General features: G+C 33.0%; 2 protein-coding genes across 5 annotated transcripts in view; both read left to right on the top strand.

The window, feature by feature from the left end:
- Positions 1-18,378: 18,378 nt before the first annotated feature.
- LOC139510317 (arrestin domain-containing protein 3-like) lies at positions 18,379-47,128 on the top strand. 3 transcript variants are annotated; one of them, XR_011661871.1, is made up of 7 exons: positions 18,379-18,558; positions 31,404-31,517; positions 35,708-35,934; positions 39,817-39,996; positions 42,127-42,306; positions 46,475-46,558; positions 46,998-47,128. XR_011661871.1 is itself a non-coding variant. In XM_071296829.1 (7 exons), exons 1-7 carry the CDS (start codon positions 18,432-18,434, stop codon positions 47,069-47,071), a joined length of 1,050 nt encoding a protein of 349 aa, XP_071152930.1. In that variant the 5' UTR covers positions 18,379-18,431; the 3' UTR covers positions 47,072-47,128. The 3 variants fall into 3 exon arrangements, 2 of the variants coding, with proteins under 2 accessions (XP_071152930.1, XP_071152931.1); XM_071296829.1 differs by having other exon boundaries at positions 46,411-46,558; XM_071296830.1 differs by lacking the exon at positions 46,475-46,558.
- Positions 47,129-56,140: 9,012 nt separating this feature from the next.
- LOC139510316 (fibropellin-3-like) overlaps positions 56,141-72,089 on the top strand; it is a 20,877-nt gene continuing 4,928 nt past the window's right edge. The window contains exons 1-5 of one of the 2 annotated variants that reach the window (XM_071296827.1): positions 56,141-56,426; positions 57,044-57,131; positions 58,251-58,358; positions 63,746-63,853; positions 70,019-70,126. In XM_071296827.1, the coding sequence (XP_071152928.1) occupies positions 56,151-56,426; positions 57,044-57,131; positions 58,251-58,358; positions 63,746-63,853; positions 70,019-70,126 (688 nt within the window). In that variant the 5' untranslated portion in view covers positions 56,141-56,150. The remainder of the gene's footprint in view (positions 56,427-57,043; positions 57,132-58,250; positions 58,359-63,745; positions 63,854-70,018; positions 70,127-72,089) is intronic. The other variant, XM_071296828.1, reaches the window with a different exon arrangement.

Genomic DNA, 72,089 nt, shown 5'->3' with positions numbered 1-72,089 from the left:
TCGTGACCAAAAGTTTAAACAAAATAAATTGAACAGCATAATAACCAAAAATGTATTAAAAAGAGCATCCAAATTCATCAAAGCTAAGCTTTACATGGCGAGTTGTTATCTTAATTTATGTTAAGTTTAAAATTATTAGATGACACATTACATATACAACAATTATCATTCGATCATGTCTATACCACAGGAATAGTTACTGGATGGGTGTAAACCTTGAGGACAGAAAGCCAATCAGCAGTAGATTCGTTGAACCATTTAGTTAAAATTGGTCTGACAGAAGATAATCATGTATGATGTTTTAACATGCTGATGACGTATGTTATGAAATCAAGGACAGTACACAACAAACAATGGCAGATAGTTTCTTCAGTGCTGATGACCATTATAGCATTTTCAGAAAAAGATGCTGATGCAGAAACAAAATAAATACGAAGTCTTTGGTGGTATATTTGACCTAAAAGCTTACACAGCAGTACTACATGCGGGAACGGAGTGTAGTAGCTCTACAATGGACATCATTTGGTGAGAGTACGAACATTCTGTATGATTGCCAATGAGAAAACTATCCTCAAATTTCAATTATTGATAGTTAAAATCATGATTTCAATGTAACAAATTTTTAAGTGTTGTGTTGTTATTATCTGTTATCATCTTTTCTTTTTATGAAGGAGGGATATTGATTAAAAGGCGTACCACGGAGTAAAACGTGGGAGTTGTCATAGGCTATACCTCGTTTAGTGATAGTAAAGAGATACTGCTTGATTGTCAATGAGATTTATATGTCACAGGAAATAGTTATGAATAACTGTACGTTAACGTTCGACTTTCAAAATGGATAAAATAAACGGTCCCAGTATAGCAAAGAGAATGGAAATGAGGAATGTGTCAGAAAGACAATTACCCGACTAAAGCAGAAAACTGCCCAAGGCCACGATTTGGGTCTTCAATGCAGTGAAAAAATCCAACACTAGGCGGCGGGCCTCAGCTGGACTTTAAACTGATATTCCAGCGCTAGACATTGAGTATTTATGTCTTCATTATATGAATATCAACCACAATCCCTCCGTTCGGGGTTTAATATAATGCTATTATAAATTAAAGAAGAGGAATGTAACCCGTATCATGCCAACACCTGATTTTAGAATAAAAATGCAAAGACCTTATTGGTGAATCAATATTAATTCCAAAACAGTAGTCTTTAATACCTAGACAACAGTACCGTAACTATATCCCTGGTAAATAACCATGTTTAAAAGTTTGGTTAGCGTATGTGGTGAATGACTTTTGAGCGCTGTATAGAATATTAAATATGGGATATGAAATGTATAAGATGTCTGCACGTTGATTTAAATTTACGAATGATGTTCCTGTAGTGATGATAAAAGAGGGGCGAAAGATACCAGAGGGACAGTCAAACTCATAAATCGAGATTAAACTGACAACACCATGGCTAAAAAAAGAACAAACAGACAAATAATAAAATTGAGAAAGGAAATAGGGAATGTGTCATAGCGACAACAACCTGACCGTAGAGCAGACAACAAATAATAGTACACATCACACAACTAAAGACCAAGCAACACGAAGCCCACCAAAAACTGGGGTTGATCTCATGTGCTCCGGAAGGGGAAGCAGATCCTGCTCCACATGTGGCACCCGTCGTGTTGCTTATGTTATTACAAACCCGTAAATAGTCTAATTCGGTAGGTCACATTCATGAAAGTGAAGGGGATTGTAGTTACGACGTAAGCAAAATATCCGATATCATCTTTGAAACGGTTATTCCATAACGGCCAACCAACTCATGATGGCGTCCGTTAAATTTACGAAGGGTTGATTTCAAGATATGGGAAAAATTTGGACAAGTTTGTGCTATCCAAAACCCTGATGTAATAATTTTTCAGTAAAACAGAAATTTCTTTCACTAAAATCAAATACGTTGAAACATAGATGAGCTAATCGGAGACCACTCTCCGGTATGTGAAGCTGTAAAACAGCTCAATATGAACCTGATTTATAATAAAACAGTGACCGAAAAACAAATAGTGCAGACAGAAACAAACATCAACCATTTGATAAAGATTCCTGACTAGGAACAGGCACACAAATGTGACAGGGTATACCATGTTTGTAAGGCCCGAACACTCTATCTAAACCTTAAACAATGGTGTTATAGGACAACATAAGAACAAACAGTTAAAATCAGTTAAAAAGGATTGAACACATCAGATTGATGCATAGCACAACACATGAAAGTAAACGACAAAAAACAGTAAGAACATATATAAGGGCTAATCCGCACATTCTTAACGCTAGTTCAAAGTCCGATTACAACTAATAAATATTTTTTTTTATCATGTTCAATAAAGTATTATGTAATGACCACAGGTACTCGATTGGCAGATTAAAATTTGTTGAACATTGTTTTACCATTTTTTTTAATTTCTTATCTATTTGTATCACATTATTAATGTTTTTAACATTAGCATCAATGTTTTATTTGTTTTCTAAAATTGGCGTTTACTATCCATATCTGTTTACTGAATAATCTTTAAGGGATTTCAGTCGCCATTTTAAATAGCCTACCCTTCTTTTAGATAAGAAATGATTAAAAATACTTCTATGTGACTATATACCTTACTGTATACCTTAAAAACGTAAAAAACGTAAGTAATATAATACAAATAGACAAGAAATACGAAATCAAATTAGTATGGCGTTCATTATCACTGAACTAGTATATATTTGTTAATGGGCCAGCTGAAGGACGCCTTCGGGTGCGGGAATTTCTCGCTACATTGAAGACCTCCTGCTGTTGTTTTTTCTATGGTTGTTGTCTCTCTGACACATTCCCCATTTCCATACTCAATTTTATTTTTAAGAAATACGAAATCAAATTTGCAAAACATTGTTTAACAAATTTTCATTTTACCGATTCCATGTGACATGAAGCTGTCATACCGTGATTTGTTTTAAACATTGGAGAGCTTTTTAAAACAACCTTGTCCGACGTGAATAAATTCAAGTGAAATTAGTAACATCCCTATGTAAATATTAAACTATAAACTAGTAATAGTATACGTGTTGCAAGTACAAGGATACATGGATGATACCATACAGTATGACAAAATCTACATATGTGTATGAACCAAATACAATGAAAGTCCCAACAATGTACTGGCTTCCGACGCTACACAAAACAACTTACACATATAGATTTATTTCGTCTTCACTACTAAATTGTCTATTCTACTTACTGGTACACTTGGTACGATATAAAACCTGATAATAAATTGTTCAAATAAGGCATTTAAAAATAGTGAAATTAATTACTTTTGGAGTGTCAAAAACTCGTTGGAAGTACTTGATAAATTGCATGCAAATATTGGTGATTTCAACTCTCTTCAAAATTTTGATTTTTCATCCTACATACCACTTTGCCTCATATTCTTATTAAGAAAAAAATTCAGAACGCGAATACATATGTTCAAACTATTTAAGGTAATTTTTTAGTAGCAACAAACAAAAGAACTATGTCAATTGGACATGCTTTGATTCTATATCTGCCCTTGAATTTTTTACTAGATAACGGTCTTGTTTGCTTTGGAGATTCCGTATATCGTCAAGTTATGGATACCATTTTATAATATACAGCGAAAACACAATGAAAAAAAATACTAAACTAGTATAAATATTTGTTTAGGGGCCAGCTGAAGGACACCTCCGGGAGCAGGAGTTTCTTGTTGCATTGAAGACCCATTGGTGGCCTTCGGCTGTTGTCTACTTGATGATCGGGTTGTTGTCCCTTTGACACATTCCCCATTTCCATTCACTATGTTATGTGATAGAAAAATGTTAAAATGGAAACATTGTGAGAATATTTGTACGTCTAGAAATATAAAGAAATAAAAATACTCGATTTGATGCGAAAAAATGAGGTCTTTAAATCTTTGACGATGGGTATTAATCAAATTGTAATAATTTTGCGAAATTCATCTTCATACAATATATTTCTTATAGTAATCTCATTACAAATATGTGTATCATTCAACGACAAAGAAACAGTAGGGCAAGAAATAGCAAAAAGGATTAATATTCGGTAAAGGTCAATTCAGTCTATTTATGAATTGTAAAATATAGACGAAAAAACATACCTTATTCAAAATTCATTCCATTTTTTTTTAAATTCATTCCATTTTTTAAAAATTCAAAAGTTCAAATATCGGAACTTCATAATTTGTTTAATAACAAAACCAATTCGTAAAATTGTGTGCAATGAAGCAATACAAAATGTATTTGAATACAGTACTTTAAATTGCATACAATTATTTCATATCAACGACACATTCAGATAAGTATAAAGAATGAGACCCATTTGTCAAATAAATTAACCAAGTTTTAATTTGAAATCTGACAATACGCTGGAAAAATAATCTCTTTGCCTTCTTATCAATATAAATGGTCCATATCCCAAAGCGGCCAGAAAAACACACATAAATTGTGAATGAATGTTTAGCATAGGTACTCTAGTTATTTAAAATAGACTCAAATTGTCTTACGGGAAAACTGAAAACCAAAATCATACATCCAAACGATATGATACATATTTACACATTGATAATATTTGGTGTAACTCTTATTGACACTAGACATGTATTGAAAAGAATAATAACAAAAATTCTGAACTCAAATGAAAATTCAAATTGGAAAGTGCCAAAATCAAAATCTCAAACGCATCAAATTCAAATGGAAAACAAATTATTGCCATATTCCTGATTTGTTACAGACATCTTTTATGTAGAAACTGGTGAATTAAACCTGGCTTAAAAGCTAGCTAAATCTCTCAATGAATGAATAAAGGCTACAGTAGTATAAGGCGGTTCAAAAGTTATTAATTGATTGAGAGAAAACTAAACCGAGGGAAACATATCAACTATGAAAGTCGAATAAAATTCCATTATATTGACAATAATTTGTGAACAAAACAATCAGACATATCTGTTGATGACCTTCTGCTGTTGTCTTCTCCATGGTCGGGTTGTTGTCTCTTTTGACACATTCCCCATTTCCATTCTCAATTTTATAATAGGTACTAAATATACTTGGGGTACAGTAGTCATCATTTTGTTATAATCATATTATTACATTGGTTGCAATGAATTACATTGATTTCCCAGTTAAATAAAAACCGATAATTGCACATGTGAACCAATTAAAGAATTCAAATATCGAAAAATATTCAACTCTTGACCAAACAACACTGATAATTAACTCATGTGCTACGCGCATTCGTGAATTAATGTGTTGTTCGGTCACTCGTTGAATATTTTTCTCTATTTGAATTATTCGATTAGTTGTTCTATAAATCACTATAAGAACAAACAAGCATGTCAGCAAAGAAGATCAAAATGGCGTATAGACAAAGCACATTAGCAAAAATTAAAGACAAGAATATAAAAAATGACAGCACAAAAAAAATGCATAAGTACCCAGCAACGCCAAAAGGTTATCATAAAAAATAGACTAAATAGCAAAAGTAAGTAATACACAAAGATAAATAAAGATCACCATAGCACGTAATTTTAAATGAGGATAAAGAATGTCAGTAGTTAAAATCTACGCCAGTTAAGATGGAACTACACCAGGGCATTAAGTCATTACTTAACTGCAATTGAATGTTACTTGTTTAATACAGCTTTAGACTAACACACGTATACAATGATGTTTAGTTTACAATGGAGAGCGAAGAGAGAGAGCGAGCTAAAACATAGTTAACAGTTCCGGACAATAGAGCCTATTATGGCGTTACCAGTTTTTCTTTTCTTTCCTCATATATTAAATTAAAGTTACTTTTAAGACTCTGCATAAATGTTACAAGAACAAACATATTAATTGTTGAAAAAAAAAAACACACTTTCATAGGGTAGACTGCCCTCAAGTGTTATCGGGGATTATTCTGCCCCACTTATACATAATAATAATCAAACAAATAATAGTTCAAATTTGCTATTCCAACGCAAATTGTTTTTGTGCTTATGGTCCACACTAGTTATATTAGTACACAATGATTTGTCTCTCACTGAGATAGAAAATAATTGTCTTGAAGAAATTTACGAGGATGGCGTTTCCTAGTGGATCGTCGAATTACATCGGTGTTTACTTGATCATCAGGGTCGTGTTGTAATTCATTTTCGCCTATTGGTAAGCTTAAGTCACTTGGTTCGTTTTCGAAAAGTTCCGGTTCTAACTCCTGTGAATGAGGAATGGATATTACATTCAGAATGTCAGGAGGTTTAGGCGGGCTTTGTGTTTCCACTGTATTATCGTCCTCGTCTGAAGATGTAGAATTGTCGTGACTATAAGTATCCTGTTGGCGTAAAGTGTTTAATAGTGACGGGACTTTATAACAATCACTCCTTTTTACACGGTATGATGTATTGCGTAACTGAGAACCAACAAATTTTCTTATGTTGCACCAAGAATTGTCTGTAGAAACAACTAGGTATCGGTCACGAGCACAAGTTTTGTTTCGGTCGTTATATAAGTAAACTAGATCACCAACTTCTAAATGCGGAGTTTCGGGTAGGGCTTCAGAGGGAGCTTTAGAAATTTCACTGTACCTGTGGTTCGACTTTCGTAACTCATGTTGACGCTGAATAAGATTCTGATCTGTCAAAGGTATTTGGTTGTTTGAGAATTGATCACGTTGAGTCCACATTTCTCTTGCGGATAACCCACGGTTACGAATGCGAGAATTTAAACGGGCAATAGCCAGAGTGAGTGACAGGCGTGATATACATCGTGTATTCGGGTCTTGTCGCAAAATTTCGTCTTCTAACTCTTGAATTGCCTTGTCGGCTACAGGGTTTTTGTTTTTGTTTTTGAAACGACCAACTTCTATGGTAATTCTATGTCGGCGCAAAAGTTCATCGTTGACCAGGGCTTGGAATCCTGGTGCAGGGTCGGTACGAACAACGACAAATGGCCCATCGAGTGGACATAGTTCAACACAAAGACACAATAAAGACTCACGTAAAGTTTCTTGGCGCTCGTCTGTGATCAAGCGAGCGGCTGTGTATGACGTAACATATTCACGCACAACCAGGATAAGCTGTCGTTCACGCTTCATCACATCTGCAGCAAATGCAGACCCTATTGTCTCTGGTGGGTCACCTGTAGATTGTACATTTAACTTGTGAGGAATTTTTTGAAGAGCGGCACATTGATGACATCCATTACTGACAGTTTCAATTGCTTTATCCATATCAAGTGCGAAGAAGTAACGGTGTACGACAGATTTAAGTTGATAGGTTGAAGGATGGTCGAGTTTAATGTGTAACGATGTAAGTAGTCCGTCTAAAACCTGACGAGGAACAACAATACATTCACGTGTTGGAGCCATCGGCTCGTTTCTATTGACAACGAGTAAACCGTCTTTAGCAATACACGCATTGTTCAGATAGCGTTTTATGTTTTATGTTTTATGTTTTACGTCTGCAAATGCGGTAACTAAACGGAAACTGCCATTTGGTTTCTTAACTAAAAATGACGGGTTAACATATTCTACAGATACGCCAATATCTTCTGGGCGTTTGAAAACACCAATTGCTTCAAGTTCATCAAATTTTTGTTGAAGTTCTACTAGTTGATTACGGGAATATTGCGGTACACGGCCTTTGCGTTGCGGTGGTTGGACTGGTCCCATGTTCACTCTAGCTTGAAATGGACCGGCGGCACCATTGTATCCCTTGAAATATGGGTCGAAAACATCATCAAAGTTTTTGACCGTATCCCTGAATTTTACTTTTAACTCTTGAGATAACAAATTATCTGGGTCAATTTTTACTGATTCTGAATGATTTGTCAATCTTGGGTGATTTATTTTATCAATGTTCTCAGTTGATTCGACGGCATCACTTATACACTCTGGAACATATGTTGATTGTATTTGACAAAAGTGTTCGTTGCGTCTTAAACTATGGGGTTCCTGTGTCAAATTTGGAATACGAATTCTGCCGGCAACGCTTGTAATCAAATTTGGCGGGGGCCACACGTTTGAATCCTTTCCAGCATGCATTGATGAAACATGCGACTCTAATCTTGGTTCAATGGCGAATGTATCATCAGTTGAGCAAATATTAGATGGTAATTGCATTTCAAGAAAATCACCAGGCCAAATAGTTGTAAATTGAGCCGGAGCACGTAAAACGTGTGCCCGACGGACTGTATGATGTTCGGACGTGTTTTGAACGGAGCCATAAGTATAAACGGTATTGTTACCCAGTATTACTTGACGTTTAGCGGGACGGATAGAAATGTCATTTTTTTCCATAAAAGGAATACCAGCCAAGATGTCTACATCCAAAGTTTCGACGACTAAACCCTCAAAATGTAGTTCACGTCCATCACGTGTGAAATTAGTGTGCACTTCCCCAATGACTTTGAGGGGTGAAGATCCATCGGCCTGATGTGCAGATTGTGAGCTAGACTTTATTTCAATACCCATTCGTTTAGCTGCGGAAGCACGTAACATATTGCCGGTCGCACCACTATCAATAGTTAAACGCGTGTTATAATGTGTATGGAACACGTCAAGATACGGAGACTGGCGGACTTGGACTCGGTTTACTGAATGCATAGGTTTAGAAACATTGTCGACTTCTACGTCTGACAATTCGTCATCTGAATTATCTAATATTCCGGCAATTTGTCGGGCTTTAACCATGTATTTTCGGTCGCTGTTCGGTAAGAAAGAGCACTTGCTGAGGAAGTGGCGGTCGGGTCTGCCTGTTGCTTTACACAACGGACAACTTTTAATAGAGCGTGGATAAGATAATTTGAGTTTTTCTTCATGAACAAACTTGGATTTTGCAGGAAAGTTAGAAGTAGCTGCTCGCATAACTTTTGCATCCTCAGAATTACGGAGTTCCTCAAGTAATGAGTCAAGAGCTTGCGAAACTTCCGGTTTTATTGACGACAATGTTCGCGATCTCAATTCTGTTCCATATCTTTGTTTGACCAGTTTCGGTAGGTCTGTATGTATTAGTCTTAACCATGTTAGAACGACAAAGTTTTCAAGTGACGGTGTCATTTCTTCATCTTCCTCGATTGCGCCCCCGTGATGCGTTATTTGGGTATCGCGACGGAGCAGGTTGTCTTCAACAAAAGCCATTATTCGTTGATAAAGGTCTTCTGGACGTTCGTTCGGTTCAAAATGTATTGCTGCAAAGTCTATAAAATGAGCACCCGTTGATTGGAATCCATAATGTAAACGGATGGTTTGCCATATATTTTCAATAGAAGTAGAATTTTTTACTATTGTGTTTCTAGATATAACTGGGCAATAATTGGCTATTTGACCAAGCATTAATTCTAACATGCTGACTTTTTGTTCACGTGTACGCCTATTTGCTTCGGCTACATCTTCACCATCATTCAAAAAGCCACGGTTGGGACCAAACCTAGTTTTCTTTTGCCATTGTACGTTGTCTCCTAAGAATGGTGCAAAATGTGGATCTAATGATAACGTGTATATTATGTTTTGTCTCCAGTTTTCAAATGAGTTTACAGTTTCAATTTTAGTAAGACACCACTGTTTAGGTGCTCTGTGAGTATTAGCCATTGTGTTAAATGCTTTTGCTTATTTATAATGCAGTTTAAGTTTCACGGTAAATATTTATTTACGGATGACCTAGACAGGTTTTAGTCAGTCCCGATGTTCGTCTCAACAATATGATGAATAATAAACCTTTCTTGTAGGCGAAAATTCGAATCACGCTGCCACCACGCCAGTTAAGATGGAACTACACCAGGGCATTAAGTCAGTGCTTAACTGCAATTGAATGTTACTTGTTTAATACAGCTTTAGACTAACACATGTATACAATGATGTTTAGTTTACAATGGAGAGCGAAGAGAGAGAGCGAGCTAAAACATAGTTAACAGTTCCGGACAATAGAGCCTATTATGGCGCTAGTCTCTTTGTGAAGTTGATACGAAATATTTATCAACAAGCTCTTGGTATCTTCCGATGAACGTTTGGAAAAGTAGACATTCTTTGACCTAGCCCTAGTTGATTAACTATTGCTCAGAGACTGGTGACGTTTTATAAAGTCTGGGCGGTAGCTGTAAGCTCTTGAATACCGAATGAGCTGAAAATGTATATCCCATATGCAGGTTAAGTTCATATTTTTTTTTATCAAGGTGGGAAAAAATTACAGTTTAAAAATTAAAATCGCGTCGAGTGTCATAGATTCTGGTACGAAGATGACTGCTTCTGTTATATTTAAGGTACAAATGAGGAGGAAGAAGCCGTGCCTGTTTTTTTTTCTTCTCTTTAATTTTTAGTTCTGGAGGATAATGTACTGAAACCCAACCAGAAAATTTGGATTGTTAATGGAAAGAACATCATCAATATATCAGAATGTAAACTTAAATAATCTGGCTTCTTTCATTTATTTTTTATTTTTGACAAGTGTCTAAGGGAAATCTAACTCATATTATTATAAGAAAAGGGCGACAGGGGGAGGAGCACAGTCTTTATCTTAATTACACAGATATCATTTAGGAATATACAGCGAAAACACAACGAAAAAAAAAATTGAACAATTACAAAACAGCAATATACCTAAATCATCTTTTTGACAAATATCCATTCATTTGATGTGTTTGGGCTTTTGATTTTAACATTTGATTAGGAACTTTCGGTTTTGAATTTTCCTCGGAGCTCAGTCTACATAAGACTCATTAGTGACGCTCAGATCAGAATAGTTATAAAGCCAAAGAAGTACAAACACTGTTGCCAAGCGGATGATGGTAACTGACACATTCCCCCTTGACCATTCTAAATTTCATGTTACTGTTATATCATCTTATATGAGTATAATATATAACAATAAACCATGACCAGTGTGTGTATACTGATTTGTATCACTACAATATAATAGTTATTGCGGTGAGGTTGAATTTCCTTTCATTTATTCATCATCCACGCACGAACTTGTCTCAGAAAAAAATCTCTGTACATTAACTTCAGTTTCATGTGTAGTGTGATTTTTTTCTGTTACAAGTGCTTTTGGCTATCCACAAGAACTTGCAGTCATCCGATGTTCAGTACTTCAGTTATTTGATTGATTTTGGTTTTAGATCTAAATTGCAGAATACGAATAAAAGACACTGACATATTATATAAACTAAAAGAAAAACACAGGCTAAAGGCGACTTAATTATCTTTAATTGCTCTGCAGAGGATTTAACTGGAACAAATCACACTTTTAAAGAAATAACATATATAGTTTTTAGTTGGTATAACAACACTGTTTGTGAACTGGTTGCATTAAAGAGATTTTCATTTTGATAAACATTTTATTTTATTTTCCCGACACATTTTAGTCTTTTGTGCTGGTATTGGTCTAGACTCCAATACAGTGGTTTCAGTTAACATCAGTTATAAACACTGTATAATTGGGGAAAAAACACATGTCCCCTATTTTGGTCGATAGTTACCACCATCCCATCTTGGAGTTACCATCATCAACGCATTTTATTGTGTTATTTTCTCACAACTGTTTACGGTTAATATTTTACAGACTCATTACAAATGTTAATAACCAACCGATGACTGAGTAATGTTAGCCACATTACTGTAAAAACGATGAAATTAAGAGGGAAAGATCTTAGGGGGTTTCCCCTCGAGCCATAGAGGGATGGTGGTCATCAGCTTGTCAACAGTGACAAAGTTAAATAGCATTGAGGACCCAAAATTACAAAACGTTGCTTATCATTTTATACGTCAGACGTGCGTTTTGTGTACATAAGACTCATCTGTGACACTCAGATCAAATAGTTATAGAGCTAAAGAAGTACAAGGTTGAAGAGCATAGAGGACCCAAAATTCCAAAAAGTTATGCCAAATACGGCTAAGGTAATCTATGCCTGGGATAAGAAAATCCTTAGTATTTCGAAAAATTCACAATTTGTAAACAGGAAATTTATGAAAATGACCATATAATCGATATTCATGTTAACCTCGAAGTGCTGACTACAGGGCCAGTGATACCCTCGGGGACGAAACGTCCACCAGCAGTGGCGTCGATCCAGTGGTGTAAATAGTTATCAAAGGTACCAGGCTTTTTATTTTATACGCCAGACGCACGTTTCGACTACATAAGACTCATCCGTGACACTCAGATCAAAATAGTTGTAAAGCAAAGAAGTAGAAAGTTGAAGAGCATCGAGGACCCAAAGTTCCAAAAGTCACTACTGAGGTGACCTTGAGTAGACTGCTGACGGTAATATAACCCGCTGTAAAAATAAACATAAATATAAATAGATAACGAACTTGTGTAATATAAGTACTCTAGGTCTGTTTGATTTCATATTGTTTGTTATTTCAATATATTAATTGGCGTTTTTACCTGTAAAAGAATGAGTTTTTGTAGATCGAATCAGTCAATCAAAAAGTTTACCCTTGTTTCACTCTCAATGTTGACATTCTTTTTCTTTTACTGGCTGAACACGTCAAGTGCATGCGTAATCCATACCTAGCTAAGAGATAAAGTTGAAGCTCACATAACTACGGATATAATGACGTCGAACTATTTACTTGCAAGTGAATAATTTATTAGAAATCGTTCTTTGGTCATTTTGACAAAAAAGATCCAAACTGCCTACTGAAATCAATTCGAAATTCGGGGATCTAGTCTGCTTAAACTATATGTGAGGTAGTTAATTCAAAAAAGAATTGAAAAGTTGTGTGTTAAATAGTTTTCTAACGTATACTGTATTAACTAGAATTGTGTAAGCCTAGTTTAAATATCGTAACTTCTAATATGTTTTATGATAATTCGTAAAATTTTGTGCAATAAATCTCTCAAAAAAGAGTGACGAAAGATACCAGAGGGAAAGTCAAACTAATAAATCGAAAATAAACTGACAACGCCATGGCTAAAAAAGAAAAAAGACAAATATGCAATCAATAGTACACATGACACAACATAGAAAACTAAAGAATAGGCAACACGAACCCCACCAAACACTAGGGGTAATCTCGGGTGCTCCGTAAGGGTAAGCAGATCCTGATCCACATGTGGAATTAAAAGTGTGTTAAAGTATTTTTGATAACAGTATTTTAAATTTCATACAAATATTTTATATCAATTACACATTAAAATAAAAAAAAAAGAGTGAGACCCATTTGTAAAATAAACCAAACAAATCATTTTGGGAATTCTGATAACTATCTGAAATAAGCTGTTTGTCTTCTTATCTATTTAAACATTTCAAACCCAAAAAGGTCCTGAAAACAGCGAAAAAGACATTAACAGGAATGCATTGTTAGGTGCTTGCGTCTCTCGAAGCAGACTCAAATTGTTAACGAGAAAAAACAAACACTCATACGGTTGAATACATGCACGTTGATGATAATTCGTGAAACACGAGTCGACACTGAATTGTAGAAAAACATCTTTACTTATATAAAACATTATTGTCGTAATTTATAACTTAAAGGACTATGATATTGATTATTTGAAGTTTTAATAGTATTTGTCAGCTTGTGTCAATGCCTTAATGTCAAAGAAATATGAATAAGTAAATGATTGCTATATAATTATTAATATGGATCTAAAGGCTAATATTTCGCCCAACTATCAATGCAAATATTTTTTCATTTTCATTTCGGATAAGTATTCGCCTGAATGCTTGTCGGAAATGAAAATGAAAAAAATATTTGATTTTAGTTACAGTTTTCAACAGTACATTTCAGAATTTGAATTTTATAATATATCTTCTTACTGTTTTAATTGCTTCAATTAGAAAAACATTAATGACGTATGTTAAGAACCAATTACAGCCCTCTGATATTTTGCACTCGGAAATTTACTAGTTCACCTTTTTATCAGATTTCAATATCAACACAGTACTTGCAATACATAATCTAGTTTAAATGCTCCAATCGAAAAATGGCAAATCATGCATTTTGACTGATTTGCAGTTTGATCATAAGAAACAACCACATGGCTAGATAATACAATTAATTATCTAATTACTACTTCAATTAAATATTAATTAATATAATAATTTTCACTGTTATTAATATAAGTTTTTCGGAATTTTCGGAACACGTTTTAGAAACTTATATGTGACGTCACTTTGGGCGTTGCATTGAATATGGCTAACAAGACTGTGATTTTGTAATTTATTCGTTTTTTAATCTATAGCTAGTCACCATTTCAGTTTAATCATGAATATCTATTATATAGGCATTTTATAAAAAAATATTGTTTGCAAAACTATGTATTATTCTTGATAATAATTATGTTTTGTCACAGGCGGATAACCCTGGCCTAACAACTTTTTGGAACTTTTGGTCCTCAGCGATCTTCAACTTGGTAGTTGTTTTGGCTTTCAAACTTTTTACATCTGAGCATAGTTTTGTGTGGACGTAGCGCGCGTCTGGTTTATAAAAATGTTTTTAACCTGTTACCTTTGGATGGCTATTATTCGTTTGTTTCTCTGTCCTATATTTTCTCCCATTTATCTGTTTATGTATTGTAACCCTGTCGTGTAATGTTGTAATTTTAATGTTATAATTAACATTACCATTAAAGCGGGAGGTTTGGCATGCCACAAAACCAGGTTCAACCCACCATTTTTTCATAAAATGCCCTGTACCAAGTCAGGAAAATCGCCATTGTTACATTATAGTTCGTTTCTCTGTATGTTACGTTTCGGTGTTGTGTCTCTGTTGTGTCGTAGTTCTCTTATATTTGATACGTTTCCCACAGTTTTAGTTTGTAAGCCGGATTTGTTTTTTTCTGTATCGATTTATGAATTTTGAACAGCGGTATACTACTGTTGCCTTTATATATATATCCATGCCTTATACATCATGTGCTGTAGTACGATGCTATATTAAAACTGACGAGGAAAGGTAACACACAGCCACAGAAAGCTTTATTAAAATTGTGAAGCCCAGGTGGTCGTGTGGTCTAGCTGGACGGCTACAGTGCAGGCGAATTGGCGTCACGATATCTCAGTGGCATGGGTTCGAATCCCAGTGAGGGAAAAACAAAAAAATTGCGAAAGCAAATTTACAGATCTAATTGATTGATTGTTGGTTGCTTAACGTCCAGTGGCAAATATTGCATGCATATTCAGGACGAGAACAAGTTAACAATAAATACAATAGGTAGGTTGTTATAATAGAGGATGATGGTCGGTGAAATTTGGACTGCCACTGGAAAATGAGGGTATATTGGATAGAGACAAAAATTTTGCCTTGCAACAGGCCACCTACGAACCCCTCAAAGAGTTGTTGCAAGGGTTCTTAACGTGCAAAGAGCGTGGCACTCTCTTTACACGAGGCATCGGATTTAACGTCCCCCTTCTGACGGGACGTGACTTCGAACTTGGTACATCCCGCACAGCCAAACGGACGCCCCACTTCGGCAAGCGTTTTACTGCCGGTCGGGAGAAGACCAAGTGACCATATTTCTATACCCCAGTCACCCTTGGGGGAATTTACAGATCTAAAATTGATGGGTTGATGTTTAGACGAGTTGTATATACATAATGTGCACAGCCATGTATCACCATCATTGGTAGTGATCCGATGGATAAATCTGTTGCAGAGTTGTCACTGACTCAGACGTACTTGTAAATATAATTATTTTCTGTGACTGTATCTTACATTAATTTGTAGGATCCTTTACTATAGATAATTAAGCTGATCTGTAACAATAACATCTCCATGTCTTATATATCATGTGCTGTAGTACGAAGCTAGATTAAAACTGACGAGGAAAGGTAACACACGGCCACCGAAAGCTTTATTAAAATTGTGCAGCCCAGGTGGTCGTTTGGTCTAGCGGGACGGCTACAGTGCAGGCAAATTGGTGTCACAATATCTCAGTAGCATGGGTTCGAATGCCGGTGAGGGAAGAACAAAAAATTTGAGAAAGCAAATTTACAGATCTAACATTATTGGGTTGGTTTAGACGAGTTGTATATACATAATGTACACAGCCATGTATCACCATCATTACTGGTGATCCGATGGATAAGTCTGTTGTAGTGTTGTCACTGACTCAGACGTTCATATATATGTATATATATATATGAGTCTAAAAGATTGTGTAACAATACCGATAAATAGATGGAAAACAAAACACTAAAAAGTGTTGAATATCATCGAACAAAGATGGAAAAACTGAACAGATGATATAATTAGTTATCAAAGGTACCAGGATTATAATTTAGTACGCCAGACGCGCGTTTCGTCTACATAAGACTCATCGGTGACGCTCATATCAAAATATCTATCAAGCCAAACAAGTACGAAGTTGAAGAGCATTGAGGATCCAAAATTCCAGAAAGTCGTGCCAAATACGGCTAAGGTAATCTATTCCTGGGATGAGAAAATCCTTAGTTTTTCGAAAAAATTAAAGTTTTGTAAACAGGAAATTTATAAAAATGACCATATAATTGATATTCATGTCGAAGTGCTGACTACTGGGCTGGTGATACCATCGGGGACGAAACGTCCACCAGCAGTGGCATAATTATACAATAATTGCAAATATTTCGGCTCAACAAATAGCCTTCCTCAATGTGTAAAATTTTAACAATACTGATATATAATGTATAAGGTGTAAAAATAGATCAGTAATAATACAGGTAAGTTTTGCTCGATTGATTTTAATCCAAAATCCTGAATATCATAATATAAACATTAGACTGTAAATTTATTTATTTATTTATTTCTATTGATTCCCTCTGGATGGAGGACACCCAGTTCTTTTATCCAAAACTTCTCCCGATTCTCTCTTTGCCTATTTTTGCCATGTACAATCCTGTTCAATCACAAGGATCTTGATGTGATCAAAATCTTTCAGATTGTGATCTGGTAACCTGAAGTGTTGGCTGACAAGAATATACGGTTTTTTTGTGAGGTCACTCCTGTGGCCATTAAGGCGTTTGTGAAATGGCTGCATAGATTCACCAACATATTGGAGACAACATACAGGACACTCAAGAAAGTAAATCACGTTTGAGCTTTTGCAGTTGACATTGCAGAAGATCTTGTATGTCTTTTCTGTGGTCTTACTTTGAAATGTTGATGAATGCTGCAAATGGTTGCAACATTTGCAGCGCTTGTCCCACAAGTCTGGCAATTAACTACAGTATGGTTAGGTTTAGAAAGGTCAGCACGGACAAGCATATTTCTCAGGCTGTTAGGTTGTTTGAAGGCAATTCAAACAACCTAACAGCCTGAGAAATATATAATATATAACTATACGATGATATTCAACACTTTTTAGTTTTTTGTTTTCGATCTATTTATCGGTATTGTTACACAATCTTTTAGATATATATACATAAATTATCACCAGATGTTTTTCGTCGCGGTAAATTTATATCTGATAATGGAGAATTGCCTTTTGCCAAATAAACATACCGATTTGTTATATCAGTATTTGAAATTCTATTTTTTTGCCGCCTATCAAAGTTCACTAACTTATGTTTGAAAATATATGAAAACAATTTGCCTAGTAAAAGATGTGAAAAAAACGAGACAGAAGACATCATTGGCAGGATATAGAAATACAAAATTGGAGATACAATCAAAATTTAACGGCTAAAAACCCACGAAAATCTGTACAAAAGATATCAAAAGAGTTGTCAATTTAAATCCTCTTTACCATAAAAGCTGGTCCTTATTCATCATTAATTACAAATTACACAGTAATATAGAGTTCATTCAATCGATCAAAATGTATTCTAAAACTGTTAGGGGATCATCAGCTTAGTAAACATAATTCGGTAATACCATGATTGCCAACACATTTTTCTTAATTTCCTGTTGAAAAATTAAGAAATCATTAAAAAAAAAGGGTTTCCACCAGCTTCCTCAGTCCCATATGATCTTTGATAAATTTGAGTACCCCTGTTATGTCCATTTTGGTTATAAACCCTCCTCATTCACTCAGAGCCCTAGCTCTCATTTTTTGTGTAAGATAAGGGTAAGTGTGAAAGAGAAGACACACTGACCTCACTCCGAAAAACAAACTCACCCTATCTATATAAATACCTAATAAAATTGTTTGTCATAATCTGTCTTATAGGTTAAGGGGATCAGTCAAACAGTAGACACAGCTCACATTATAATTGCACATTATAATTACATAATTGTTGTTTAATACTAATCTTGCATTAATGTGAAAGAGTTATCTTTTAGCTATCCATAAATACTACTTTTATACATTTTCAAGCATTATAAAGAAAGTTAAAGCATTTTAAAACTTGGGAATAGAAGTATAAAATCTTTGTATTGTGCTTACATAAGACAGCATAGAATACATAACATCTGATTACTTCCGAAATATCTATTGTTTCCGTGGTTGTTTACATATACGAAGAATATAAGTATGGAAGAAATAAGGGAGATAAGGGAGTTTCTTATAGAACTCGAAAACAACAAAGATGTTTACCTTCCAGGTGATATTGTTGCTGGAAACCTAGTATTAGAATTATGGTCGCCAATGCAAGTTAAAGGTAAAGTTGTTGGTTTTTGTCGTCAACAACCAAACTATGTAATTGATTATGTTATAAATATATATTTGTATGTATAATCAAGATTATAATCAAGATTAAAATAACAAGAAACTCTGATATATATGTAGGATCTGGAGCCTTGATGGTACTTCAAACAACGATGGTCACGCTGAAGTGCGACGGTCAACACTGAAGTGCGTTGGTTAAACACGCTGAAGTTCGATTGTGACATTGTGACATTCACTTGTTGATAACTGCGCTGATGTGCGATGGTGGTTACGCCGAAGTACAAAAGTACCTGATATTCTCACATTTAAAAGATCTTTTGATTTCTGTTTAGTTTAAAACAGAGTCTTTGAAATCTTCATTAAATTTTGTTTTAATCTAAGTTTGAATTTACTAATTTTTAGGTAGGAAGTAGTATAGTCAGAAAATATGATATTCACGGCTTGTGTGTCTATATAAGAGGGGCGAAATATACCAGTGACACAATCAAACTCATAGATCGAAAAAAAAATACTGATAAAGCCATGGCTAAAAAAGACATAGCATAGTACACAGGAAACAACATAGAACACTAAAGACTAAGCAAAACGAACCCCACCAAAACCTGGGGGTGATCTCAGGTGATAATATACATTTATTTCCCGTGCCTGAGGGAGATATGAAGAATTGATCACCCAAGAATATTCATATTTCATGAGGGCTCTTCCCGATTGAAATATGATATTTCAAGGGTGAAACATTCTTCAAATCTCCCTAGGCCTAGGGAAATGAATGGTTTTTTTTCAACTGCATTAGCTTCGTATACTATCTCAACTTCAAATATTAGTTTGCATACCGGCATTTTTTCTTATTCGCTTGTTTTTATTACTAAGCACGACATACATATTGAAAAACAGTACGGATAAACATTTTAAAACTATAAGTCTTTTTGTTTCAACGTCTGAAATAAATTTGAACACGACATTAATATTTGCTAAAGCTATTCAGAAATAAAAAAAGTTTAAGACGTTATGTACACGATTTAGTCCCGACGTTTCAGAGGGGAATATGATACTCAGATGTTAATATAAAGTTTTGTTCGACGTCACGTGTGAAAGTTTTAACCAATCAAATATTTCTTTCGCTATCAAAATTAACATGCAGCGGAATAATATAACTTGTCACGTTCACCACCAAAAACAAAAATAAACTGATTCGTCGCTGATGATAATAAAATAAATAAGGAAGTACAAGAAGGGACCAGTCAGATTAATTTTGGCCTAACATATTGTAGAAATTGAATTAAACATTGTCATCACAATAAAATAAGGCTACCGGGGCGGTGTTCTTACAATCAGCTTGATATAGCAAAAGCATTGCTAATGCTTGTTAGTAATTTCATTATTAAATTGTCCACACAAAATCGTTTAAAGCACACTTCAAGAAAAATTAACACCAATATTGAGATCAAACCATTTAATTGTCGTACAAAACGTTTGCGGCATTCTTTAGAACACTGGTTAGCTTATCTGCAAACCAAGTTCATATTTTTGCCGCTTTGACATTCTTTTTAGTTTTAAATATTTTGCAAATCTATCATTTTTTTTGTAACGTTGTATATGAACACGTCACAATATCCAATTATCATAACAAACCATCGCACATCAGTAAAAAGACCATCGTATTTCGGCGTGGACCATCGTACCAATCTTACCTCTGAGTTTATCAATTTCATAAAGTTCTGGCAAGATTATAAACATAAGAGCTCATAAGGCAATTTTAAGTATAACTAATGTTCCCATAGAGGCATAACTCATTTGTAACTTTTTGATCAGCACTGATTTCAAAACAAGTAAAAGACATTGCTACTATAGAACTCTGGCAAGAATTGTACACATGAAGGCGAAAATATTACTACTTTCAATATATTCAGTATTTCTTTCCAAAGGGGACTTCCTCTTTTATAAATGATTTCCATATTTGTCCAAGATATTACTGATATAAACTTTTGATATTAGTTTCATAAAAAAGAAAATGGTAATAATTATACACATCAAAGCGCTGACGATGCGATTTTTAATAATATTAATGTTCAAAAGGGGCATTACTCTTTAGAAAATATTTCATTGGCACCTGTTTTTAAAGTTTGCTGATATAAACCAATGCTATAATTTCAATAAAAGTCTGTCAAGAACTGTTCACACAGGAGCACTAACAAAACAGAAAGGACGGACGGACGTACAGACGGCCGTACAGAGGGACGCCTAATATTTCTATATCCTCCCCAACGCGTTACACGGTGGACAGTAAACAGTCGTTTGTCCTATGCAGTCAAGTCCAATCCAATCCAGTCCAGTGTAGTTCAGTCCAGTCCAAGTTATACACTTTGCCATCACAGGCTTGCTCTTTTTGATGGGATGAAGGAATGACAAAAAAAACACATGTCTGACTTTAAATTTGTCCTTTATTATCAAAAGGAAGGAGAAGCAACAAAATGATTAATATGTATAATTGGATAAATAAATCATATTAAGAAAAAAACATACATGTTTAAAATGACAAACCTTTATTGAACCATCCCACTTAAGGTTGCGTTACATTCGAATTTACCACTGCCAACTTGTATAAAAAATTACAGATTAAAAGTGCCTGACTTAAAATATATCAATTTTAAAATGATTTTTAAAACACTTATTAAAGATAATGTATCAGTTATCCATGGAGGGATGGGATATGATTTCAGTTCCCAAATGTTCCTGCCTATTTCAATCTGCAACTGAAGCGCATTATGAAATTAGATAAGAAACAGGGAAGGAATAAACTCTGTATTATACATTTATTCAACAAAAAGTCAAAGTGCTATGCCGCTTTTTATAACACCATCAAGAATGACAGAAAACTAGAATATTCCACTTAGTGTTGTGGATAAAATATGATGCTAATCTTTCAAATAGTTGAAAAAATTAATATTTTTTGAAGGTTTTTCTTGACGTATATGTATACCTATATATTTATCAGTTCATAAGAAATTCAAGAGCTTGCATTTCCTATCATAATTGTATAGATAAAGGGTTTTGTCTTACAAGGAAGCAATTGAGTCAAGAGTTCTAAGAGGTTAATTTGAAATCAGCTCTTCGGACATTTTACGGACGCCATCAGAATTGGTTAACCTTTATGGAATATCTGACGACGGTTATGTCCAATTGTCGTAACCACAATCCCGTCATCTATTCCTCGAATATGTAAAAACAAGATTTACCACCAAGTTGCCACATGTAGAGCAGGATATGCGATATATGATAATTAAGTATACTTAACCCCTAACGGGAGGGATTGTGCTTAATTTTCATATGTTGAAGACAATCTTTCGATCAATTTAAATGAGGTCATGAGCTGGCATGTCAGTAACTGCTGGAACTCCTTTTGTTAATTATGTTGATCATCGTTATTTTTCTAATTTTGTTTCCTATTCTAATATCGGACTTCTTTTAAACTGGGTACTGTACGTATTGCTGTGCATTTGGTTATTACACGTTTTAGTTAGCTATATGTATAGACGGAGGGTTGATATCTCATAAAATATGCTGAACCTAGCTGTTTTTATAGCCAGGAATCTCTTGGATTTGAAAGTCTTAGTTTGCGTTATTGTTAAAGTAGCAATACACAGTAAGGATTGAAGTTTGGAGTTTAAATTCACTGGTATTAAAGAGATAATCGTAACTGGCATTACGATTATCCCAATATGGCGACGGCAGATATAGATAGAATCTTTACAGTCATTTTTCTCAAATATAGCATGTTTTTGTCAATAGTTACTCAGCTGCAAGGGTTTTCTATACCATTACATCATATTTGAATCGTAACGGTGCACTGGAATTATCTAAGCGCTTTGAAAATTGCCGTTGAAAACTTCGGGATGATAGTCGTAACTCGGAAGAAAGATAATCGTAATTATGGTATTAAAAACTGAAATGGTAAAATTTAAAGATTTCAGTAATTTATCATGACTTAATGATGCCAGTTTCCGATATATATGCAGTGTATTGTCAAAAACACTACATAATTATGTAGCAGAATCATTGTACCTTCAATAAATAACTAAAAGTTTACAGTTTAACAAATTTTGCAAATCTGCTATATTTTGGGGCCAAAAAGGGGTCTCACCGGACCTACTCCTTTTATTTTGCTGTAGAAACAAGCATCACATTATTTTTTTCACATTTAACATTAAATAAATAAAAAAATATTTTTATCACAAAATCTGTTTTCCTAGATTTATTTCGCATTAATTTTAAAAACAGTGTTACTGTCAGTGTAGCATCCTTGCTTTGCAAATCCGATGTTCCACGTTGACAATTTGACCGGACCAGTGAATGTAACCAAGATGACTGGGTTTAAGTAAAGATAAATCAATCAGGAGCTGACTTTTATTTCACTACCAATCCAAATGGTGAAAAACTGAAATACAAATATAAACACAATTTTACAATGTGTTCAAATATAATTAAAGTCCTTTAAATACGGATAAACAGTTAATAGATATATAAAGCTGTTAATGTTCTTTATGATAATAAATAGATGAATATTCTTGCACACGTCGGGTTCTGTCTGAATTAAATTGTGTAATTGCAGATACGAACAGTTTGAACGGTTAAATGTTCATAGTTTCTTTATAAAAGAGAGACGAAAGATACCAGGGGGGACAGTCAAATCATAAATCGAAAATAAACTGACAACGCCATGGCTAAAAAAGAAAAGGACAAATAGACAACCAATAGTACACATGACACAGCATAGAAAACTAAAGAACAAACAACACGAACCCCACCAAAAAATAGGGGTGATCTCAGGTGCTCCGGAAGGGTAAGCAGATTTTGCTCCACATGTGGCGCCCATCGTGTTGCTTATGAATTAACAAATCCGGTAAATAGTCTAATTCGGTAGGTCACATTTATGAAAGGGAAAAGGATTGTAGTTACGACGTAAGGAACATATCCGATATCATTTGTGAAACGGTAATTCCATAAATCAATCAACTCGTGATGGCGTCCGTAAAATTAACAAAGAGATGATTTCACTTCAACATTTGGAACTCTTGATTTAATAGCTTCCTTGTTAGCAACAACCCTCTATCAAGAAAATCTTTTGATACATTCCAGTAGCACCTGCATACGGTGTATAGATCTCCCAATTGATGCGATATTCCCGTTTTTGCATTTCCTATCAAGAAAATCTTGATAGGAAATGCAAAAACGGGAATATCGCATCAATTGGGAGATCTATACACCGTATGCAGGTGCTACTGGAATGTTGATACTTAGAAATGGACAGTTCACAATTGGAAAGCTGAAATCATATCTTTTGTCGTAAAGTTTTATTTCCAATCGACCCTCATTGTCAATTTGTAGATGTAAGTCAAGATATGAGGCCGACTTAACTGTATTTGTTGTATCCTTTATCTCTAGTTCAATAGGATAGATGCGTTCGACGTAGTCACCATATTTTGAACGATTATTTAGTGAAAGAACATCATCTTTATAGCGGAAAGTAGAGTTAAAGGATATTGCAAACTCTAATCTTTCTTCCTAAGAAGTTCCTGTATGAAGTCAGCCTCATAATAATAACGAAACAAGTCGGCAAGAAGAGGGGCACAATTCGTTCTCATTGGAATGTCGACAGTCTGTTGAAAAACACGTTGTCTGAACGTTACAAATATGTTATCAATCAAGAAATCAAGCATCTTGATAATGTCAGTTTCAGAGAATTTTGTGTTTGAATCAGAGTGATCCTTTAAAGTAGGATTTATCCCTTATCTCTTCGTTGCCCGTTCTTTTTTTATGAAACAAAGCAATATAAACTCTTTCAATTTGTCTTTTAGTTTGGAATGTGGAATACTTGTATAAAGTGCAGAAAAGTCAAATGTTTTAATACTATTACAAGATGAAAGAGAGTTAGATTGTACGTACTCTAAAAGATCTTTGGAATTTTTAAATATCCACATCTAATTCATAAATTAAGAAAGAGATTTTGTTGAGCACTTGGAAGACCCAGCAATATGCCGTTGTTTGTAAGGACACTTATGCAGTTTGGATATCCAATACAGTGATGAAAGATCCAGTTCATCATCTTTAGTTGAAATTCCAAAGGAACATAGAACAGAACTATGATTATCCAGGATTTTCTCTTTGGTAAGTGTCGTGAGGGTATATGTTGGGTTTCCAAGTGAATTGTCAATACCTAATTCGTTTATCAAGCAGTTAAGGTTCATCATAACAAATGGACAAATATGGCCGTATTTTCACCTCAAAACTTACTCTGTGTACAGATTTACCTGTGCTGTTTGGGAAGTTTTAATGCCTAGCATCCACTAGATATATAAAAGTTATATGGATTTTGGGTTTAAGAAAGATAAAATCTTTCTTGGTTTTTGATGGACATTTTTTTTCCTTTCTGCAGAATGTGTAAAAATAAACAAACACCTGAAATACTTTGATACTGTCCACTCATTCACTCAGATAAACTCTTTAACTCACCTAAAGTTGTCACGACACTTGTTGTTCATGTCAAAAACTTTTTGTTGGCATTATCTATTTTTACAATAATCCAAATTTCCTTATTGGGTATTGCAATGTCAATGAAAGAATTAAGTTCCTGCGGAAATGCCATGTGTTAAACGGGATAGACCAAAAAGAATTTTAGGTTGATGTTGTCATTCACATTCTAATCAATTTAAACAGTTAAAGGGGCACTAGCTGTCAAATTCATGGTCACCGATTTGACTCAAATTCTCATATTTGATTTATAACAATGTAAAACAATGTCTAAAATAAACAGTTTACAGAGAATGGGATAGATAATATATAGGTTCGTTTCGTGTGTATTTTAGGTCAGACGCCATCTAATTAACTATCGATTTGACCTCAGATGACCATATAAGCGATATGAATAGATTAAACCAACACGTGCAATTGTATTTTTATAGGTCTGTTTGAATTTATTTTATAGATTAAAAATAGATGTTTCTCATTGCTTTTATCTGGGCGTCACTAGTAGATCTTGTGTGGATAAAATGCACTTCTGGCGTATTAAAATTTTCAACTTGTTGCCTTTTGTTGGCTGTTGTTCGTGTGTTTCTTTGTCAATTGTATTCTCCAATTTATTTATATTGTAGTCCTGTAGTGTTGAGTTGTCATCCTTATGTTATATTTCACATGGCTATAAAAGGTGAGGTTTGGCATGCCACAAAACCAGGTTCAACCCGCCATTTTTTTTCTTTAAAAATGTCCTGTACCAAGTCAGGAATATGGCCATTGTTATATTATAGTTCGTTTCTGTATGTGTTACATTTTAACGTTGCGTCGTTTGTTTTCTCTTATTTTTGAGTGTAAATTCACATTGCGATAAGACGTGTCACGGTACTTGTCTATCCCAAATTCATGTATTTGGTTTTGATGTTATATTTGTTATTCTCGTGGCATTTTGTCTGTTGCTTGGTCCGTTTCTGTGTGTGTTACATTGTAGTGTTGTGTCGTTGTTCTCCTCTTATATTTAATGCGTTTCCCTAAGTTTTAGTTTGTTACCCCGATTTTGTTTTTTGTTCATGGATTTATGAGTTTGAACATCGGTATACTACTGTTGCCTTTATTTAACCGTGTAAGAATGATTTTATGTGCATCGAATTAGTAAGCAAATGATTTGCCGTAGTTTCACTTTCATTGTTGACATTGTTATTCTTTAAATAACCAGTACACGTACAATGCATGCGTTGTCAATCTCTAACTACGGGTTAAATTGAAGTTCACATGAATACGGATTTAAAGAGGTCGACTCATTCACTTGCAAGTGAATAACTAATTATCAATGTTTCTTAGCGTAATTTGACAAAATTGAACCTTTTTGGCTGCAATTGTTATTTCACTATTTCACTTTCATTATTGTTTGAACAAAAAAAAGATCAAACTTTAGATTTTTTATATATCTCGTAGCTAGTGCCCCTTTAAATAAATTATTAATGTTAACTATATTAAGATTGGTTTTGAATTTCTTCCTTTTTCAGACCACGCTAATTGATATACATTAACTCGACACTGAATCAAAGTAAAACCTATCCATTGTGGCATCATATAATTTATTGTGACGTCAAAATTTTATGGGAACGTGTGTGTATAGGAAAACATAATCTAAAACCTCATTCATTTAAGATGCAAGTACATAAAAGCTGAATCAGAATGGTTAAACCCTTGTGTTCAATATGAAAATAATAATTAGAATGTCAAAATGTCAAAATCACTATTGGACTATGAGTATAAGTTTAGAGCAAAATTCGAGGGAAAACGGGAGGAGAGGTTGACGTAGTGTTCACGAAAAGCAAATGCTATTGGGGTATAAAAAATTGAGGAAAAAATATAACAGGGAGAGTTGAGTATGGAATGCCACAGCTGTCTTATGTAGAACTCTGATATTACTTTATGTTGTTTGGTCTTTACTTAATATGGTTTTGACACACCACATCTAACTTTAGTTCAATTCATATGTTGCGTTTTGTATACTGCAACATTGTTAATTTAGTACGCATATCCCAGAGCCCTCTTATCGGAAGCCCGAGCAAAAGCCCTTGTTCCGCGATAGAAAATTTAATTATGAACTCAAAAAGACATATAAAATAGCTCGAATTTCAACTCGAAATCTTAATTAATCTAAATGAGACTTAAGTTCGAATCTTACTCAAACTCTACCTCAAGAAGTGACTCAAATTCAAAGTTGTAACTAGAACTCTGCCTTTAAATGTGACTCAAACTCCAAATCCAACTCGAAACTCAATGCTAACTAGAACTTTAATTCTAAGCATGACTTGAATTCGAAAACTTACTCAAAGTTTAATTCAAACAGTAACCCGAACTGTCATTTGAACACTTATTAGATTATTCAAGGCATATACAACATGGAAATCTATCTAAAAATAGAACAGGTTTTACCTCAGCAAGTAATTGGATAACCACATTAAAGAATGACAGAACCACATCCAAGAATGACAAGACCACATCAAATAATGAAACAAACACATCAAGCAGCGTAAAATCGTCAAATTTTGAAACATCATTACGTAATGTTAAAACCATTTAAAGAATAGACAAATCATCATTACGAAATAACAAAACCACATCATGTAATGAAACAACTACATTACGTTGAGTCACATACACATCAAGTAATGTTAAAACCACATTGACTTACGACACAACCATATTAAATAATGGTGAAACCACATCGAGTAATGACAAAATCATATTGAGTAATGAAAAAACTATATCAAGTCAAAACGGAACCATATCGTGTAATATCGAAATATCATAAAGTAATAACTATTCCATATTGAGTTATATTAAAACATTATTACGTAATGTCAAAACCATACTAAGAAAAGACAAAATATCATTAAGTAATAATAAAACAACATAGAGTAATATCAGAGTTCCACATAAGACAGCTGTGGCGTTCCATAGTTGAGTCATCTTTTCACTTCCAGACTTAAGTTAAATAATGACCAATGTTATGTCTAAATAACTATGACAAGTCTCACAGTGTGGGAACGGAACTGTACGGTTTTCTACTAATTTGGTCATTCGGGAGACTGTCAAGCGGTGCTCCGACATTTGCAAAATAACAAGTTGCTTGATAGAAACTTTGATGAACTCATATGTTCCTATATAACGTTTCTGCTTAATAAACGAGTGACCGGTGAAAAATAATGTTCTTCCAAACCAACACCACAAACATCATAAACTTAGTCTTCTGTGCACGAATTTATCATTTTTTTCGTGTAAATTTCGTATAATCGTCAATTTTTTTTTTCTCAATCGGTCAGTGTTGTTGTCAAAATATGACAGGTAATTAAAGTTCGTGTTTTGAAGCCGAAGTTTAACGATTGTCACCTGTTTGTCAACAATCGACAAAAAATCAACAAAAAAGCATGAAATTTGAGCACGTGTTTAACATGTAAATTCTGATAATAGTCTATTTTAAGGACATCCATGCGTATTGTGATCACCGGATTTTTACGAGATGGGTCACACTGAGGTCACTTTGCATACGGAAAATATGTCAGGGAAATTGCTTCCTTTCCAGGAAGCAATTAAAATAATGTAAACTTCTTCTTAATATGAATAAATTAAAGAATTTTCTTCAGAAACAAATATATGTACATAAGTTTTATAATGAAAACTATCCATTGAGTTATAAAAAACACAATACAAGAACAGACAGACAGATACGGTTTTGATGTGTCGGTTTTAAAAGCTCTTCAGAGCTTATGTTTGTAATTGCTTGCTTATACCGACTCTAAACAAAGCTTTATGTCTTATGTTTTATGATGATTATCAGAATTATGTTTTTTGCTTTATCCTACATATCGGTCTACTTTTAATGTTATCCCTGTAAAACCTAAATGTCATAAATTACCCGGTACAATGAATCTATGTTTTTGATTTCAGATCAGAATATTGTCGAAAAAAATAGCTAAAAATTAATTGCGTTTCAATGTAAGAAAGAGTCCGGGGAAATGCCCAGAAGCAACGATTTTGCTTTATTTTTCTCAGAGCTTCTGGGGGCCTTGAGCGGCCCCCAGACCCCTTGTCAAAATAATTGCTTAAGCTCGGCGAATATGTTTTGCCTCACTATTAAAAGAGCCTAGTTACGGCCCTGTATAATATGCAGCAGCAAAGGACAGTTCTGTACGTAATCCCATTACTGGCCGATATTTTGTAACTGTTTTGCAGATCAGGAGGAATTAGCAATTGATTCAAATTGACAGATAAAGATGATAGACTGAGAGTAATGATCAATATTAAAGGGGTTCTGAACTTCTGAACGGTATAAAGATTAGAGAATAAGGGTCAAAGAAGATAAAAAAAAATAGAGAAAAATTGTTGAAAAAGTTCAAGAATAAAGAAATAGAGGCCCCAATCCAGAACTTAGTTTTATGACCAAAGAAGGCTAAAGTGTAAACTCAGTTTTTTTTATAAGTACTAGATCACACCCGCGAAATCGCGGGCATACACAGTTGTGAACTGTTGTAGGATTATTTTGTGTAAAAAAATATTATGTCTGGAGAATTTCATAAAAGTTATCAAAAGCAATCTCACTTTTTTCCAAAGTCCGTTTTCTGTTTCCTTTCTGTTAAATTCAATTATTTTCATGTTTCTGGCCTCAGACCACGATTATTCTTTTTCTTTGCTACAATGCATTTTTTTGGTAAAAGTCAAATCAAATTATCAAATTAAAAATTTGCATCGCTAACATGAAATAAATGCACCTGCTTATAGACCATTATTATTCTAATAAAATTAAATATGCTTCTAGGACAATCCATCAGTTCTTTTTTTCCTTTGAGAGCCCTAGCACGTGTATTAACATGCCAATGGCAGGATTTGAATCTTGTATAAATGACGAAGGCTGATTTGAGGGGTCACGGGTCGGAGGGTTCTTGATCCCGAAATCCCGGGCGTAAAAACGTGAAATCCCGAAGTGCCGAATTTAAAGAAATTCATATCCAGACATCCCGAAATTCGATAAAAATATTCCCGGACCACGTAAGGACCAATCCCAAAATCCCGAGCTTAAAAACACACGATTCCGACGTCCCGAAAAAGTCCCGCCTCCCTCAAATCTCTACCCTACTGTCCGTGACTTTGGCTAAATCACTACTTTCACTTTCAACAATAAATGTTTATACTCCATTTTAGGACATTATGTTTGCTAGTATGTGCGTTCGTTCGTTCGTCCATCCGTCCGTCTGTTCGGCTTCGGGCTAAACTTTTTGGTTGATGTAGTTTTTGATGAAGTTCAAGTCCAATCAGTTCGAAACTTAGTAAATAGTTATGTTCCCTACTTCATAATCTTTCTAATTTTTAATGCCAAATTAGAGATTTTACCCCATTTCACGGTCCACGGGACATAGAAAACGATAGTGCCGATGTGGCATCCGTGTGCTATGAACATATTCTTTTTTCCACATGTTTTACTTATTTCAATATATATATATGCAACTGGTATAACCCCTTAAATAGTAATTTCTAAGAAAACAGTAGACAGAATACAGAGAGTCTCTATATATAGCTATGTATATCATAGTAGTATAATTGTAGTTTACATGTAGATAAACGCGAAAAATAATTGTCCTCTCTAAGGAGGTATAATAGTTGTGGTTCTTGTGATCTAAAAACCATAATATGGAGAACGCTCTGATTGGCTTATTTATTTTTCATTTTTGTTATCCATCATACAATTGGTTGTACTTGTGCATGTTTAAAACCGGAAAACCTATGTATGACTTAAAGTCAGTCAAATGACGGAATCAAAATCCGGACACTTTTTTTGTCGTTTTCTCCCAAAATTAAGTCAATCTGAATAATCATAAGAATGGATGACAAATGCGACTATGCATGTTACCTATAGGACACAGAGGCATGATGATTAATTTATCATGGAAGGAAGAGAAGCGACACACAAAATGAGGTCTTCTCGTTTAATAGTATAGATTTATCATGGAAGGAAGAGAAGCGACACACAAAATGAGGTCTTCTCGTTTAATAGTATAGATATGCATTATTTTTTTTGATTTGAGGTTTCTTATGACTTTAAGTTGATTAATGTATTGATAACAAATATCTAACGTTGAAAATAAAAATCAGCTCAATCGGAAATATTGATACAAATATGTACCGAGTATTTCTGTAACAATATTTCATTTACTGAATCAATATTATGATAATTATTTTCCAAATATTAAAATTAGTTGGTACATAGAATTGACAATAGTCAATATTTTGAAATAAGTTATATTATTTTCATATAATTTTCAGAGTTAAAGCTTACATTTAGCGGTGAGGCAAAGATACACTATTGGAATACAACTGAGCCTTTTCGATGCGGCTATGAACGTTACTTTGAACAATCTGTTGTGATTCTGGAATGTGGTAAATATTGACGACATTAATTGCATATTAAAAGAAAAATATATTTTCATATTGTCAATTTTCTTAGTTTCTTTTAACTCTTCTGACGTCATACTCGTACTTTTTTTAAACTGAGTCTTGCTGTGCGCATTACTATGGGTTTTTTATTCTACAATTTCTACAATGGCTAAAGGTATAGGAGAAGGATTGAGATCTCACAAACATGTTGGAAACTGCCACATTTTGCGCCTGTTTCAAGTAAGGAGACTCTTGCATTTGTTAGTCTTGTATGTTTGTTTACTCTTAGTTCATTTATATGTTTTGTAGTTTAGTGTGACTTCCATTTTCACTGAACTAATACACAATTTTATTTAGGTGATAGCTGAGGACCACCTCAGGGTGTGGGATTTTTCGAGGCGTTTAAGACCCAATAGTGGCCTTCAGGTTATATTGCTATTAAAAAACAGAGACTGCAAAGATATGCTTAAAATAAAAAATAGTTATGTGTGATATGAAATGGCACGACTCTAAAATTCAAAAGGTGACAACAGTTAAGATACTACATTCAACAACGATTGGGTAAATATACATTCCCAATAAACAGCACTGACCAATCTAAGCTGCTATAATATTTCAAATTTGACAACGTAGAGTAATAAAAACATAGACTGCGTATTTAAATATCTCAAATTCATAGCAGTTTGATAATAATAAAAAAATAATAATAAATGTTTACTAAGGTTAAATAATTGAACGCAATTGATTACTTGTACAGCCCACCAAAACAAAACGAACCCTGTAATTTAAACTTAAATGGTTACCGATAACTGTTAAAGTTATGTACGGAAGCCTGAGATATTGAAAACGAGTGATGGTAGGAAAATTATTGATGGTAGGGAAAAGAAGTGACTCATTCTATGTTTTTCAATTATGCACTCTGGGGGAAATGTCCTTAGCTTTCTTATCCAAAAATTTTTCAAGAGCAAGTCTGTCGGGCCTTGACCAACCCTCGTTGTGGTCTATGATTGTGATGATAAGGTTATTGAGATCAGCTTGGCCGTGCCCAAGTGATCTGAAATGACGACTTACGGGGAGGTCGGGCTTACAGGTGTAGTCACTTCAATGACCATTCATGCGTTTGTTGGATGGCTATTCTGTCTCGCCAACACACTGCATGCCACATCGATACTGAAGAAGGTATACAACATTCTTGGTAAGAAAAGCTTTAGGTATGAGGCAGCAAAACTTTGAAACTCCTTGCCAAATGAGGCAAGCAGCTTATCAACTTTTGGCCAGTTCAAAAATTTTATCTCCACCTGGTGTTTTTCAGAAAAATGTACATGCAGTTCTTGTAAATAATGTACTTACTTGCTGCCCCATAACTTGATCTCGAAGCCTGCTGTTTTTTTGATGTTTTATCTATTTGCAGTTATTCTGATTTTTTATTTAACCATTTATTTCTTTTACTGATGCATTACCTTTGCTATAGCTGCATGCAGTCTTTTGTTTGTGCTTATAGTGTTTAAGTTTGCATGTGCTACTCTAATGTAAATACTATGTGCTACTATATATGTGCTAATATTAGACATTTGTTTTAATATATCTTGCTTAGCTTTAATTCTGCATGTGCAATCTATGTATTAATATATATATATATATATATATATATATATATATATATATATATATATATATATATATATATATATATGATGTCTGTATGTTTGTGTTGTATGTGTATCTGATGTTATTACATATATGTTTTGTTTATTAATATCAGTCGGTTAAAGAGCTCTTAAGAGCTCATGTTCTTTGTCATTATGTATATATGCAACCCGACTTTAAATAAAGATTACTTTACTTTACTTTTACTTTACTTTATCAGTCTACTTAGATTAAGCTGTTACAATTTTTTTTGAAATTTATACAATAAAAAAGTCAAACCGAACATCAGGTAAGACGCTTGTATAATTCTAAAAGTTTGTTAAACACGACATAGGTTATATGACTAATTACAACAGAAAGTTCAAATATATGCTTTAAATAAAAATTACAATGTGCGATATGAACTAGCACAATTTTAAAACTTTAACGGTGTCGACAATTATGATGTTACAAGAAAAATTGCGTCAGTAAGAATTCCAAATAAACAGCACAGAACAGTCTAAATTTGTAAATATTTCAGATTTGAACACGGTAGAGTAGTTACATCAGAGTCTGCGATGTTTAAAACAAACGGCCGTTAAAATATAATAATAAATTTTGACTAAGGTAAACTAGTTGAACGTGGCTTGGTACATCCCTAAAAAAATTAAGCAATTCATATTGTTATATTTATCTTGGAGATGAGTAAGGTAAAGAAATAGAAACAGAGACTGTAATAATAAATAATATAACCCAGATACACTGCATGGTGTCGAACTACATCTGTTCATTTATCCCATTTGGTGCCAAAATTGTTAATTGTCTTATTCAAAATCTTTCCCGAGTACGTCTATCCTCCCTAGACCAAGCAGAGTTGTGGTCAATGATTGTAGTGGTCAGTCTATTGAGATCTACCTTAGTGTGGCCAGGGGATCTCCAATGTCGACTAAGAGGAAGGTTTGGCTTGCATTGGTAGTCGCTACGATGACCGTTCATTCGTTTGTGAAACGGCTGTTCTGACTCGCCAACATACTGTTTACACTGTAGGAGATACACAACATTTGAAGTCTTGCAATTAACATTTCAAAATATGGTGTATTCTGTACCAGTGGAGTGACTGTTAAAAGTCTGGGTAACCCGAATTTGTTTGCAAGTTAGACATCGTTTGTTACCGCAACCCTTACAAGAGCCCACTGACGAAGAGCCTGGTTGAGAGGATAACTCAGCTCTCACCAGCAAGTCTTTAAGGCTTTTTGGCCTACGGAAAGCCAGTACAGGTGGCTCGGGAAAGATCTTGGATAGTTAAGGATGTTTTTCGATTTCTTTCCAATTTTCGCGGATAAGGTGAGATAAGTTGTCAAATTTTGGATGGTAAGTCAACACAAAAGGCACCCTCCTGTAGACCTTATATATATATTAGTATATATTTATATGTGTGTGTGTGTTGGCGACAATTAGGCATTAAATCCTAAGCAATAAACTAACACCTAGGCAGTACGTCTTTTGCCTAAATGATTTTAGGCATTAGCCTTAAATCCTAGGATATAAGCTTAAATCCTGAAAAATGTGATGCCTAAAATATAAATGCGAGTAAACGCTCAAATCAAAATACTATATAAGTAATGAGTAATAGTTAGATACAAAATATTACAAAGTTGAAGAGCATTGATAACCCAACATTCCAAAAATTATGCAAAAACACGGCTAAGATTATCTATACCTGGGATGTAGTTCGAGATTCATACTTTTGCAAATGGTAAACAATGACCATTAAATTGATATACATGATAAATATGTTATTAATATTAATTAATCTAAGTTACGTTATAAACATGAAAACTTTGTAGACATTTGTGTTTAATCATTTGTAATCACAAGTTGTGGAACTGTTAACAAAGAAAATTTACAGTGCAAAAATTATATCTTAATTTTGTCTACCTACTTTTGACCAGTTCATCCTACATTAAAAAAATATCCTTAACCGTTTCAAGCTATTGTTCTATGTGACAAACTTAAGATGAAGTTTCAAGTATATCGTAATGAATTGGACATGCTTTCCCAATTGCAGGTTGGTATGGATTATCGAACTTCAAACAGTTTTTTATAAATTAGAGTAGAAAACTTGATGTCGTCATTAGATATTTAGATAAGAGCCACACTAACATTGTAGTTACTTTCATTCCGTTCTCCATTCGTTTGGTGTGTTTTAACTTTTGGTTTTTACATTAGATTAGGGACTCCCCTTTTTTTTATTTTAATCGGAGTTTATAATTTTTGTGATTTTACTTTTTGATATACATGTAATGCAATTTTTTATGATTTATGTTCTGAGTTGATTCAGTTCAATTATATGTTCAATTTTATTTTTATAATGTATTAGAATGATGTACAATAATCATTTTCCGTCTCAATTCCGTCTAAGTGTTATTTTGTTTTGAAATTTTTCAAATTCAAATGCATTGACGATACATTAAGTACAAATTTCAAGACAAAAATAACTATTCGAATAAAAAAAAATCACTTATTTCTTCTGCCTGTAACTTTACAAATTTGCTTTTCCATTATAGACAAGGAAATAAAAGATGGTCATGAAGTCGAAGAAGGTGTGCACAAATATCCCTTCATTTTCGAACTTCCATCTAAACTCCCCACTTCCTTTGAGGATGGTTTCGCACATGTAAGCTACATCACAACAGCAATACTATTTACAAATATGCTGTATAGTCAGAAAACCTGTACAAGACTCATCACGGTCTTATCTCATCTAGATCTTAATGAAATTGATTACATTGACGTACGTAGTTTATATTAGTGGTTATATTATTATATCCTCATCTGCAACTAATAATTTTGTAAAACATCTTTTCAGCATACGACATGCAGCATATGTGGTTTTTATTTCTATAAACTGCTTCTAAATTGATTTTTCGAAGCAAAAACAAAGTAGCAGATATTTCAGGTGATGTTCGTTTGTTTAAAACAGAAGAGGATAAGAGCTGTACATTTCTATTGCAAATAAAATTAATTTAAAAGTACCATTATGTAGATATTTTTAATCATTGCATTGAAAAAAATGAATTGACAAATTCTCAGAAACTAGGATTAATTACCCTTATATACAAGACAAATGACCAATTAAATTTAGATAATTATAGACCAATCACCTTACTAAATGTAAATACCAAAATTATAGCATCCTCTTGCACAAAGACTGAAACCAATATTGCATAAAATCATTTATAGTGATCAAAACGGTAATGTAAAAAACAGATATATTGGATTTGATATTAGATTATTCGGAAAAATTCAATGTAGAAGGAGCAATCCTATTTTTAGACTTCACAAAGGCATTTGACTCGCTAGAATGGGAATTTATGTATTGTTCTTTAAAGAAATTTGGTTTAGGTGGATAAATACTGTATACACAGATATGAATGGGTTGCATATTAAACAATGGCTGGATTTCAAGATCCTTCAACATTGAGCGCGGAATCCGTCAAGGGTGTCCCGCAAGTTCTATAATTTTCGTCATTGCTGTTGAAATTTTAGCTAGTAGATTAAGACAAAATAAAACTTTTAAAGGTTTTCAAATCAAACTAGATAATAAAACCCATACCTTAAAAATAAGCCAGCTTGCAGACCACTTTGTTTTTAAATTCAAAATAAAAAGAGTCATTAACTTTGAATATCATAGAAATTTTTGGATCACTTTCAGGCCTAAACCTATAAAAGTTTTGGGAATATACTTTGGACTTATTAAAAATGATTGTAAAAAATTAAATCTGAAAAAATAATTAAAGATTGGACTCAAAGAAATTTAATTATGTTAGGTGAGATAACTCTTATTAAATCATCAATCTTACCGAATATAACTTATGTTGCATCTGTAACCGAAATTGATAACGAATACCTAGCAAAATTAAAAAAAAAAATATATAGTTTTATATGGAATAATAAATCAAAAAAGTTAATAGGGATATAATAAGTAAAAATTACCATGCTGGCGGGCTTAAAATGATAAACATAGATAAAAGAGGGACGAAAGATACCAAAGGGACAGTCAAACTCATAAATCTAAAATAAACTGACAACGCCATGGCTAAAAATGAAAAAGAAAAACAGAAAAACAATAGTACACATGACACAACATAGAAAACTAAAGAATAAACAACACGAACCCCAAATAAATATCTAGAAGCGATAAATATTAGTTGGGTAAAAATATTCATCGATAACGAAGATCTATCACCCAATTGGAAAGTCTTACCAAAATTTTATTTTGATAAATTTGGACAATTTCAACAATATTAATTTGGTCTATAAACTGAAAGAACTAATTCCACAATTTTACTTAAGAATAATCATATCATGGATAAATTCAAAATCTGAAAAAGAATCAGATCATCTATCATATAAACAAATTAGACAACAGCTTATATGGGGCAATAAAAATATCAAATTAAACGGTAAATGTCTCATTTTCAAAAACTGGATAAACAGTAAAAATCTATTTGTAAATGCCATTATTGATAATAAAGGAAAATTTAATCAAAATATGATCTTAGATAAACTATCCTGCCATGCTAACTGGTTATCGGAATATTTTAAATTAATGAAAGCAATACCAAAACAGTGGTAACAAGAGCTAACTAAAGAAAAATCAATTAAAACAAAAGTTGCTATTGAATCCGAATATACATTTAAAGATAGAAAAGGAAATATGGTATCACTTAAAAACATTTCTTCCAAAGACATCTACATCTCCCTCTTAAATAGATATTATGAAAAACCAATAGGATTTCAAAAATGGGACAACATATTTATATTAGAAAACAACACAAGCAAAAGAAAACAAATTATATCTTTTATTATATACAAGATAATAAATTCAAAATGTTAAGATGGAAATTTCTGCACTACATTTTACCAACCAAACAATTACTTTTCTTTTGGAAAATAACTAAAACTCCGCTATGTAATATTTGTGATGTCATCGAAGATTATGAGCACTATTTTTTTTACATGCAAATTTCTAAAATCATTTTGGGATCAAATAAAACTATTACTTGATAGACTTAAAATAGAACATCATATAATACCAATTAGATCACTTTTGTACGGATACAAAATAAACGATACAAGTTATTACAGTTTTAATGATTTAATAACAATTTTTCTTTTTACTGCATACAATGGATACTATATATCCGAACAAAAAACAAAATACATTAATGTGTTTGAAATTTTTAAAAAAGAATTTCTTCAATATCATGAAATATTGATAAATAAAGAAGTACCATTATACTCCAACCGAAGTTTATTTCGACAATCATTAATACTATATATTGATGTTCAAAGCAAAAATATTGGAAAATTCAAACGTAATACGATCACTGACGTGGTGATCATATATATAAAAAAGAGATTAACAAAACTTCCGAACTCCAAGGAAAGTTCAAAACGAAAACTCCCTTATAAAGTAGCAAAATCAATAGCTCCAATTCATCAAACGAACGGTACAGGCATTTAAATATGTTGAAAATGGTGGAATAAAACTGTTTTTATAGCTAGCTAATTCTCACACCTGTATGAGAGTCGCGTAGAATTCCATCATCTTAACAACCGTGTGTGAGCAAATCAAAAAGACATAATAGTTAAGAATGTCAAAAATGTATGAATACCAGTCAATGTTTTATCATATACACTGTAAAAACAACTGTAAACAAGAACATTAGCAAAAGTGAAGGACAGGAATAAGAAAATTACCATAGCAAAATAACAAAGCGGCGAGGTATAAATATCATGCCATGTCAAAGTATATAACGAAAAATTGACAAAATAAAGCTAACATTAGTATAATGTTCAATAGCAATAATTCAATAAAGCAAAAACAAAACCGGGTAATAAAATGAAAATAAAACCGAGGGAAACACATTAACTGTAAGAAGAAAATAACAGAACAGAAAAAACAGAAACACTGCACTGTAATACAATAAAAACAGACCCATCCATAAATAGAAACGAATTGTAGATTCCACCTGCCATATTCCTGACTTAGTACAAAACATTTTCAGATAAAAATGGTTAAACCTGGTTTTATGGCTAGCAAAACCTTCTGCACATACGATATTGGTAAAAATACCGCTAAAATGAAAACAATATTCGTCAGGAATACAGTACAAACAAACGGAAGAACATTCAGTGCAGACAAATATATTCAAACTATTACAATAGTACATAACAAACAGTGGATATCCAAAAGAGTGAAAATATACAAAGACAAATAAAAAGAAACACTCTACTATGTAATAAGATAATAAACAACGTCAGTACTTATAATCTTTACTAAATTACCATCATTTATTATTTGTGAAGTTAATACGGAATATTTATCAACAAGATCTTGGTATTTTCAGATTTTTTTTTTTTAGATAAACCAATTGTCAACTTTTGCTAAGATACTGGTTACTTTTTATAAAGTCTTAGTAGTAGTCTTTAACTGCAAGCTCTTTAAAACCGAGTTACATATTCTATATAGTCCTTATAGAATCTCCGACGAAACCACAAAAGCAAATTTTCCTGAAAATATAACATTTCCTTCATCCATCTCTTTAATTTTATATCAGCATAAATATATTTATTCTGTAGCTTTTTGTTATGCATCAATTTGTTTTAGGTTCCTTGTGAGGAGCAGATGGCAAAGAATCTGTGTTGTTTGTGCTGCACAACGGGCCCAGTAACTGGCATTCTACGACTAGATAGGACTGGGTATATTCCAGGGGAGACAATACATGTTAATGTGGAGTTCACGAATATGTCAAGATACACATGTAATATATGTGTTGTTGGTACCCAGGTAATCTGTGATTCCAATTAGAATTTCTTCATCATTTTCAAAAAGGAGTAGGGTGGTAAGGGCCAATTTTGACCTCGTCTGATGAAAGATTTTGGACACTTTTTAAATACTGTATCTACTTCAGAAAAGAAAGATTTGAGCTAATTAATTCTTTAAGACACTCAAATTCAAGTATGAAGAAAATACATATCAGATATGCCATAAAATGTCATCTTTCAGATGTTTTATTTTGACAAAAATGAAATCGGCCGTATCCGTGTTCACTCTCAATCTTTATATATGTTATTTATTATCATCAAATACAACTTACATTTTAAATATTAAGAATGCGGCCACTTCCATAGAAGACGGAAACCGTCAGATTTTAACTCAAATGCTAGAATTGATAAGATTTCAATAATTTAGCATGACTTATTCATACTGGTACCCGATAATTATGCATTGTATTGTCAAAAAACAGCCCATATTTATGAAGCAAAACATGAAACTAAAACTGATATATTTTGGGACCAAAAAGGGGTCTTACTAGAACTACTCCTTTTTTTTTTACATGTTATTTATGTAATTTGTCGGATTTTCATGACGCTTATACAGTATATATAAATAAACCAATTCTTTAGTTATAAAGTACTCAAAGCGTATCAATATTATATGGAAATGTTGTAGTACTTATTGCTATATACTATTTTGGTACAATTTATTTTGATGTATTTTATTTTTTTCATATAAAAAAAGGATGTGTTATGATTGCTAATGAGACAACTCTTCACAAGCGACCACATAAGACAGAAATTGACAACTACAAGTCACCATACGGCCTTCAATAATGGGCAATGTCCATAGCACATAGTCGGCTATAAAATGCCTCGAAATGGCAAATGTAAAATCCATTCAAACGAGATAACTACTGATTTACATACAAAAAATGGAACGCGAAACGAATATGTAACACAGTACACAATACAACCACGTTATTACTTGGTACTAACTTAGGACAGACATATGCAAAATATGGCAGTGTTAAACTTGTTATATGGTGTCAAACCCTATACCTGATCTACGTACAACAGCGCAGCACAAGAACATACTTTATAAAACAATTATTTAAAAACAAATATGATAAACAGCAACAAACAACAATTACCCACTCAATTACAGGCTCCTGACTTGGGACAGACACAAATAGAATGTGGCAGGGTTAAACTTAATTGAAGGCGCCAACCTTCTCCTAACCTGAGACAGCGGTGTGACAGTACAACAAAAGAACAGACTATCGAAATCAGTTTAAAAAGTTCCCTCATCAGATGAACACAAATAGAAAAACATCAAACATAAACACAGAGTGAACATGTCGTTTATTTATGAGCTACATATTTATTTTTTATTCGTATTTTATACGCAAACAAGGTCGTTTGAATTGTTTTACATTGCCATTTCGGGGACTTTAATAGCTGACTATGCGGTATCCGCTTTGCTCATTGTTGAAGGCCGCACGGTGACCTATAGTTGTGAATTTCTGTGTCATTTTGATCTCTTGTGGAGAGTTGTCTAATTGGCAATCATACCACATCTTCTTTTTTTTTAACAAGGACGGATACGCCCAATAAAAAGACACCAAAAACAGAAATGAGAGTGAGAGTCATGGTAGTTATTGACAGTTAGTTCAAAGCCAATAACAAATTATACAAAAAAATCATGCATAAAAAACAAAAATCAGTTAACCCAGCATCCAATGAATTCAAGTTAAGTGTAAAGACGTAATAAACTAGTCAGAGAAAAACATGACAATACAATGCCAATATAAAGGTATCGATATATTGTAGAGCAATGAATGTGCATATGTATTTAACAAAAATAAATAGTTTGATTTTTATTTACTGATAACTAAATGAATATTTATAACAATAAAACAATATGCAAAGATCTAATTACAGTGTTAAATTTGTAACACTTTAAGAAGGTACAACACATTCAAAGTGCCATTTGTGGACACCCATTGTGCATTATTATTATCATTAAAACCAAAGTGCAACGACTTTTTTTTCAAAATAATCAAGAAAGCGCGTCGAACGCATGAAGTTATATAAATCAATGCATTTGAATTATCATGAAAAGGAAATGTTTTTTTAGACAGTGTCGTATACTCAACTTTCCAAGAAGGACACCGAACACTGGTTTTGTCAAGCAGTTCGTAGAGAAGTTCATCCAGGAGACAGCGAAACGTTGTCGGAAAAACTTATTATTCAACCAATTCCCCCATCATCTGGATTAACGGGATGTGGGATAATATCTATAGACTATCATGTACAGGTAATATCACAATATAATTTGAAAGTGAACTTTCTGCAGGAAGCACCTGTATATTTTTTTTCTCGGTTATCTTCGGCACCTGATCATTCCAAAATTCCGTATTCGCTGGTATGAATTTATTAAAAACAATTCTAATCTGTGGTATACATTTCTAATCGATAGTATACCGTAATATACATTTCTAATTAATTATATACATTGAATCTATAATAGACATTTTAGTCTATAATATTCATTTCTAATCTATATTATACATTTATAATCTACATATACAATTCTAGTTTTTAACATACCAAAATATCCATATTATGATTGTTTCACAAAACATAATTATATAAGGGGTCCCTGAGATTTTTTTTAATCAGTTCAAGTACTATTTAAAGACTGGTTTCTGCTATTTGGTCTGAATGAGTACCTCAGAAAGAAACTATTGGGACAGATGGAACTGATCATTGAATAAAATTGAGAACTAAAATGGGGAATGTGTCACAGTGACACAGCAAACAAAATCCCGCACTTAAAGGCTGGTTTCAGCTGTCTCATTAACAAAAATGTAAAACTCTCAATTGAATAAAACACAAATCAGAGCAACCTCGATATTTACTATATTTTTGACTGTATCACCCAAAACAGTATTGGAATGCAATTATTTTGTAACAATGGTTCTGATTAGATGTAATCAAGCGTAAAAATCACCTTGTCTGTAACTAAGGAAGCCGGCAATTTGAATTGCGGAATGTATTGACATGTAATTTCTACAATAATAAGCAAAATACTCACATGTAGTACCTGAAATCAAGAAGCATACTTATGGCGTCACCTAGTTTAGGGACCTTAACATCTTTTCTCGGATTTTTTTTTAATGAAAATTTTACCCTGAAATAATGATTGAAATTTAATTATGAATTTGTTTTGCATTAGAAAAGGGATAATTGAATTGTATTTGAAACTTTGCGGACGTCCATCGGTAGTTGTACTGTTGCAAATACCCGTTTACCTGTATCCAATACACGTCGCCAGGTAAACTAAATTTGCTACAGTAAAACTACAAATGAACGTCCACAAAGCTTCAAATACAACACTGTTATTCCTTAAATACCCAGTACATCGATGTAAGAAAGGGAAAATATGTCAATTTTCAACTATGCAACTATGTGAAAAGTTTGGGAACGTTTTTATTCTTTACAATACAGTCACTCAAAGATACGAGTCCTATGAGTCTATTTATGATTATAAATTGATTATTGAAACCTACGTTCAAACGCATGAGTCTAAATTGAAAACTACATTCAAACCTATGATTGCATAGGTTTGAACGGAGTTTTCAATTTAGACTCGTTTATATTTTTTCGTTTGGCCTTGTATTATATTTTCACTTCGGTTGATATGATCCGTTCATCCTGTATTAACTCTTAAAATTCAAGAGTCTATCTAAAAATGAGGGTACTTTTTTTTCTAAAAATGAGAGTACTTTTTATATGGCCTTCCAAATACCGTTTCGATCCGTAACATCACTGAAGAGACATTTATTGTCGAAATCCGGATCTGGTGTACTAAAAAAATATTGACACCGTATGTTTGTGGCATAACATCGTGGCCACAAGTTATTTTTTTTTCTGTTTATATTAAGATCCATTTTGTTACATCTTGTGATCAATTTTATTTGGCAATCGCCAATGGCAGTCAGCAGGGTTAAAGAACATCAGTTGTTCGACCTGTTAGTCAAATGCGTTTTGTTTGAATATACTTTTTTGGTCTTTTGAAAAATGTTATGTGCTGTTTTTTAGACCATTCTACAACGAAACTTGTTTATATTTGTATATTTAAACACAACGCATGTATTTTTTTTGTACACCAGATCCGGATTTCGACAATAATATATATAAGAAGATGTGGAATGAGTGCAACTGAGACAACTCTCCATCAAAGTCACACTATATTAAAATAAACCATTATCGGTCACAGAACAGCCTTCAACAACACGGATCCTAGGCTCACACCACACATCAAGCTATAAAGGACCCCAGAAATTACGAGTGTAAAACAATTCAAACAGGAAAACCAAAGGTCTAGTCTACATAAATAACAAGAAACGAAATTTATACTTGATAAATTGCATGCTTATATTGGTGATTTTGAATCTGTTCAAAGTTTTGATTTTTCTACCCTGTATACCACATTGCCTCACATTCTCATTAAGAAAAAATTCACACACCTAATTAAATGGGCATTCAAAAAATCAGAATGTGAATATATATGTTCAAACTCTTTTAGGTCATTTTTTAGTAGCAATAAACAAAAAAACTATGTTAATTGGACATGCTTTGATACTATATATGCCCTTGAATTTTTACTAGATAACATTTTTGTTCGCTTTGGGGATTCCGTATATCGTCAGATTGTCGGAATTCCAATGAGGACTAACTGTGCACCACTTATTGCGGACCTGTTTTTGTATTGTTATGAGTTACAATTTATGACAAAAATAAGCAAAGACCCATCGAAACAACATCTGATAAACAAATTTAATAATACTTTTAGATATTTGGATGATATTTTGGCTCTCAATAATGACGACTTCAGTATGTATATTAATGAAATTTATCCTGTTGAACTTACTTTAAATAAAGCTAATACTAACAATGACCACTGCCCTTTTCTCGATCTTGATATCTATATCACTAATGGAAAGCTGAATACTAAAATTTATGATAAAAGGGATGATTTTTCATTTCCTATCAGTCATTATCCGTTTTTAGATGGTGACGTTCCCTTGTCACCATCTTACGGTGTTTATATATCTCAACTTGTACGATTCGCTCGTGTATGTAACAATGTTTTAGATTTTAACGAGAGAAATTTATGTATTACTGAAAAATTATTACACCAGGGTTTTCGATATCACAAACTAGTCAAAACATTTACTAAATTTTATCATCGGTATAAAGACATCATTCGTAAATATAGCTCAACATGCAGACTTCTAATACGTTCAGGTATTTCACATCCAATTTTTTATGGAAATATTCTTTATAAAGCACAAAGGTGTCAGTATTCACCTCAGAAACTTACAAAACCTTTGAATAGACTTATTAAGAAGGGATATAATTACGATACTGTTGTCAAGTCATTAAAGATTGCATATTTTGGTGTTAATATTGAGTCGCTGATAAGGTCTTTGCATCGGAACTAAACACATTTATTCTAAAACAGTTGTTGGCATGACACGGGTTATGTTCTTCTCATATATGTTATGATGGTATGATACTAAACCCCTAACGGGAAGGATTGTGCCTGATGTTCATATGATGAAATCATAATCTTTCAGTCAGTTTAATTGAAGTCTGGAGCTGGCATGTCAGTTAACTGCTAGTAGTCTGTTGTTATTTATGTCATTTTGTTTATTTTCTGACATCAGACTCAGACTTCTCTTGAACTGAATTTTAATGTGCGTATTGTTATGCGTTTACTTTTCTACATTGGTTAGAGGTATAGGGGGAGGGTTGAGATCTCACAAACATGTATAACCCCGCCGCATTTTTGCGCCTGTCCCAGGTCAGGAGACTCTGGCCTTTGTTAGTCTTGTATTATTTTAATTTTAGTTTCTTGTGTATAATTTGGAAATTAGTATGGCGTTCATTATCACTGGACTAGTATATATTTGTTTAGGGGCCAGCTGAAGGACGCCTCCGGGTGCGGGAATTTCTCGCTACATTGAAGACCTGTTGGTGACCCTCTGCTGTTGTTTTTTATTTGGTCGGGTTGTTGTCTCTTTGACACATTCCCCATTTCCATTCTCAATTTTATATAGGCAACACTATTCTACTGATGTTCAAATCTCATGAATCGATCAAGGAGATACAATTCAACATAACAAATAAACATTGAGAGAATACTAGTATAGCAGGAACACAAAGGAGCGATACTTGGTGTTTACAATTGATAATAATCGTCTAATTAGATACATGTTTACAATTGTTAATAATCGTCTAATTAGATACATGTTTACAATTGATAATAATCGTCTAATTAGATACATGTTTACAATTGATAATAATTGTTTAAATAGATACATGTTTATTTATTCTATTTACTTTTTAAAAGTTGAAGGTTATGCCCGTTGCATTTCGTACTCCGCCATTTTACATAAAACAAAGAATTGTTATAGGGACAGTTCCACTGAAGTCAGTGGTTGAGCAGTACACTATGGAGTATCCTGGTGCATTATCAACGACACCAACAGCTAACGAATGTAAGCATTATAACATAACATAGTGATGTATATAAAAAGTATATGTACAAGTTTTTTTTAATCTTACTTTGTGCATGATGTAGTAACATGTTTGTATACCCTTTTACTTATTTGTGAATAATATAATTATATATATGTAATTTAGGAATACTTTCTGTTTTCTTTGTGCATAGTATAATTACATAACTTTTTCAGCAGATTTTATCTAAATAGTTTATAAACTTAACTAAGGTAGTAGAACTATGTTCAAATCATCATACAATACCATAAAGAGTTTACTTTCTTTTAGATACAGTACTTTAATAATATTCAAAAGATGTTGACATATTTAAGATTAAAACAGTTATGTGTATTAACAAAGGCACATGTAAGCTCGATTGCGCATTCTCAAATATTTTTTGTATTACATGAAAAATAATATTTTGATTTTTTTTTTCAGTTCAGTTAACTTTCAAGGAAAGCAAATATGGACCAAAATATCATTATTTTGATTGTCTCAAAGACAAGGCATAACCATAAAAATGGTCAGTGAGATAAAAAATAAAGTTAGTCAGTCGAAGTTCTTTTAAATGATTGATTATATTCCATCCCATGTATCAGATTGTATTTCAGATTTAACTATCATGACTGACCAATAATGGAGATTTCTTTGTAATTTAAAAAAATGTGTACTACACTAACTTGAATTCGTTTTCTAACATGGAGAATTAAACTCTTATAATGTGGTACAGTTTTGTATTCTTGTCTTTCATTTTTGCTTATGTGCTTTGTCTATATGCCTCGTTGTGATATATTTGTTTATTTTTATAGTAATTGCGATTATAACAATGACAGCTGCTGTACCCCTATTTTTGACTTATTACATATAAGATCTGTTTGTTTTGTTCTCACATTGTTATCAATATAATGGAATTTGATGCAACTGTCTTACAAGTGGGATGTTTTGCTATCTATAAAATCAGGTTCAATCCGCAATTTTTACATAATAAAATGCATGTAATGAGTCAGGAATATGACAACTGTTATCCATTCGTTTGATGTGTTTATGCTTTTGATTTTGCAATTTGTTAAGGAATTTACCTAAAAAAATGTATTTTCAACGAGCAGGACGACAAGTGCAACTTGCGTATCAGGATCTGCATACATGTTGCTAATATTGTTCGTCATTTTGTCGTCTTCAATTATTGTCATGGAGTCAGTTTTGTGATGAGTTAATTGTTGTTTGTTTGTTGGTCGTTTTTATGCCATGGCACTATCAATACAAACATATAATGATGTAGTATGATTGATAATAAGACAACTCTCCACCAATGACCTAATGACATAGAAGTTACCAGCTACACGCATCGTACGAATTTTGACAATATGCAAATTGTCATACCGTATGGTATGTCCTCACTCAATAATGAAAAATAGATAAAACTAATTAAAACATGAAAACTAACGGCCTAATGTATGTACAAAAAAATAGGAATAACAATAATGATATACACACGATATCAACTGAATACAGGCTCCTCACTTGAAACAGGCACCTATAAAATGTGGCGGGTTTAAAAGAAAAAGAAAACTATACTATATAACAGAGTTTCTACGTTAACAGGCGTAGGACAAATGTCTCCGTTATATTTTTGATAAACTTGTTAATGTAAAGACTAGTTTCATGTATATGATGGATATATCAATGCTATGGAAAAAAGCAAAATCACAAAAATACTGAACTTGCAGGAAAATCTATTCGGAAAGTCCATAATCACACGGCAAAATCAAATAACAAAACGCATCAAAAACGAATGAACAAGAACTGTCATATTCCTGACTTGGTACAGTCATTTTCAAATGTAGAAAATGATGAATTAAACCTGGTTTTATAGCGCTAACCCTCTCACTTTGATGACAGTCTCATCAAATTCCGTTATAGTTACATTGATGCGTTAACTAAACAGACACAATGAATAAAATAGTCAAAATATGGGTACATCAGTAATCATCCTATTACAATTTTAAAAGGAACAATTTGAAAGAAAACAAAAAACATCTATCTACAAACACATTCATTGATTTGTGTGTCTGACGTCAGAAAATGTTAGCATATAGGGTTAAAAAATAAAAAGTATGTAAGAATAAATTTCAGAAATAGACCGAGATTGAAAATAGTTCAAAAGTTATAAATAGAATTTATAAGAATCCACAAATAGTTAATTCCACCACGCGATTGAATGATTTTGACGTTTATGGTTCAACGTATTTTGTAATTCATAATAGAAATAAATCATAATGACATAAACTAGAACAATAACATACTGACGGGATCTTTAAAAGTACAGAGTCACGTTATAAGAACCAAAGAAATACAAAAAGTCGCATATACAAAGCACGCCACCAAAAAATGAAAGACAATACAAAAAGATTGAACTTTAGTTGCATAGTATGCCATCACTCAATAATGTTTCACGTTTCAAATAGATACAACTGAATACAGGCTCCTCACTTGAAACAGGCACCTATAAAATGTGGCGGGTTTAAAAGAAAAAAAGAAAGCTATATCACAACAGAGTTTCAGTTTCTACGTGAACAGATGTAGGACAAATGTCTCCGTTATATTTTTGATAAACTTGTTGATTTAAAGACTAGTTTCATCTATATGGTGAGTATTTTATTGCTATGGACAAGATTGAACTTTAGTTGCATAGTATGCCATCACTCAATAATGACAAATAGATACAACTAATTAAAACATGAAAACTAACGGCCTAATGTATGTACAAAAAAAAATAGGAATAACAATAATGATATACACACGATATCAATTAAATACAGGCTCCTCACGTGAAACAGGCACCTATAAAATGTGGCGGGTTTAAAAGAAATAGAAAACTATACTATATAACAGAGTTTCTACGTGAACAGACGTAAGACAAATGTCTCCGTTATATTTTCGATAAACGTGTTGATTTAAAAACTAGTATCATCTATATGGTGGATATATCAATTCTATGGGAAAGAGTGAACTTCTGTTGCATATGTGATGCAAAATACACGAAAATACAATAATAAAAAAATATCATCAGAAGTTGAGTCCCCTCGTCCTGAAGGTAAACAAACAAAAATGGCCAATGCAGACAATATTCAGTTCTGTATTAAATCGATAGTTAAAATCAGTAAAGAAATTAAAAATGGTCAAGATAGTATGAAAAAGATGTTTGAGTCGATAATTGACAAACCAAGAAATGATGTTATATCTACAATTGACTAAAAAAATCGAATATTAATTGCTGTTTCTTATTTAAACATGGATGACATGGTAAACTTAATTCAAACACTTTCAAAACATTTTGAGCAAGCTGAAAACTTCATTATGGTCCCACTGAACAAGCCTCAGAAACAAATCTACTGATCAAGGTGTTAAAGGTAATACATAACCGACAGATCAGTTTAATGACAATGACGTAACGGTCATAGTAAAACATTAACCATTAACAACAGTCGAGAAACGCCCAAACAAAAAGCATCAGCTAACAGACAGCTTCGGCGAGGTTTCGTCTCAAATATCAGTGGTTGCAACAAAACATTGACAACAAGACAGTAAATCAAACCAGGTCTCGTAAAAATCAGGTTTCAAAGTCAGGATAAGAAAATATTTATACAAAGGAATAAACATAAGTTAATAGATATTGGTTCTTACAAATATGTTTACATCTAGTACTCTAAATCCTGTATTGAAGGATTAATCGATGCAAGAACACGCACTATTTTACGGGAAATACCACAAGGTAAATCGTACAGGGTTACCGCAAACGGAAATATTCTTAAAAAATCAAATTAATCGGTTGCTGACACTGAAAATACTTACATGACACAATAGAACGATTAGGACAACACCGGGAACAATGATAAACATAAAATTGGGACACTTTAATTATATGCACATAGACTCAAAATCATAAGGAATTACGTACAGCAGTTTTAGAGACAGTGAATACAGACATTTTGTATCTGTGAAAAGCTTTGAAAAGCATTTTTAGCCATGGCGTTGTCAGTTTGTTTTAGATTTATGAGTTTGACTGTCCCTTTGGTATCTTACGTCCCTCTTTTATAACCACTGGGTCGATGTCTCTGCTGGTGGACATTTTGTCCCCTAAGAAACATCATCCGCCCAGTAGCAAAACTACAATTGCATGAATTTACGAAGATCTAACAGGAAACTGGCTCGGACGTCGCCCAGTATAAAAAGGTCCGAAACAGACGTCACCATGGACACGGTGTCGTCTGATACGGCAGGCGTCCCCTCATCACCAGACATGACAAATATCACAAACATGACTCATTCAGATCATCGTCCTAGTGACAACAGCAATATTACACATATACAGCCATGTTCAGTTCTCCTTAAAGACATTTTGGTTTTTGATGACACAGTACAACACTGTCGCATTTCGAAATGTGAGACCAAAGGCTACGGATTAGAGTGCAACCTTTGCGGATTGGTATACGTCGGTGAAACGAAAGGAAGGCTAAACAAACGTTGGTGCGGTCATAGATCAGACATTAACCTCAATGCTAACGACATTCTATACCAGCATTTCAATCAGCCCGATCATTCCATCGTTTCCATGACAGTTCGCATTATCGAAAAGATATACCATAGCTCTAACAATCCTAAACTTTCGACAACTCTCCGTAGACAAAAAGAGGACTACTGGATTAGACAATTGGGAACGGAGACACCTTATGGTTGCAATGACAAAATTGATGGTATAGGTATTCTATCTAGTCCTTCGTGTAACTCGGTGAATGTGATGAATATTTTCAACTCGACTCCTCGACGTGGACGCAGTCATGGTCATCGTCATTATACATCACCTTCTCTGCATGATATATCTATCAATGACTTGCTGCCATTTATACAAAAGCCGTTAGGTATTCATCACATTCGCACGAAACTTTATTCACTACCCCTTTCAAAACTTCATTCTCTGTTCAATTTATGTTTGGAATACACTGTTACAAACCCTCATTCAAACCAATACAAAATTACAGCTATAATTTCGGATATTGCAAGTCACAGACTTTTCAAGCCAGTCCGCATTGGCAAAGATGAAAAAGAGAAAAGATCTTTCCTTTATCTTTCCTTTGCCAACAAAGGTATCGATGGCGTCAACTTAGGCAATATCCTTCATAATAAATTAGTTCAATCGAAAATACCTCCTTATTTCAAAGACCAGTCTGAGCCAATCATTTCTTATACCTATACCAAACCTATTGCAACTAAAATTTTCAATTACAAACACGTTTTGCAGGATCTCGATATTGACGACTTCAAGTCTAAACCTCCTGATTGCACTTGTGCTAGTTCCCAATTCACATATAATCCTGCTGGCCACGTTATTACCGTTGACCTCAACATTGTTAATAACACTTCTCTACGAAATGTCCGAAATATCGTGAGCCTAAATCCATCAATGCCCATGCTACATCAATCTTTAAAGACCCAAATGTTGCAAAACACCTATCCTACCTCCATGACAAATATGTTGTTGTCCCCGCAGATAAAGCCCCAAAGAACATCGTTTTTGTATGTAAAACTCATTACATTAACTGCTTGATAAACGAATTAGGTATTGACAATTAACTTGGAAACTCAACATATACCCTCACGACACTTACCAAAGAGAAAATTCTGGATAATCATAGGTCTGTTCTGTGTTCCTTTGGAATTTCAACCAAAGATGAAGAACTGGATCTGCCATCACTGTATTGGATACCTAAACTACATAAGTGTCCTTACAAACAACGGTATATTGCTGGGTCTTCCAAGTGCTCCACGACACCTCTTTCTAAATTATTAACATCTATTTTATCATTAATCAAAGACGGGCTTCAAAGTTATTGTGAAACTGCCTATTCTAGAGGGGGCGTGAATCAGATGTGGATACTTAAAAATTCCAAAGATCTTTTAGAGTACATACAATCTAACTCTCTTTCATCTTGTAAAAGTATTAAAACATTTGACTTTTCTACTCTGTACACTAGTATTCCACATTCCAAACTAAAAGACAAATTGAAAGAGTTGGTATTGCTTTGCTTCGTAAAAAAGAATGGCCAACGTAAGTTAGGAATATCCTTTAACTCTACTTTTCGCTATATAGATGATGTTCTTTCACTAAATATTTCAAAATTTGGTGACTATGAGGAACGCATCAATCCAATAGAGCTAGAGATAAAGGATACTACAGATACAGTTAAGTCGGCCTCATATCTTGACTTACATCTAGAAATTGACAATGAGGGTCGGTTGAAAACAAAACTTTACGACAAAAGAGATGATTTCAGCTTTCCAATTTTGAACTTTCCATTTCTAAGTAGCAACATTCCAGCAGCACCTGCATACGGGGTGTATATCTCCCAATTGATACGATATTCCCGTGCTTGCATTTCCTATCATGATTTTCTTGATAGAGGGTTGCTGCTCACAAGGAAGCTATTAAACTAAGAGTTCCAAATGGTGAAGTTGAAATCATCCCTTCGTAAATTTTACGGACGCCATCACGAGTTGATTGACTGTTATGGAATAACCGTTTCACAAATGATATCGGATATGTTCCTTACGTCGTGACTACAATCCCCTTCCCTTTCATAAATGTGACCTACCGAATAAGACTATTTACCGGCTTACCCTTCCGGAGCACCTGAGATCACCCCTAGTTTTTTGGTGGGGTTCGTGTTGTTTATTCTTTAGTTTTCTATGTTGTGTCGTGTGTGCTGTTGTTTGTTTGTCTTTTTCATTTTAAGCCATGGCGTTGTCAGTTTGTTTTAGATTTATGAGTTTGACTGTCCCTTTGGTATCTTTCGTCCCTCTTTTGAAAGAAATTGATAAAATTGAAGTTGATGGTTATACTTGGAATAGATTAAACAGATTAAACAAACTATACATACACAGTACATTTCGGCAGAAGCCTTACTTTATATATTTGTATAATACTTTAATAAATGTACAAAAGAATAAGATGTTTCGCGGGTTAACTTTGGTTCAGGTCAAAAGTAAAGGGGTGTTCCCAATGAAACTTAGATATTGGTAAGAAGGCACTTTGGTAGAACACCCCTCCTCATTCAAGAATGGTACAGCTATCATTGGGTATATAAGAAAGAGCAAATCCTAGCTCTTGGTTATTCGTCTGATGCTACGAAGACGATGGCCATGATACGTACGGTATGTGATTAGAGAAAGGATACTTGAGATCGTTCTCTCTTATATAAATCTGTCACTAAGTGTAATAAAGAACAGGTTGGTGCCTGTTAATATTCTCTAATATATAGAATTGCATTCATGATGTAATGCAACAATGAACAATGTTCGTGCCTGTTCTTTAGACTTGTTCAACTGTTGTTTGTCAAGTATGAAGTTAACCGTACAGGACAAGTATGGATCTATGTGACCAACTTGTAGGGTACCACAATGTACCATTAAGACAAGTCATAGCTTGAACGATATCAACATATATAGGACAAGTATGGATCTATGTGACCAACTTGTAGGGTACCACAATGTACCATTAAGACAAGTCGTAGCTTGAAGGATACCAACATGTATAGGACAAGTATGGATCTGTGTGACCAACTTGTAAGGTACATAATAAATGCAACAAGAACAATGTTCGTGCCTGTTCTTTAGACTTGTTCAACTGTTGTTTGTCAAGTATGAAGTTAACCGTACAGGACAAGTGTGGATCTATGTGACCAACTTGTAGGGTACCACAATGTACCATTAAGACAAGTCGTAGCTTGAACGATATCAACATATATAGGACAAGTATGGATCTATGTGACCAACTTGTAGGGTACCACAATGTACCATTAAGACAAGTCGTAGCTTGAAGGATACCAACATGTATAGGACAAGTATGGATCTATGTGACCAACTTGTAGGGTACCACAATGTACCATTAAGACAAGTCGTAGCTTGAAGGATACCAACATGTATAGGACAAGTATGGATCTGTGTGACCAACTTGTAAGGTACATAATTGTACCAAGAGGACAAGTTTGTTCCTCACCAAGGACACATTTGTAATAGTACAAATTTTTACCAGTTTTATATATTTGAAGTAGAATAATTGTAGATAGTTTATTAAAACACAAACAGCAGTTGTACATATTTTGGTTCATTGACATTAATATATGAATGAAGATTATTTGATGTATATTTTGTATATAGAACATTTTGGATCCAGTATCAAACTGGTAACGAATTCATTATAAATAGACAGAAACAGACACACTTACCCTGTGTGCACGTTACATATATTATTGTAACATATTTGTTTACTGATACACTTGAAATATTGAAAAAACTTTTCAACTTCCTTGGTGAACGTAGCAAACTTCCAGATCAATCAGTTTTGGTGACAGACGATATGTTTTCTTTGATAAGTGTAAACTAGCATTGAAAAATTATGATATCACATTGAACAAACTAGAGAAACCCAGTAAAATATACATAATATATACACTGAACTCTGTGATGTCCTAATTAAGGAGATGAAAGATAAAATTCCAGTCTTTTCAATACCAGTGGATCATCAAAAATACGGCTTAAGGTGAAAAAGCAATTTTGAAACGATAAGCTTCAAACATTTTGAAATAATATGCAATTAACAGAAAAAACAATACTTAAAGTTCAAAGGACATGCCAGTGAACTAAGAAAAAAGTTTCAGTTAGCGCAAAAAATACAAAAAAAAAAAAAAAAAACCAACTAGCATGCTATGCCATTATGAAAGGCAATATTAGCGAAGTATGTGCACTGACATTGAAACTATGATGATGAAGAATCCAATTGATTTTTTAAGCAAAGTCAAACAGTAAGGGTATCGTAGATATTCTTCTATTCCAATGAAAATATGGGGATGAAAAATTTATTCAAGCTCAAAACTTAAACATACTTTTCAAGCGTTTACGTTTATAAAATTGATAAATAATTCAGAAAGTATGGTTTCAACTCCGTCATAAAAAGTAAAGCATAGAAAGATTTGGCAATTATATTTAAGTCCTTCTTGGTCATATAGATTTCAGCTGTTTCGCTTCAAACAAATATCCTTGGCTACAAAATATTTGGCTTTGATGGTTTCTGGTTATGCTAAATCCACTAAAGCGTTTCGGACACATGGAAATTACCAAGTGTTGCTTTTATTATTATTATTTTTTGCAACCATTGTTTGCATTTTTACTGTACTTTGTTTTATTGGATGTTATCTGATTCGATGGATAAACGTATTTGACATGTACAATTTGTCAAATAGCGTAACAGATTAGGTATTATATTTAATGAATTATTTTCAATTAGCTTTTCCAATTATAAAGTTGATACTATCTGACATTAATATGAAAGACTATACATTTATTAATTTTAAAGTTGCAGATGAACTTGTTGCATTGTTTAACTTAATTATCATATTACAATTAATACAGTTCATTATGTTTTAAATCACTTGAAGAATTGACAAATATTCAAACCCATTGCCAGAACAGACGTTTGTGAAAATATTGTAGTAACGGTTGAAAGTATTTGTTAAAATGATTTATATGATAATACCTATGATTTTATATAGCTTTCCATCAATGATACTTGGGTTTAATATAACCGGAGGAAACTTTCAGACAAACAGGCATATGGACTCCCATGTTATAATTGCAAAAGACAAAATTGGACCTAAAATGTGCGTCAAAGATTGCATTGCATACAAAGGTTGTAATGGTGTAAATTACATACGAGACGGAGTTACTTGTGAGATGCTGTCTATCTCCTACCCTGATGATAAACTCTTATACAGGAATGGAGAATATTTTACAAATATTTCCGGGTGGACGCAGGTAACTTTCAAATGTTTTGCTACAACTTATTATCTGAAAAATCATTTGATTTTGCTTTACCCCTGTTTTAGATACGTCAATGTTTGCGGTAGTTATTTTGTATAATTTGCAATGACTTTGAAAATAACACATTATCTTACTTTATACATGTAAAACTATAAAAACAAAAGTACCGAACTCCGATGAAAATTCTTAACTTACATTATCGAAGCAAATGGCAAAATCAAAAGCTCAACACACATTCAACGAATGGATATCAACTGTCATATTCTTGCAATAAGCAGTTGGAACTTTTTGGATAAAAATTTGAATCTAATTTCTAAATTTTAGATAAGTGTGTGTTAATTCAAAATAATTTAAAACAGTTTGCCTTATCAAAATATTCAGTTGCATATATCTGTATCTTTTTTTAAAACCGAAATGTAATTCATTCAAAGCAAGGTATAATTATACATTGTACTATCTAATGAACTACAACAATGATTTGTATTGCTCATATAATAGTAATAAAGACCCCCAAAAAGGTCACTAGAATGGACAAAATGAAATAGCAGTTAACATGGAATATCTTTAAAACAAATACCTTTGCGATGTTTAAAATTGTATTTCTTCGACAGGAGGTAAATCGTTGCTATCCAAACCCATGTCAAGAAAACACGTACTGTGTAGAAGCTTCATACAACCAGTATGTGTGTGTTACATTTGGTAAGATATTTGCAAACTAAACATACTTGTGTTAACCAACGACAAATCATAATGTTGTCAAACTCTGTGGTGTATGCTAGGAAATATCTAATTTGACAAACAAATTTATTTGTTGACAATGAACTTTCTGTACTGTGACTGAAATGATATTAGTAAAAACAAAAACTAATCATATATAGATATAAGAAGATGTGATATGAGTGCCAATGAGACAACTCTTCATCCAAGTCACAATTTGTAAAAGTAAACGGTTATAGGTCAAAGTGCGGTCTTCAACACGGAGCATTGACTCACACCGAACAGCAAGCTATAAAGCGCCCCAAAATTGACAAGTGTTAAACCACTCAAACGGGAAAACCAACTATTGAACATCAGATTCCTGACTTAGATGAAGTGTTCACTGAAAGAGCAAAATGAACAGAAACGATGCCGTGCGACGTCATAAAAACGTCATCTTTTTAAAATAAGCAAATACAATGCGTTACAAGTATCCATTTCTTAAAAAAAATAAGAGTAAGCATGGACTTATATCCAATTGTTCAAAACATTTGATGAAATTAAATAAAAGGCTCTGTTATTTGACTCTTGACAATGTTAATGTTAGCATGGATCCAATTTGGGTACAGTTAACTCCTCATTACAGAATCATTGATGGTTTAGAGGTCAGTTCAGGCCAATTTTTCTATGATTCCATATGGATTCAAATTTAGATTGGTGAAACCATATAGTAAATAATGATACATCTACAAAATATTCACAGCATAAAAACTTTTGTCTCAAGCATAATTAAACGCAGGTTAAAAAACTGTCAAAATATGTGCAATTTGGGTACTCTCGCGTTAGATAACAAAACAATTATTTAATCTGTGCATTTATCGATTGCATCCTTCTTCATAATAGCAGATTTATATTCCTGTATTTTCATGGTTCCTTGTTAGATTATGTCCTCTCACTAAAGTAAATAATAAAAATATAACTGCTAATATGTTGATTCATTTGTCAAATTGAACAATAAATCAAGGCTGCAACCGATTCCATCAAATTTCTTCGTTTTTCAATAATCAATCCAATTTTTTCTTTCAATTTCAAATGTGTGTAGTCTTTTATTGATATGTTTAGATGTACCATGCGACTCTACCCCATGTTTAAACTCTGGAACATGCCGTAATGGAGTGAATAGATACACATGCACATGTCCAAGTGGGTACTATGGAACAATCTGTCAATGTAAGTACTCTGTATACAAATTCATATATGACTAAATACTGCATGGAACATGTTTTATAATACAAGGAACAATGTCATTGTATCTGTGTCTGAGGAGAGGGGGTAGGGTTAGGGGTCGTAAGTATTTCAGGTATAGCTATGTATCCGAATAGTGGACTATTTAGTAATGGATTTTTTTTTTTTTAAAACCAAAAAAAACACATCATACTAGTGTCCAGATGGACCTACCAAACAAACAATTTATACGATATTAGTGTAGGTTATAACAGTGTGCAAACTTGTATCTATTGCAAATCACATAATTGTGGTCGAAAGTACAATTTTTGGACTAGGTCAGGTTTAAGAATTTGTGTTAGATGTTCGGACTCCTTGGCTTGTACTACGATACAGGGTAAAATATTTTGCCCTCTTAAACCCATTTTACAAAAATTTAATCAAATTCTAAATAAAGAAGAAGCCAAAATAATATCAATGCAAATATAGGTAAAGTGCGAGTCAGCCTCTTCTCGCCATTTACAAAAATAACTAATATCTCAAAAAGGGCGTCATAACCTATAAATAATTTTAGCTTATCTTTTTTCTTAACTTATGCTCTTCTGACTTATAGTATTAATTTTAAATTTTAGATTTTTCGACACGGTATATAAACTTTTTGAAAATATAAGCATCTTCAATAGATTTTCAGACACACTGTGTAATGAAAAATCGTTAAAATACCGTTTCTCACTAATATCTGGATCATCATAGAACGTCTGGGTTGTTGACTTACTGAATGAATGAATTAATGAACGAGTTTATATGCAAAAAGCATAAACATGCTATGGCAATCAAAACATATATTACATATATAAAACAATGATAAATAGCAGAGAACACGCATGATACATTGTTAAGTAATTATTTGACATTTTATTTTCCATGCTTCCTTTAGATAATAACACAATTTTATAGTCAGAATTTAATAGGCAGCTTTTAACAAATGATCTAGTTTATAAATACTTTGCCAAAAGCCATTACCGGTCTGTATATAGGACAGACTAAAATAAAATGATATTCGTCTTCAACAACGTTCATGTTATAACAAAGACATAACCGTAATACTCTTGGAGTATTGGTATATTTACCGACTTCGATATTTAATTGAAGTGTCCCACTACGTAGTTTATTGCTCTATCTTAATAAATAATTACTTTAGATGTATGTTTCATTATAATACGTTATTCTGATTGGCTAACTGCACATCACGTGTTATTCCTTAAGCAGTTGCATTACACAATAAAACTTTTCATTCATGATGACACGAGGTCCCATAATAAAGTGCACAGGTAAATTAAATGAAAAACTTGATGTAAATCGTGTTTTCATGATACTAGCTAAACAATGTAATTATAAGTATTCACTGGGGTAAAGCTGATGACCGTAACTGCATTCACGGTCATCCCAAGATGTCGGATGAAAATTAGGTCAGTTTCTGTATTGTCTGTTAAAGTGTTTCTATATCATTTTCTTTACAAATCATACATTGAAACGATGAAAATTAATAAAAGAATCACTCGGAAATCACTAATTACTTCCGAGAAATGTGCATGAAACGGGAATTTCGATTTGAAAAAATCGTGAAGATGACCGTAAAGCATAATCAAAATATTTTCAAGATGACCGTAACATATAACAAGGATGACCGTGATTGGTAAAAGATGACCGTAACTTGTAAAGGATGACCGTAATTTGTAAAGACTGACTGTAATTTATATAGGACGACCGTAACTTTTATAGGATGACCGTCAATTTTAAGAAATATCCGTATTTGTATTGAAAGCTTTTTGTTGAGTTTGTCGATCTCAATAGGGGCTCGGTTGGCGGATATAAATATGTTTAATAAATTTCTTTTATTAAACTATAATATAATTGGCCGTATTTGGGATTTATGACAATGATAGTAAATTGCATATTTCTCGTAAACAATGAAATATTTATTGATAACGACGTTAAAATTTTAACACAAATTGACAGCGATACGACGAAAATTTGCAGAAACATGAATGTGTCCCTGGTACACGGATGCCTCATCTACACTATCATTTTCTATGTATAGTGGACTATGAAAATGGGATAAAACTGTTATTTGGCATTAGAATTAAAAAGATCATACCATAGGGAAAATGTGTACTAAGTTTCAAGTTGATTTAACTTGAAGCTGGACAAACGGACAAACAAATAGGCGAACTGACGAACGTACGCACATATAATAATGTAATAATACATAAGGATATTCGGTTATCGAGCCCATGTGTATGGTTCCAGGGCAAGCAGATCAAAATCTTAATTTGTCTTGAAATATGCAGGCGGAAACACTCTTGAAATAAAAGAAAAGAATAGAAGCTCTTTGTTAGAGAAGGCGATAAATGTTTACTGTAATGTTAACTGTAGTTAAATTTTTTAAAAGTTAATAGAAACAAATACAACGACAATTTTCTTCTCAATTACGAAGTGTTTTATTTTAAAAACACCATTTGCATAAGTTTTTAAATCTTTTAGTTCAGAAATTTTCGTGTCTGCCCTTCCATTATGTGAATCAAGAAAATATTCCCAAAAATAGGTAACGATTGTATCGAAAAGAGAAAATCGAGTGCACCTTTTTATGTTGGGGCATGTTTGAGGTGTATATTTTGTCTTTAAAACGTAAAAAGCAAGAGTATTTGATATAGCATCTCGCTTCAGATTCTATCATTTATATATCAAAGCTACAGGTTGACTTTATAACGTAAAAAATGACAAAAGATGAAAATTGAATATATTGGTCAAGTGAAATACCTATCTAATGAATCACAAAAACAGTAGGTGTGTTCGAATAGCTATTTTTTTTCTAAAAGTTCTTGACGACAGTCTTTTAATTTGGATGATTAAAATGAATATCTTCGAAAAAATATGATTTTCTTGTGTGTGATAACTAGGGTTTATAATCTTCAACCACTGAAAATATTTAGTCTGCCCTTCCACGAAATATTTAATAAGATTTTTTTTTAAATGCTTAAGAATTTTCGAGAATTCCACCTGACATCCGATCAGACAATATTTTTAAGTACAGACAAGATCATTAACTAATGCTCAATTGCTAGTAGATACATTTGTCTTTTAAAATACAACTGACATATAACGGATCATAATGGTGCTATGTGGATTAATTTGTCAGTTTTCAAGAGCAAAATTGGCAGAGCGTCATCCCTACAATGGCTTCCATTTCTACGGTTGTGAGCATGAACTGGCGTAATGGGAAGATAATTTTGACGAAGTATAATCCTGACTGTATGAATAACATTTCTGTATATATACAAATTGACAACGTTCCGCCTTGTGATACGCTATTCGTACAAAACTATTTTAAGGATCTACTTTGCTGGAGCTCACCTTCACTAGTCGTATGATATTTTCAAAATGTTTTCTGTGATTTTATTTGCACGACAAAATGGAAGACGATATCATATTAATGTGTGTACATGCATTGGCATTTTTAAAAATGTGTATTCATTATAATGCATTAAAAGGAATCCCAGAAATAAAAAAAAATCTTTTGTCGTGCAGTTGGAGGATGTGCACCGCATTTTTTTCATTATACTTGTAAGGTGTCATTTTATCGCGCTTTTGTAGCATGTTTTCCCTACTTGTTTATTTGTATGTGTTTTTGCAAATTCATTTTTAAAATTAAACCCTCTAGCGTAAAAAAGATACATATGGTAAACTTTGCAATTTGAAGCACGTCTTATTTTCTTCTACCTATAGGATAATACTCTCATATTAATATGTTTATACCAACACGATTTATCATTTGATACAAAAAGGTAGTTATATAAATACGGATATTTCTTAGAATTGAGGGTCATCCTTTAAAAGTTACGGTCATCATTTACAAATTACGGTCATCTTAAAACCAATTACGGTCACCCTTGTTATCATCTCGATTGTGATTTACGGTCATCTTCACGATTTTTTCAAATCGAAATTCCCGTTTCATGCACATTTCTCGGAAGTAATTAGTGATTTACGAGTGATTCTTTTATTAATTTTCATCGTTTCAATGTATGATTTGTAAAAAAAAATGATCTAGAAACACTTAAACAGACAATACAGAAACTGACCTAATTTTTCATCCGACATCTTGGGATGACCGTGAATGCAGTTACGGTCATCAGCTTTACCCCAGTGAGTATTGAATGCTTCTTTTTGTAACTTCATTGGGTTGTAAAAGCGTTGACCGTGCGCACATTTTTAGAATGAAGCGCTTCCGCGTTTCATACAAAATGTACTTCGGTCAACGCTTTACACCCCAATAAAGTTACAAAAAGAAGCATTCAATTCTTAATTGCAATGAATCGTGTGAATTAGCAATTAAAGGATTATCTTCCAATGAATAATAGTTTTCTTACTAATTGATTGATGCATAAAAAATGTTTAATTTGTCTCTAACAAAACATCACTCCACCCAATGATATGATCCTGAATATTCAAGTATCCAGTTAATCAAAACTCCCTGAAACATCATGATTGTATTTAACGAACCACTCGTTTACGTGCATAATTTACTTTGACAAATTGCTGTTTACAAATTTTAATGAGTTTCATCGTACAAATTACTTAGGTCTTTATGAAATATAACCAAGGATTTGATTAGTTTAAACATATTTTATTGTTCAGAAATGAGAAATAGATTAGAAACAAGTTTTTCAATTTAGTAACGTCTTCTCTAAATTACTTGCTGTAGAATATGAATAATCGATATCACGACAACAATCCAGCGAGACAGCACGACAACGACATAGTACAAAACAAATTCATCTTCTTATATTTCCATAAAAAATACTTCAAAAAATGCATGTGATATTCAATTTTGTTTCTAAATGATATCGAAATGCATCATTACTCTGAAGTTTCAATGTGACAAATAACAACAAGTACATTGGATATTGTATTAGATCCTAATTGTAAAACGCACTAAAATGGCCGATATTGTCCAAAAAGTAATCGTTGACAAGGTTTTTCCTAAGCTTTTACTCTCAGTTTTTTGCAAGTTCATTTGTCTTGTGAAATAAGCAAACTGCTTTGTTGGATCAAATTAAGTTATTTGATGTTTATTATAATTTTAAAATAAATTTATTAAAATTTATGGGATAAATATAATTTGCGTAAAAAAAAGGGGGGGACTAATTTTTCACATTATTATTTATTTTCAAACTCTCCCTTCTCTTAGTGAAATTTACTTTAATGTTTTATGTATCATACTCATTACATTGAGCTAAGAGAATATTTTATTCATTGATCGTACTATTCAATGACCAAAGATCAAGTATATTTTTTCATTTAGTTTATCTTTAGTCCTTTTATTTTTCTAGCTACACCTTGCACCAGTATACAATGTAGCAATGGCGGATACTGTGTTATATCTGGCTCCAGTTGGTACTGTTCCTGTCCGTCTGGTTACTACGGAACATACTGTCAGTGTTAGTATAAAGTTTTTACATATATTCTTTATCCACAACAGTAATAAGGCTCAAAGGTATAAAGTACAATAAATATAACATTAAATATAGTAAGCATCCAATAGTACTATAATATCATTCATTAACATACATTTCATATAATTTAAAACAACTCTAGGAGCATGATATTAAATAACACAGTTTAACCATATCTTAATTGATGTATGATATACATATTCAAAGATTACGATTTTTTCGGCAATACATACATACTTCCCAACATTTTTAATTTTTTTATATTACGAACAGATAAATAAAGTCAACAGTAGTATACCGCTGTTCGAAATTCATAAATCGATTGAGGAAAAAACAAACCCGGGTTACAAGCTAAAAATGAGGGAAACATATCAAATATAAGAGGAGAATAACGACATAACAGAAACACAACAAATAAATGCAACACACACAGAAACGAACTATAATATAACAATTGCCATTTACCTGTCTTAGTATGGGAAATTTTAAGAAAAAATGATGGGTTAAATCTAGTTGCGTGGCTAGCCAAACCTCGCACTTATGGCAATGTTAAATATAATACTAAATGACACCATTACATGACAGGAATACAGTGCAAATAAATGCAAGAACATTCAGGAGGATTACGCAAATAAACAATACAATATAGTGCATTTCGGCTACGAAACAACAGAAACACTAAAGTGAACAAAAACTAACGACAATGCAACACACACAGAAATGAACTATACGATAACAATTGCCATTTTCCTGACTTGGTACAGGATTTTTTTTTAGAAAAATGGTGGGTTGAACCTAATTTCGTGGTTAGCCAAACCTCCCGCTTTTATGGCAAATATAACATTAAAATGACAACATTACATGACAGGACTACAATACAAATAAATGGGAAAACATACAGGACAGAAAAAAACAAAAATTATAGCTATTAAAATGTACCAGGCTTATAATATAATACGTCAGACGCGCGTTACGTCTACATAAGACTCATCAGTGACGCTCAGATAAAAATAAAGTTGAAATACTGATGGATTTCTCCAATAAGAAGGATTAATATACTTGATACGAATATCTGTGTATCCCATACATGTCAAAATTAAAAAAAAAAGGTAACAATTTTATAAGTTAAGATAATGATGGATTTCTCCAATAATAAGGTTTGATATACTTAATACGAATATCTTTGTATCCAATACATTCCAAAATAAAATGAAATTAATGTTCTGCAGAATTACATATTCTATCGCTTCTATTTAAAAACCTTCCAGTTTCAATGTTTAAGTTATGTGCATGTACACGGTACTTGCTTATTAATGGTTTATATCTTAAAAATAATAACAGGTCTACTAAGATAAAACTGCAAAACATGACTGTCATATACGTACTTGTAAAAGAGACGTTTAGCAGACTCATAAAAATGGCATTGCTTCGGATATAAATCTATTAGTAACACGCTGTTGGAAATCAGCTGTAAAATACAATTTACATTGAAAACAGTTTGTGTAAGCCATACATGACTTAATTCATAATAACATAATAAATCTTTTATTTTAAATGACGAATTCAATTTAGTTTTACTTTTTACATTGTTAGCTCCAGCATTTCTGCGTAACAATTGTTCAGAATACAATTGACAGGTTTTAACAATTTACACCAATATTCCGCAATTTTATAGGACCTATGTACATACAATGGGACGTTACCTAGTTCGAAATACACCATGTAATTTGTAGCATTCTTGTTTTCTATCAAAATCTTCTATAAAAAATATAAGTAAGAGTTCCAATTTCAATTGCTTAATGATATCCACAATCGTTGATATCATAATTCACTATGCTTGAAACATATGTATCAAATAAAGAACGCAGTGTCTCTTTATTCTTAAATTTTACTAAATTCTGTGAAAATAACTTTTTCTACCTTGATTTGACAACATTTTCTGAGTATAAGCAAAAGAACCATTATAATTTAACAGCGTACCTCGATATATGAATTCATTAAATGACTCATTATACTCCTCATTAATGAATTATTTTTCTTCTTGTTTGATAACACCTCTGTTTCTAGAAGCAATAATCTTAGTTTTTTGCATATTCATATGCAACTTATACCCTTCAGAACATATTTGAACAACATCTATAATAGTTTTAAAGATCATGTATATTTTTCGCTGAAAATTACGGTATTGTCAGCATACATTAATAAATTAAGATTTAGCATTCTCATGTCACTTGATAGAAAACCCTGTTTTATCAATTTTTGTTTCAGTGTCATAGACATAAAAAGTATATAAAGCAGGTGATAAAGAATCTCCTTGTATAAGACCAATGTAACAGTTACAAAACTGAAGACAAATTTCCCTCATGTTAAACACATGATTTCAAGTTAGAATATATTGGTTTTATTATATTTAACTAAAGTAAAATCACAAAAATACTGAACTCCGATGACAAATCAAAACAGAAAGCCCTTAATCAAACGACAAAACCAAAAGCTCAAACATATCAACTGTCATATAACTGACTTGTCACAGGCATTTTCTTATGTAAAAAAGGTGGATAAAATCTGGTTTACTGCTAGCTAAACCTCTTAATTGTATGACAGTCGCTTCAAAGTCCTCTATATTGTCACTGATGTATTAACAAAACAAACAGACACAACAGACAAATACTCCCAAAGCAGGGACATATCAGTCAATATTGTATTGTAATCTTAACCACCACAAAAACTAACAAAGATGCAATAAAGAAGGACAAAAGGGCATATAGACAAAGCACACAAGCAAAAAAAAAACAACAAAGATGCAAACATTTACCATTGTAATATTACAATTCAGTGATGTATAAGTACAGAGCAACGTCATATGTATCAAAGAAACACAAAAAGTCACATAGACAAAGCACATTAGAAAAAATGAAAACAGGAATAAAAATTATCATAGAACAATAACACAATGACGGGGTGTTTAAGTACAGAGTCACGTCAAATGGATATCACCAAAAACAGACTAACAGTTAAAGTAACATTCATAAAGACAAACAAAAGAATACTATAACACGTTATTAAGATAATAATCAAACTCAATATCCAAAATCTATACATCAAGACCATCGTGTATTATTTGATACGGAATATTTATCCACAAAGTCAAGGTTCCTAAAGATATTTTTTTTTTAAAAGGACGAGAAGTTCTTTGTCATACCAGCTCTTTAATACCGAATAAGCTGGGGAATGTATGTCCTATATGCAGGTGAAGTTGGTATATTGCTACTAAGCACGTGTTACTAAGGTGATGAACATCGGTAATTTCAAAATTAAAGTCGTCTCGTTTGTCATAGATTCTGGTACTGAGGTGACCGTGTATGTAAATATTGCATCATGAGTTCCGTGGCCAGGTATTAACCAGAACTGTGTGTATGAGACAATACAGTGTTCATCGCTCTATTTTAGCAATCTAAGTTGATAGTAGCTGTAAAAAGATTTCCTTTATGAGACACTAATGATTTCCAGGATCATTTACCGGAACTTATTTTTGATAAAGGCACTATCATACTTTTCACCCAAAGTTTTTGGAAAAATCCAGTGTACACAATTACAATAAAAAGTTAACACAGTAAAGGTAATAATACTGGCTTGCTTTCAATATTTTATTGTTTCAATATAGTCCCTTTACTTGTCCTTCTTGAGATTTATTCTTGAATAATTTTCTTATGCCTTCTTTAAAGGAGGGACGAAAGATACCAGAGGGACAGTCAAACTCAAAAATCGAAAATAAACTGACAACGCTATGGCTTAAAAAGAAAAGGACAAACAAACAAACAAACAATAGTACACATGACACAACATAGAAAACTAAAGAATAAACAACACGAACCCCACCATAAACTAGGGGTGATCTCAGGTGCTCCGTAAGGGTAAGCAGATCCTGCTCCAAATGTGGCACCCGTCGTGTTGCTTATGAGATAACAGATCCGGTAAATAGTCTAATTCGGTAGGTCACATTTATGAAAGGGAAGGGGATTGTAGTTACGACGTAAGAAACATATCCGATATCATTTGTGAAATGGTCATTCCATAACTGTCAACCAACTGAAGATGGCGTCCGTAAAATTTACGAAGATATGATTTCAACTTCACCATTTGGAACTCTTGATTTATTAGCTTCCTTGTGAGCAACAACCCTCTATCAAGAAAATCATGATAGGAAATGCAGGCACGGGAATATCGTATCAATTGGGAATTATATACACAGTATGCAGGTGCTGCTGGAATATTGCTACTTAGAAATGGAAAGTTCACAATTGGAAAGATGAAATCATCTCTTTTGTCGTAAAGTTAGTTTTCTGTTTTATTCTTCAAATAAACACGAATTACCGGCCTTTTCCTGATCCTCAGTACTAGTATCATTGGGTACTTAGACACCTTATTTGTAAAGTGATCACAAAATTGTTCTATTGAAATGTTACTTGAAACTGTTTTGTTTTGCGATTTTTAAATATTCGGAAAAAAACGTTTCGAATTCGATTTTCTCATTGACTTTAACATGTTTCCTTGTTTGCTACTATTATATCGCTTCTGTTTATTCTCCATAATGTTGTATTTTTTGTTTATCTATGTTCAGTTTCAGTCTATTTTTCTTAGAGTGATTTATGTTCAGCTGCATAAGTGCATGCCTAAATAGATATAGGAAGATTCTTTTACAGTAATTTGCAATCCTCTGTTATCCATGATTTGTCTCGTTTAAAGTCAGAATTTATTCTCGGTTTACGAACAGTTTAATTATCACAGTGTTCTACTTCTTTATGTGTATAATCTTTTTTAAAATATTTGTCAGAATAACATTCATTTCATTCACATCGTTATAAAAAATCATCAGCAACTACAGTAATACTTTTTAGCAGTTCTTCGAATTTATGTGCGTTATGATTAAAATATTCTCTCACTTCATCCCTTCGTTCCATCGTATCGTATTATATTTTATTGTTGTATATGAACATACAGTTTGCTGTCATAAAACTTTTAATCCAATGTCTACAAATATAATGGATCATGACATACTGAAGTTGTAAAATTCCCTAACAATTGAAAAAGAGTTACGAGATAACAGTATGTTATTTATAACACTACAACCATTTTTTAATTTGAAATGTATACCGTGTTCTCTTGTTACACGGTTACACTCCCCGTTGTACCCGTTCCTACCCCGTTACTTTGTTCACTTTGATTCTGTTGGTTGCCATGTCAGTATTAGATTTTTTTTTCATTTATAGCTAAAAATAAATTGTCTCAAACTTTTATTTCTAGACTAGCTTGTCTACCGATTAGGTTGTTTCAATGATTTTTGTTAGCTTGTCAAGTCTACTTTTTAATGCTTTGTGCTCATCGTGCAAATTTTACAAATACTGTGCACATTGTCTTAGTACACCAATTCTTTCTTTACGAGGTGCAACTTTTACATCAACAGTTACGAATTTCGTATTAAAGGTGCTTATTCGTTTTACACTTCAAGTCTATTTTATAATTTGTGCAACAAAAATTCAAATCCAGGCGTGACTAGTGGGAGAGTAAGGTGGAGTTAGAAGGTATGTGATTGCGGGTATCGGTGGCATTGTTGAAACGGCTTGTACGAAATAGCTGTACTGGATTGATGTTGTGTACTTGTGTATTGACATCCTTGGTTAATCGATTGATTCATGATGAGCTGATTATTAATGCTAAGTTGTGAATTGTTATTTTCGTTTAAACATAACAGTGCTTCATTAATTGTATTAGATAACAGTACTTTTAACTCGTTGTTGTGGTGACATTTTTCTTTGTTTGAAAAGGCGGATGAACTCTACTGATCTGAAGAAGAACTTACAGAGGACATATTTTGTCTATTTCTTTTATTTGATTGACCTGTTTTACTTCTCGTCATTACTCGGCATTACTCTACTGATAAATCTAAGTCGAAATCTTTGTAATTGATAGTTAACGCCAAATGTATTCTCTTGTAAGGTACTTGTAATGTACTTTATTATTTTATTATCATACTCCTTACGATGAGTTAAGAGAATATTTTAATCATTGATCGTTAACCTACTCTTCAATAACTAAAGTCCATGTACTTTTTTTTTAATTTAATCTATCTTGCGTCATTTCATATTCTAGACACACCTTGCACTAATAAACAATGTAACAATGGTGGAGCCTGTGTAATATCCGGCTCTAGTTGGTACTGTTCCTGTCCGTCCGGTTACTACGGAACATACTGTCAGTGTAGGTATACATTGAAATTTTGCACTGCCCTTTATTCTGACGCATGCTCATGTATACATTATCATTAGTTTTTATAGGTTACTAGTGTATTGATTTGTAATATAAAAAAATCATCAACATGTGATGAGGAAATGTCTCCAATAGTTATTATTATTATTATTAGGTGTTTCCACTCCACTTTTCTGTGGAAAGACCTATTGTATTTCTTCTGATTACTGTTTTTCTCCTTCACCCAATTTTTTTCCTATTATAGTATATAGTGGTTTCGTAAGATGACGCTTATATATTTTGCATATGATATCGAACAGTTATTGCGCTTTCTTATTTGACCCAACTTATTCGAAGACTTTTAATTGTAAGAGTTATTTACCCCCCAAACACTGTTTGTGTTAATCGTGCTTCTCTTCTCATCTCTTGATTATTATAATAATAGAATTATTGTTATGCAGTTTTATCTTTACATATATTTTCTTTCTTTTTCTGTTTACTTTATTATTCATCAATTGGAAAACTCTTAGGACAGCTTATGGGACATCATAGATATGAGAAAATGTGGTATCAGTGCCAATGAGACAACTCTCCATCCAAGTAACAATCTATACAAGTAAACCATTATAGGTCAAGGTACGGCCTTCAACACGGAGCCTTGGCTCACACCGAACAGCAAGCTATAAAGGGTCTCAAAAATTACTAGTGTAAAACTATTCAAACGGGAAAACCAACTGTATAATCTATATTAAAACGAGAAACAAGAAACACGTATGAACTACATAAACAGACGACAACTACTACATCATACCTAAAACAATTCTGGGGTAGTTTGTATCCTTGTCCTTTAATCTCTGATGGACATTTCTATCATTGATAATGATACCATATGTCTGAATTTTCGAGCTAAGATAGTTTCTTTGTTTATTCTCTGACATGTCGTGAACTATAGAATTTATAACAGTTTCGGCTCAGTCATGGTTACCGTCATTATATATCACCAATATATATTAATGACCTGCTGCCATTTATGCAAGAGCCGTTTGGTATTCACTGTATTAGCACGTAAATGTATTCATTACCCCCTTCAAAACTTCATTTTTTGGGTACAATTTATGTTTGGAAACCACTAATTCAAATCCTCTTTCAACATCAATACAAATTATAGCTATCATCTTGGATATTGCGAGACACATACTTTTCAAACCAGTTCGTATTGGAAAAGATTAAAAAGAGAAAAGATCTTTTCGAAATATTTCCTTTACCAACAAAGGTCTCGATGCCATCAATTTGGGAAATATCCTTCATCATAAATCAGTTCACTCTAAAATACCTCCCTATTTTCATGATCAGTCTATATCTATCATTTCTTGTACCAATACTAAACCAATCTCAACTAAAAATTTCAATTGCAAACACATGTTGCGGGATTTCAATATTGACTACTTCAAAACTAAACCTTCTGATTGTGCTGTGCTTGTACCCTATTCATCTATAATCCGACTAGTAATGTTATAACCGGTGACCTTAACTATATCTCTTCCAAAAGACCAAAATATCGAATAAAAAAATCCATCAATTGAAACCACAACTTCAATATACTGATGGATTCAGTCGAGGATTATGACAGGTTAACCGCGGGAGAAGAAACAAAGTTACTCTTTTCAAACGGATAAAAGCTGTCAGGTCGTTGAAACAATTTAAAAAAATGATATGAGTCTTTGAATACCCATGCTTCATCAGACTTTAAAACACAAATATTCCAATAAAAACTGTCCTTCCTCCATGACAAATAATTTGTTGTCCCGCAAATAAAATCCCTTAAAGCAACATCGTTTGTGTGTGTAAATCACTTTATATAAAATGCTTTATAAACGACTAAGTTACTAATAATTCACTTAGAAATCTAACCATTGGTGGCCTTCGGCTGTTGTCGTTTGTTGTCGCTTTGACACATTCCCAATTTCCTTTCTCA

This window comes from Mytilus edulis, chromosome 2 (genome assembly GCF_963676685.1).
Source record: "Mytilus edulis chromosome 2, xbMytEdul2.2, whole genome shotgun sequence".
NCBI classification, from domain to species: Eukaryota; Metazoa; Mollusca; class Bivalvia; order Mytilida; family Mytilidae; genus Mytilus; species Mytilus edulis.
The sequence above is the reverse complement of the archived record's forward strand: the minus strand, read 5'-3'. Positions and strand labels throughout refer to the sequence as shown.

Coding starts and splice junctions, on each gene's coding strand:
- LOC139510317 (XM_071296829.1), top strand. CDS start 18,432: ATGGAAGAAATAAGGGAGATAAGGGAGTTTCTTATAGAACTCGAAAAC. Junction 18,559..31,403: donor GTCGCCAATGCAAGTTAAAG/GTAAAGTTGTTG, acceptor TATAATTTTCAG/AGTTAAAGCTTACATTTAGC. Junction 31,518..35,707: donor TGTTGTGATTCTGGAATGTG/GTAAATATTGAC, acceptor TTTCCATTATAG/ACAAGGAAATAAAAGATGGT.